A 72,089-nucleotide genomic window follows, 5' to 3' on the forward strand; every position below is an offset into this window, starting at 1 on the left:
CTTTTCAATAACTATAATGCAAAACTTCTCATTTATACACGCTTTGAAATCATTCATGCACAAACTTATGGACCTTCCCACTTTGGTATAAACAATCGTCTTTTCAGAAAATATCGGATTTTCTGGGTTTTATAAACTACACAAAACATTTTTATAACAACCCTGCTTATGAACTCACCAACATTCCATATGTTGACGTTTTCAAAATAACTTGTATTCTCAGGTAACAGGTAAGCTGAAGAGTAATACCAAGTATGTTAGGGTGTTATGATTTGAAAAACTTTCAAACAATTTATGATATGAATATGTAATATTTAAACAGTTACTTGATGTGAACAATGTCAGTTGTAATGTATTAATGAATGGTGAAGTTTATGTTGTGTTTCATGTATATTCATTGTGATGATGTTCAAGTTGAGTCATGCGAGCCCTCGGACGTTTCCGCCGTCTGGTTCGGGGGTGTGACACATCCGGGTCCAGTTTTAGTACAAGCAGTCGCATAATTGATACTTAACGAGCAAACTTGTCCACACCTATAATAAATCCCTGGTTCGCATCCAATATTGGGTAAGGAAATCAAGGAAGCCGATTATTGACAACATCGAAGATATTTTTAAAGATGATGACATCGTTAAAGGTAACAAATAGATTCATTTTATTATCTAATAGCATAACGTTGGTTATATATGTTGGGTTTTGAGCATAACATCATTCCTATGGTGTACATGCAACCCTAATTGCTTTGGATCTAGGTTTTTCTAATTTGAACATACAACTATGAATACCAAAGCAATAACCCTATAACTAGCATACATATTTCGAAAATCACATATAATTAGGGTTAGGAACTTTACCTTACTTGTTATGTAGCAATAACAAGAACAATCCTTCTTGATATTGACTTTTGAAAGCCTAGTGCCCCAAGTGTTGCACCTCTAATGTAATCACAAACATTCAACGCAAGAGGATGACTTAGGAGAGAAGTATTTCGGCTAGGGTTTCTTTCTTGAATGCTTAGGCCGAAAATCCCCTTGTATGGGGTCCTTTATATAGCTGTGGTTGCTAGGGTTTTCAGGTGGAAACCCTAATACCTAACTTAGGCCAAAAGCAACCCATGAACTCCTTCATTAGAGCCCATGAAGGAAATCTATAGGGCTTCCTTATAGGATTTCGTCCACTCCACTCTATGGAGTCCGTCAGCCCATTTATGCAACTATCAATGATTTGCATAACAGTCCCCCAATTATCAATCAGTCTCTTATAATCCTAAAATTAATACTTGATTAATTTCTGATTAATCACTAATTAATAATATGATTTCCAAATAATATAGTAATATTATAATATATTAATAAAACATTTTCAAGTACCAATTTATTATTCATATAATAAATTCTACTATCGCTCCTCTTGTCATCCTATCAAGTTGCATGAGTGAAGGCAACCCAAAAGGATCATGCTCATAATCGGGTCAAGTACATACCAATAATAGTTATTGGCTTAGACACCTAATCCAACAGTCTCCCACTTGGATAAGTCTAATAACTATTATTGCGTACGACTTCAGAATCTGATTAGCAATCGTAGCTTTCAAAAGCCGCTGTCGAACTCTGTTCTTATTAGTAACTCGTCCTTTAGATAAGGTATCATATATTCCTCCATTCTCAAGATATCGTATAGACATGAGACATGGATTATAATCATTCTCTCTGTCTATGTGTTGTTTCCCGATTTCCGATTTAAGACGACACACTAATTGAACAGATCAAATTAGTTCAGGCTTGGCCAAGCGCTTTAGGGTGTCATCACTAAATCATCGAGGGGCCCACAAATATCGCTTTTATCCCACATTGGGTAAAAGGAACGGATAAACTTCGACTCATATGCTTACACTATTTACTCATCAAATCACACACAACAATATGTTTTATAACATCAAGTTACTGATGCGTTTACGTATTATCAACGTGCAACCGACTCGTAAACAACAACTATATGTCTCCGTTTCAAGAATATAAGATATTATCATCTCGCAATCACTCGTGATAAAATCCATGAAGTGATTCACGTGAGCGTGGGTTTAATCCAGTACAATCTTATTTCATGAGCACTCATGAACGTTGTAGCAAACTTTTGCTATGTCTAAACGTTTTAGACAATCTACAAGCCAATTCATGATAGTCTTGCCTCAATACCTATTTCCAACGTATGATCGACTGTGGATAGTTTGAATAATCTTATTATTCGGGAAGTCAAAACATGCAAAGTGAAACACAAGAATAATCGAATCCAATATGGTCTCAACACTTTTGAGTATAAATAAAACACCTTTTATTCAATCACCATATTAATTACACATTATTCATTGTATAATGTTTCGGATAATCAACTTAACACTTGAACTATAACACTAGTTATCCCATGGTCCAAGCATGCACACTATGTTTACCTATAGTCCTTACTTTGTGAAATAGATCAATTAAACACATTTCCAATGATACTCATTTCACAATTCCCAATCCTTAAGTGTAAGAATACTAAATTCTTGCCACTATTAGAATGTGTTAGATTCTAACATATTACGCAATGATCATTTTGTAATGTCATAGCACCAAAGTCACAAAGACTTTTCCAATGATATTACTAAGTGCTCTATTGGAGATTGTTACAAGGCAACTCCATAGATATGAAGTCTCACATTCAAAGTACATTCCTTTGAACATCCTTCTTGCATAAAAGATTCTAACCTACACATATATTCTTAATATCCAACTCCCATTATGGAAACATTTCCATATTTTCCATATAACAACTCATTCTCAATAGAATCCTATCTATTTATAACAATGTCAATATGATCCATTCATTACTATACTTCCAACTACAAGCGACCAACCCTTAGCGAACCTTAGATTGTTTTTAATAGTTGTTTAGCTACTTTAGTCATATCTTGTTCTAATCCTTTTTTCCTCTTAATGCCCTAGGCATTTGTAAAAGACAGAACGGTCGAATATTACAACATACGCAATCGATCCTATACCTGAAGCGTATGGGATACGATTCATAATGTCTTACATAAAGACACGATACTTTACCAGTTTCCTGCTATAATATTTCCTTATATATAATTCTCAATGTTGAAATATTTCAACACGATATTCATATACGTTCATGACTAAGTTCGATTAATACTTCAATCTAAACTTTTAGATTCGAAATAAAGTATAAGTATCCTCTCCCTTAATTATAGCAAAACAACTTTTCAAACCCTGCAACTTTGCGAATAGAAACTTTTGTTTTCTATAATTAACATTGCTAACGTGCAACAGTTAATGTAATAATTGTGATCCCACTAGCATAATAATTACCTTTTACCAGCATAACACTTATGCTCCCACTAGCTTTGACATGTACCCAGAAATCAGTTGGACTTCTAGAAATCAATACTTATTGACTTTCTTTCCAAGGTTCAGATTTCTGATATGAGATGCTTCGATAAGCCTTTATCTATGCTTCTCAATCCCATACACCTTTCATTAGAAAGTTCATATGTGCGTCTAAACAATTTCAGAACTTACAACAGTAAGTCTCGAATGCTCAAATTATTTGGCGTTACTCACAATTCGAACTATGAAGAGGGATGTCGTAATCATAATCGAATTTGAGAATGCAAATATCACAATTTATAACCTTTTAAAATCCACTTAGTGAAAGCGTTTCCTCACAATCATTTTCATGAATTGGAGAGAAACCTTATGCCACTTAGATTTAATGGTGTATATGTTCCTATCCATATAAATCTGTCATTTCCAACCACGATCATAAGACAAGGTCTATGACAAATCCAAACTCATATGGACTGAAATTGCTTAATCCTTATTTCCTGCCATCTGGTAGCGCAAGGGTCCTACCATTGCTTCCAGGTCATTTAGCATCCCATCCTTACAGATCAATGTATTTTCCATTGATCAATGTGTTTTGCCTTATGCATTCAAATGAGAACTCATATGCATATTCAACTTAACTGGAATGGCACAGAAACAAGAATATGTCAACACGATAGGTTACAAACCTCAAGTCGTGTGCTAGTGATAGACAACAGGTTTATTCTTGATTAGTCCTTGAAACTTTTCAAGACCATTAAGACTCCCACTGACCTCTTGACATATAAGACTCTCTTTTTGTCAAGAAACGTTCCTTGACAAACAAATATTCAAGAGTTAGTGCGGATTCTTATCAAGACAAACACTAAACACAATTGGTCTTAGTTGGTCTTTGTCTTATCTAAGACATCACAACTTACCAATTTCAAATGTGCAAGAGTAAGAAACATTTCTACTCCACATTTGATGAGTGTTATGAACCTTCTTAAGATTATGTCACTCAATGCTCAATCTTGGAGTATGACTCTAATACTTGATTTTTTGGAACGAAGTATGACTCATCTTCTTGATTCAACCATCTCAACAATTCTTGACTCTTCTTCTTAGAGAATAAATTGTGATATGGTTTCATAATCACTAAGATGATCAAAAAACATGATACTAAAGTATTTTCCTTTCCTTCCAGATTGGAGAAACTTTTATCTTTCTGCCTAATTTGATTCTTCTTATTCGTTCTGCTATACACTGAAACTTTTCCAATGATTCATAATTACACTTAATCTTGTAAGTTGTAACGCCCGCGTTTCTTAATTGACATAATTATAAAATAGGTATTTACGTCAATCAACGATTGTAACATTTTATGAATAAGTGAAAGATAATTATTCGAGTATATATGTTTATATAAATGTGATTTATTTATAAATTATTTGTTTTTTTTTGTGTAAAAGCACATTTTTAAAATTTAATAAACAGGGCTAAATAAAAGTTTAAAAAAAATCATTTAGAATACTAATCTAAATGAAAGCGGTAGAGACCGTAACTATTAGCCCGTCGATATAAAGAACAAAAATAAATATATATTATATATATTTTCGAGATATAACTCTCGAAAATAACTGTCTACGTATATTTTACGACGTTAATAATAAATTATAAAATTTGATATGTTGTAAAATAATATCTATTATATGTTTGGTAATATGTTTGATTCATATATTATATTGATTTGATATTTGATAATTATTATCACTAATTTTTTTAAGACTTTGACAATATATATTATTAAACGTTTATGTATATACATCAAGTAAGCATGTAAACATGTGATATTTATGTTAACCAAAATATGTAGAAATGTAAATTCATGCATATATATTAATTCATAATTAATATTTATGGGAAATTATGACGTGTTATCTTACAAAGAAAAAGGTATATGTGTTCATTAAAGAAAATATATGTTTTGTTTAAGATAAGAACACAGGAGTCAACATAAATCATATATGTATCGTTTTTTATCTAGTGTCGGTCTTTAAAAATACGTGTCAATATTTTGAGTAACTAAGCTTTTATTATTGTACAGATCATTTAATGTATGAATCCAAAACTCTTACTATAAATAGGAGTATGATCGTGAGTTTTATGCATTACCATTCAAACATATATTTTAGAAAGAAATAATAGAAAATATTTGGAAGAAGGGAATCGAGAAGTTACTCTCAAACTTAATTACGATCTACATCGGTTGAGTAAGGTGGGTGTATAGTCACTTTCATCTTACACATAGATATGAAGTATTTTATATAAAATACGTGCTATGTGAATATATATTGTTTAGTTATTTGAGATGGATGATGAATGAATGATTTATACAGGTTTTTAAATAATTTAAACTGTATATGTATTTTGATCTACAAATATGTTGGGTAAAACATGGGTAGATAGTTGATGTGTGATGAAATAAAATGATGAGAGGTCTCGATGTTATTGTGATCCAGTCATCTAGTGGAGTATGGATGACGACCACGGACTTTTCTAGATAGTCCTGTGGAACGCTGGCATGCTCGCAACCTGGTAGGTGTTAATGAACTTGGGTGTTCATTTGTTGTACTCCATCCCCACATGGTTGCCTTATTTGACATAAATTGCTGGGAAACCCCCAAAGCAGTGTTGTCGCCCCGATGGAAATCCTTAGACTAGGTCTCTTGTGATAGTTGTTTTAGTGACGTAAAGTGAGGATAACGGGAATGGGTAATCGGGTTATTGTTGTTTGATGAAATTAATAAATTTATTTATTGTGGGTTGAAAACCCTGTATGCTCACCAGGCTCCCAAGCCTGACCCACTCAATTTTCTTTGTATTACAGGTAGTGGTGCGAGAGCATAAGTTGAACGACTTATCAAGATATTTTGATTATAGGCCTGTAGTATATATAACTGTTGTAAGGCTTATAATGTGCCGTTTATGCTTTTGGTCTGTATCGGAACATGACATCCCGAGTTTTGTTATATAATGAAAATACATTTCTTTAAGAAATGCTTTGGTAAATCTTATTTTATCATATATCGTTTTGGGAACAAATTCTGCAACTCTTTTAATCAAATGATTACTCTGAAATTATTTTAAAAGCATAAATTAAAACCGGTCTTTTCTGGCCGTGAATTTGGGGATGTCACATAAGCATAACCATATTTACTAAACTTTAGTAAATTATGACGAATAGTTTTATTTTTCATTGTGGTGGATCTGACCAGTGCACAACAATATGTACCAGATCCTTTAATCCTTCACTTAACTCTTTGTCAAGGAATTAATATTAATTTCCCAAAGATGGAGGTTCTCATTCATCATACAATACAAGTCGCATGCTTCCAAGTTTTTGTCCAATTGAAACTTGCGCGATGAGAATCTTTCCTTATTTGGTAAATTTCTGACACTACCACAAATAACATAACTAAGAATCACATCCATTATTGATATTGCTAACAATAGAAACATACAAACATCGATTTTCACAAATGCCATTGCAAGGACATATAAAATAATACAAAAATCAAAATTTTCTTTATTTATAAAATGCGGAAAAACTTGTCCTTACAACACCATTACAAATGAAAACTATGTTAATAAATATTCCTAAGCAATCTATCATAACTCCTAAGCAGCAACTCAAAAATCCGATCATCCAACCATGCGATCGAAATCCATTTCTTCGCGATCAGACTCATCTCACTCTTCCTTTAAGCTTCCTTTCTTTTCTTCGATCCTACAAAACATCAAAATGCAATCTTATCACATCATGTATTAAGAATCTACAAATAGTAACTTAATAGAGTCAGATATTGGACTTTACCTGAAGTAGAACCATACAATTTTACCATCTCTTAGATCTCTCAGGTAGTCAGGGCAGCTTCGCAACCAATGCCCTTTCTCTTGGCAATAGAAACATCGCGACTCTTTGGGAAAGACACAAGGGACAATCTCAGAATTTTCCTTTCTCTTATGATCAGACTTTTTGACCATGGCATATTTCTTTCCCTTAGGAGAAGAAATCCTTTCTGGACTATTGTTGTCATCGCCTATGTCCATGGAAGTTTGGGAAGTAGATCTACCAATCAACTTTGCTTTACCAGTGCGCCAAATCATTGTTGATTCAACAGCAATAAGCAAATAGTAAGATCAATGAGGGTCACGTCGAGGTCTGTCATATAGTAATCTTTTATGAACTCACTATACGACTCAAGAAGCGATTGAAGAACCAAGTCAACAACCAACTTCCTTGAAACATCGACACCCAATATTCTCAACTTGTCAATATGTAAATTCATCTCCAAGATGTGAGCACATATAGACTTTCCATCTTCGTATTTGCTTGCCAATAGGGCTTGAGTGACCTTAAACTTTTCAAGTTGATGAACACGTGGGTCAGGGAGAATAATTGGAGGAGGTAGATGTGACATCCCCTAATTTCTCGGCCAGAAAAGACCGATTTAATTTATGATTTTTAAAATAAAATCAGAGAAATCTTTTTAAAAGATGTTGCAGAATTGGTCCCCAAAACAAAACATGATAAAAGTTTGTCAAAATCTTTCTTTAAGAAATATATAATTTCCTTTTATATCAAAACCTCGGGATGTCATGTTCCGATACAGATCAAAAGCATAAACAAGACATTATAAGCCTTACAACAGTTATTTATAACTACTGGCCTATAATCCAAAATCACTCATCATCATCATCCGACTATGCTCGGGGTCCACTACCTATAGTCATAAAAAGATGAGTGGGTCAGGCTTGGAAGCCTGGTGAGCATATAGGGTTTTCAACCCACAATACATAAATTTATTATGCTTAAACATCAATCAGTCAACCAAATTACCCCAACCCCATTATCTTATTTATTTCTTAAGGGTTTACCCTAAAATTCAACTATCACTCCTTCCTAAGGATTCATCCTAAGGAATAGGCACAAGGTCACACCATCACCAGGGTTTATACAACAGGTGCTAAATTCATAGCTCTTATTTATTGACAATATTATTGACAGTATCCACCCCTGTCATACATGTCAATGGGGTTTTAGAGTACGCCTGATGAACGTATAGTTCATACACCTACAGGTTGCAAGCCTACTAGTGTTCCACAGACCGTCTAGAATAGTCCATGGTTGTCATCCCTACTCTGCTGAATGACGGGGGCCATCGTTTGGGTAAGGGCTTATCTCATATTTCACCACTCACCCTCAAATTATGATCTCCTTTCACCACTCACCCTCAACTTATGATCTCCTTTCACCACTCACCCTCAACTTATGATCTCCTTTCACCACTCACCCTCAACTTATGATCTATATCACTGATCATCTCATTTATCCAACTCACCTTTCATCACACACCCACTATTTCATCTACCCATGTTTTACCCAACATTTTTTTTGTAGATAAAAATACATATACAGTTTAAATTATTTAAAACATGTATAAATCACTCCTTCAACATCCAACTCAAATAAACAAACAATAAATATTCACATAGCACATATTTTATATAAAATACTTCATATCTATGTGTAAAGTGAAAGTAACTACACACTCACCTGATTTAATGAAAATCGGGCAGCAATTCGTTTCCTAAAACGATCGTTTCTAATAAAACCGGGAGTTTTATTGAGAAACCGGGCTCTACAAAGGGTCGGGCTTCGAAACCGAAAAAATAAATTTTTCGGACTTCTCGGGCACTTCGTGGCGTATTCCTGGGGTTTAAATTGATACCGGGGCTTCGAGGGAAGTTGAAATGAAAGAAATATTGAAAAAAGGGCTAAAAATGACAATTTTTCAAAGTATACCCGGGAGGTCTCGCACCCTCCTATTTATAGGGCCGAGCCTCCTGATCCGATGGTTGAGAAGGAGCCACGCGTCGCAGATCCAAAGAGTAGCTCACGTGGGTTGCGCATGCGAGGCCCTCGCTGGCATGTTCTGATTGGACCGAAGTCCGGGTCCGATGAGGGGGTTCGTGGCTCACTGCGAGGCTCGGACGGATGAGTCACTACACACGCGTCGGATGCGAGGCTCGCCACCGAAGCTTATACGTGTAGTCAGCGGATTGGACCGCAGCTCGGACTCGGAAGGACATGACACGCCTCGCCAGGTGGCTTCGTGACTCAGCAGATTTCGGACCCGCGTCGGATGCGAAGCGAGGACACGTGGCCAAAGTCCACGTGTGCGAAATTCCTCGGTTTTAGGGATTTTTCTCGTTTTTCGCGCCAAAACTTCTAAAATCCATAACTTTCGCATACGAGCTCCGTTTTTGACGTTCTTTATATGCACGCGTAGGTAAAATTACGCTCTACAACTTTCGTTTAGACTTCGTCGGCTAATTTTGAATTTAATTTTTATATTATTATTTTTAACAGACCGGGACAGGAAATCCGTTAAAAATTCATAACTTCTTCATCTGACGTCCGTTTTCATCAGACTTTTTACCGTTGTGCTACTATTTACGAGACCTTCGATTCTCGTTTAGGTTGTGTCGGCTAAAAATCACTTGATCTAAAATTCGAGTTTTTAGCTGTCTACTGCTAAGCTGAAACTTCGAAAAATCATAACTTCCTCATACAAAGTCAGATTTGGGTGTTCTTTTTATACCTACTCTCGGTTTAACGAACACTACGAGTTTCGTTTAGATCACTAAGACTAAAAAGTAGTTTATCAAAAACTCACTTTTTACGACATTCAGCACCGAGCCGGTTTTGTCGTGAAACTTCGACAGGTCATAACTTCTTCGTTATAACTCGGATTTCGGCATTCTTTATATATCCGTAATCCTTGTCACGACCAATACAATTTTCTTAATAGATATCGACTTTATCTAAAATTTATTTTCGACGCTCATTTTTATTCTTAATTAATTAACTCCTAGTAATTAAGCATAAAACACATAAAACACATAGAATTCACATAATTCCTTTTTCATTTCTTCAAAATGAGTTACAAAGGTTAACCTAGACTATCACCTTAATATTAATGCCTAGGCTAGAAACACGAGTGTTACAGTAGAGGAAGTGAAACATGATTTCCGTTTCCATGATCCAATCGTGGAACATCATCTTCAAAGGAAAGCTTTTTCCAAAAGATTCGGGAAGATCATAGTTGTTAGAATTCGACATCTACAAATGGGAGAAATTCAAGTTAGTTGATTTAAGTCCTTAATATAACACCTAAATGAAATATTAAGGCTAGGACCCAACACAATATTCTACAATTCGGAGGAGGGATGCCGTAATCCAATTGTAAAATATTTGAAGGTAGGTAAATGAAGATTTACCAATTTCCACCATGAAAAACGAAAATGAACATTAGGTTTTAAATGAATTGAATTTCCTAGATCTTTTGAGATTCATTGAACTTTTCAATGGCATGTTTAATCTCGATTATGCCCTTCAAGTTTGTAATTGGGATACCGAGGATCACAAATAATGTGTGAATAACCATGCAAATTAGCTTGGTACTCTCGAAGATGTTTATCACCTAATCAATGTGTCGGTTAACCACACACGCTCCATTGATCTATGATAATCTACGAGCTGCCCATTGCCATCCTTCATTGGTCCCATATTAGTGTGTCGGTTAACCACACACGCTCCACTAACGACCAATAAGGTGCAATGTGCAATTTCATGGATTAGCACCAAATTCACAGTTTTCCTAAAGTAACTAAGATTTGGGAATTTGTAAAAGTGTTTACTTACTTCGTATTTCATTATACTTATAATGGAAGCTTGTGTCCTATCCTAACCGTTCGGCTAACGACCCTCCACTAGTCAAGGGTGCGGTGGGTAAGAGTGGGTACCCAATGACGGTCATTTTACAAGCCGCTTCCTTAAACACCCCTTATAGACCAACTTCGTGAATGAGGTCTACTAACTGTAAGACTGACTTTTTACTTATTCATATATAATATATTAGACTTTTAATTCTATATAGTATAAGGGTGTATTTTACACTTTTAAAATAGTAGCTGGTTTTATTAATTCTTTTTTTTAATTAAACTTTTAATTAATTTAATAAAACCATAAGAGTGTAATTTGAACTATTCAAAACATAAAGGTTCTAAATTTAGGATTTCAAAAGTAAAACTATTTAATTAAATTTTAAATTACAAAACCTAGATGTGCACTTTTGAAACTTTTCAAATTACTAAGGTTTAAGAGTTTAAATTTTCAAAATTAAAACTTTTAATCAAATTTTAAATTCCAAAACTTGAGGACAAATTTTGAAACCTTTCAAAATATTATGGTTTAACTATTTAAATATTCAAAAACTAAAACTTTTAATTTCAAATTTAAACAATAAAACCAAAAGGGTGTAATTTAAACTTTTTCAATATTACTAGGTTAAATATTTGAATCATAATAATCCTATACTATCCATATTTAACCAAATCCATCAATTTTGATAAGGATATCTCATTCCAATAATAACAATCGATTTTAGGCATTAAAAACGAGTTATGGTAATTATCCTAATCAAAAACTGGTCAAAAATCCTGGTAACATGACCCTGGACTCCTCGAGTCCACTATGAAACTCGTTGAGTTCATGCAACTCGTCGAGTCCATACATGGACTCGTCGAGTAGACCTGTCAGACATCAAAATTCTCGACCTTTTGATCTTTTGGCAGTTCACTTTTCCATCTATTCAATAGAAAAACGAAATAGGCTCTGATACCACTGTTGGGTTTTGAGCATAACATCATTCCTATGGTGTACATGCAACCCTAATTGCTTTGGATCTAGGTTTTTCTAATTTGAACATACAACTATGAATACCAAAGGAATAACCCTATAACTAGCATACATATTTCGAAAATCACATATAATTAGGGTTAGGAACTTTACCTTACTTGTTATGTAGCAATAACAAGAACAATCCTTCTTGATATTGACTTTTGAAAGCCTAGTGCCCCAAGTGTTGCACCTCTAATGTAATCACAAACATCCAATGCAAGAGGATGACTTAGGAGAGAAGTATTTCGGCCAGGGTTTCTTTCTTGAATGCTTAGGCCGAAAATCCCCTTGTATGGGGTCCTTTATATAGCTGTGGCTGCTAGGGTTTTCAAGTGGAAGCCCTAATACCTATCTTAGGCCAAAAGCAACCCATGAACTCCTTCATTAGAGCCCATGAAGGAAATCTATAGGGCTTCCTTATAGGATTTCGTCCACTCCACTCTATGGAGTCCATCAGCCCATTTATGCAACTATCAATGATTTGCATAACAATCCCCCAATTATCAATCAGTCTCTTTTAGTCCTAAAATTAATACTTGATTAATTTCTGATTAATTACTAATTAATAATATGATTTCCAAATAATATATTAATAAAACATTTTCGAGTACCAATTTATTATTCATATAATAAATTCTACTCTCACTCCTCTTGTCATCCTATCAAGTTGCATGAGTGAAGGCAACCCAAACGGATCATGCTCATAATCGGTTCAAGTACATACCGATAATAGTTATGGGCTTAGACACCTAATCCAACAATATACTCACTTTCACATTATTTTTTCCGGTATGTATTAGAGTTGGAAGACGCGATAAGCACACAAAACGGAAATGGAAAAAGGTCGATAGATATTAACGAGTAGTTATATTCTTTTTGTTTTTTTTGTTGATAAATAATTATTGGTTTTTAAATGATTGGTTTGGTTGGTTAATGTTTTTAAACTTGAATCATAATTTTGGAACTCGAATCAATCGGTGGTGATGTTATTGTTTGGAATATTTAGATTTTGGTGAATAAGAATAGGCATTTTTTTGGTTAATGAAGATTTATACAAAATTGATTGTTTTTGTTTTATATGTTAGTATTCTCCATCAACGAGCATTCATTCAAATTAAATTTCTTAAACAACTAAAAACAAAACATGCATGACTTTCTTCCATGAGACTACCAAGTCTAACATTCAAAACAATTCAAATCAAAATTCTTAAATAAATAAGCACAAAACAATACGTGTTCCTTGACCATCTTGTCTAGTTAACACGTATTCAATCTCTATACATAAAACAAAAATGAACATATTTAGTATTACAAAAAATGTTATGTAATATCCCAAAATTCAAGACCAAAAATTTCATTTTTAATATAAGAAAACACTTAATAACTTTGTCCCGAACATTGAAAACGTTTCATTAAAATAAATATCAGAGTCTAATCCCAAAGATCACGTAATGCGAAATAATATGGGTGAATGCGATGCGATCGTCCCAAGCTCCTTATCTGAAAACTGGAGGTACCTGAAACCAAAACTGTAAACTGTAAGCACGAAGCTTAGTGAGTTCCCCAAATACCACATACTATACATATCAACTGGGACATACATGTCATACATATTGTAAGCCATACATATCAATCATATATCAAATAAGTTGCTATGTGCCGCACATAGTCTTGTTGTTATGCCACGGGCCTCCACGTGGTCTTTCTTGCCAAGCCGGGGGCCACCCCCTGGGTCTTATAGACAAGTGCCAAGAGCCGCCTCCTGGTCTTCCATGCAAGTATCACAAAGACAACTAGCATACATACTACTATACTTAGCTAATGAGCATATAATGTGCCATGAGCCACCTCCCAGTCTTTCATACATATTGCCTAGGGCTAACCCCCTGGTCTTCCTACCATACATAATAACATACTGTGTCCCAGGAGCCACCTCCTGTTCTTTCATGCATAATGCCTATGGCTAACCCCCGGGTCTTCCTACCATACATAAACTAAATGGGCCGACATTGTGGTCGTAGACCCATACACACAGTGAGGAGACTCACCTCACAAGTTGACTGCTAAATCCCGCGAATAAACCCCTCGCTGCTAGCTGGCAGATCCCCAAACTGCTGATCTCTCGACTCCCCGAGCTACCGATCATCATACAACTTAGATAAGTTCGTGATTCTTATAACTTAACCCTAAGTCTTCACTGGGGTAGAAGACCATTCCACCCCTCACATACTCTTGTCCAAATGCCTTCATAAGTCAAACTAGGTCAACCTTGGTCAAAGTCAAAGTCAACGCTCCGAGGTGACTCAACTCGTCAAGTCAGCCCCCGACTCGCCGAGTTCCCTTGCTACTCCTAGTCGTGACTGAAAACACGAACCAACTCGTCGAGTCCCTTCACACACTCGTCGAGTTCCTCTTGTACAAAATCGGGACAAACCAACTCAACTCGTCGAGTCCCTCCTTGGACTCGTCAAGTTCCTCAGCCTGATGGGCCTTCTTAATGGATTAAGCCCCTACTCTTCATATCTAAGCTTCATACTTCTCATATACACTGAAAATATCCTTTTAAGGGTAAAGTTTCCAGCTTTACCCGTTAATACTCTCACTTAATGGCTATAGCTCAAACCCTAGTCCTTTAAGACTTAGATCTTGATCCAAATTTCACCAAAACTGCAAGACAACCCATGAGATTGTAGATCTGGACTCTAGGGGCAATAAAATCACATAAAGCTTCAAGATTTATCTACATGCATGGCCTTTTGGAGCTAAAAAGACCAAAATAGAGGCTTAGAGGTTGCATGGGACTTCCATGGCCATAGAGTTGACACCTTTATGCCATAAGAGTCCCTCTAGACACTATATCTGAAGTGTTCCTTTCTTGGGACGTCCAAATCCCAAGAATCAAGCTTCTTGGAACAAAACCCACTAGAAAAGGTACTAAGAAGATCTAAGTACTCAATGAGCAAGGTGGAGACTTTCTTACCTAGAAATGATTAGAAAGGCAAGATGCTTCTGGATCTACCAACTTCTTCCTGATTCCCCAAGCTTCTCTTTCCTTCCCAAGCTTCAACACTCACAAGAACACTCAAAAATGGCTCACTATAGTATTAGGGTTCGAGATCTAGGGTTTGGACAATGGAGGCCGGAAATGGGGCTGAAATGTGGAGAATAGGATGCTTAAATAGGGTACAAAAACTCGATTTAGGGTTTCCCAAACCCAGACCAACTCGTCGAGTTGATCCCTCCAACTCATCGAGTAGGTTTCCCAACCCGCGTCCCAAATCTATCCCTACTCGTCGAGTTCTCCTCCTTGGAGTCGACGAGTTGCCTTTTGATTTGGGATTTTTCTTTCTTTAATTGGCCTTCTGGATTCCGGGTGTTACAACCCTCCCCCACTTAAACCAGACTTCGTCCTCGAAGTCATCTGCGGTTACCTATATCGGATACTTCTCACGCGTCACGCCCTCGGCTTCCGCTATCTATCTCGGACTAACTGATGCTTCTCATGGGACACTGTAGTCACTCCGAACTAGCCTGAATGCTCGCAACAATTCTTATACAACGCATAACCTTGTATGCTCGGTTTGATCCCCGAAAGGACCGCTACACTTGACATCCTGAGGGTCCGACCATTACCCTGCGCAGTCGATGGCCTTCCCAAGGCAACTGTACAATAACGATAAAACCCTCTTCTATTTATATGAAGGATAAATCCTCCGTCACAGCTGAATCCCAGCCACTCCCAGTGCCGGCCAATTCGTCGTTACCCACTGAATGCTTCCACTTACTATGTCTAGATGTTGAACGCTCAACTCAGCGTGTAACCCAGATAATCCTTCGAGTAAAAGATTCATCCCTGCAACGGTTAAACTCAAACGAGAGCTGCGCAACAGAGTTAAACCCTTTACTCTGAGATTATTTAATCATGTTGTGAACAACTTAGCATCTCCCGGTCAACTAGCTGCTCCACACCAGAATTCTCTTATCACTACCTGTCCAAAGATCCTGCTGTCTCTTATCCACTTTCCGGATGAACCGAGACCACCCTGGTCCCCACTGATTTGTTATTATCTGGAATACCGGACTCTTACCGGTTACTAAACTAAAGAACACTTTCTCAGTCGCTCCCAACGACTTCCGAAGAAACTTCGCCTATCGAAAACTACTCTATTCACATTGCCACTTATAGCTCCATTATTCATGTTGATCCTCCCGATCACACCGTCTGACTACCCGTTTCCACCGAATCTACTACAAAAGGTGAATGCTACCAGAACCGTTGTAGTCTTACATCACTTCTGGTCTTCAACGACATACCACTTCCCAAATCCAATCATAATGTGGCCTACTCACATCCGCGCGGGCTGTCCTGACCTGCTCTAACCCATCTGAAGAACTCCACAAGTGAATCACGCATCTGATACATTCTTACTGCGAATAGGGACCGACGAATGTTACGGGCCACCCCGCAGTCTTACGCTCCCATACTAACTGACCACTAATGAATGCTACAGGCCACCCCACAGTCTTACTATACCAATATAGTAACGACTAATTGACGAGTGCTACGGGTCACCCCGCAGTCTTACTATACCAATGTACAAATGTTACAGGCCACCCTACAGTCTTACAACGTTCCTACTATATCTGCCAACTAGTGAATACTACAGGCCACCCCATAGTCTTACAACACTTCTACACTATCTGCTAACTAATTCTACGGGCCACCCCGCAGTTCTTGCCACACTTCTCATGCTATCTGGCTACTGGTGAATGCTACGGCTATCCCGCAGTCTTACAACACTTCCCCCGTTGACTGGCTACTAGTGAATGCTACGGCTATCCCGTAGTCTTACAACACTTTCCATGATGACTGGCTACTAGTGAACGTTACGGCTGTCCCGTAGTCTTATATCACTTTCCATACTAACTCAACCGCTGACCATGGTCTTTTGCTGACTACTAATCTGAACACACCCATAATAGAGCATACATGCACAATCTAATATCCCAAGCTGAACCCATGTCCTGACTGAAATCCCCATCCTGATTTCTTAAGACCTGCTATCAACCATCACGGAAACGCGACCTCAATGTTTGCAAGCTTTCCGAATTTCCAACTTACACTACCCTCACTCCATATAGCCGCTTGGGCCACCTTTCGTACTGACATGGATGTGAAACTTATCCCAGTTTCAAAACCGCTCCCGCTTCTGTATACATGATTGTTTCTCCCCCACTTAGATTTGACTAAGTCTTCACCACACACGAGCGTTGGAGGATTCCCATTCCTTATTTCCTTACGTGATAGACACGCTGACTACCAACGCTTAGCCTGACTAGTGATCCATTACTAGCCCACTCTAAAGATCGCATCATTACTCGAGGCTAGATGAACGCTCTCTGAATTCTCAGTACTGATGACCCCGTATACTCATCCTGATGTCTCATTCAAAACTTAAAGTCCAATTAGCTGATGCTTAGGGTCAGCTTCTTCAGTGATAAACCACTTCCCTTGACGCTTTCAACCATATTTTTCATAAGAATGAAATAGTCATCATCATATGTGTGGCAGTTCTTATTTAGATTAGCTACAATGTCAACTAGAAGTTATATTTTCAAATAAATCAAACTACAAAAAGAACACTGGGATGAACAGACAGTAAAATACCTTGAATTTTAGACTCTATTGCTATCTCTTTTATGTACTGCTCATTGAGACGCTTCAAAAATGGAAAAAGCACATGTAGGATGTAAATAGAATACCGAGCTTTTTGATCATCACCAGGTTTGAAATCAATATTCTCCTCGACCTAAAAACCACAAACAGATTCAGTATTTCATTTTTATTTGGGTAGGACTTAAAAGTAAGAACAACAATAAGTTCATAACAAAAGATGAGTTGCATGAACCAACATTAGGGTGCACATAGCACACAAGCAATTTGTAGAGTTGTAGTTGCCTTGGAAAACAGGGCAACACTCAACAAAACATATCCTCTATCATGTTAGGGTACCTACAGAACAGAGCAAACAAAAACAGAAAGATGAAAACCACCTCCTCCATTTAAAAGAATCAAACTTCATGCTTTTTGTCTGACTAATATTCTTCTACCATCTTCTTAAAAGATAAATTTCTACATTATGTAACAACCCAACAAGACTCAACCTTGCAAAGTAAACATTCAATTCAGTTGATCAACTAAAAAGGAAGAAATTTTTTTCACCACGCATACCATTTTTTCATACAAGGGACACAATATCGCTTGGTAGGTTTGTAATGCATTTCTGGCACCAAACAACTCGTTGCCTATCATTCCTTTTGCACTGATGGCACATGTTTGACACTACCTTAAATAGGTTTCCCTGTAAATGGATGGAAAATGAAGCGATAATGTTTTGATCAAATAGGTTTCAAACAGACTTCTGTACATAAAAAAAAGAGAAACCAGGGGCAGAGAATAATACATTTTCATCCTGAACCATGTCCTTGGCATAGTACTTTGGCTTTGAACCATAATTACTGCTTGTGTTGAAAGCTTCATGACTTCTCTTATCTTGTTTCTTCTTCCCTCCATTCTCTTCAACAGCACTCTCACAACTGCAAATGCCAGCATAACGAACATCATTAATCCTAGTACTTTTCTAGGAATCACGTTCTCTTTTGTGCCCTATTGTTGTTTGTTACTTTGTTGATACCTTCTTCTGTTTCCTCTGGAGTCTTGTTACCATCATCACTTGACTTCAACACACCCGTCGTCATATTCCTTGGTTCTTCTATAGTGACTGACTGCTTATGAAGACCAAGTGGTTTATTGTTCTTCTCTTGAGATTTAGTAGGAGTACCAATGTTCCCGTTGTTCACTTCCCGACCCCTATTCTTACCACTCTTCTTCTGAATACCCTCATTCGCCTCTGCTTCAGATTCAGAAACCCCATTTTGATCGTTGCCATCGTCTCTAGCTTCAACAAGATCCCATTCCTTCTTAGTCGTTGTCACCATTGATAAACAATAATTCTAGCGCAACAGTGGGAAGAATTAGGGTTTTGAAAACGGTAGGGGATCGCTCACGAATCAAAAGAGGATTCCTCAACTTCCAGGGATTTGGGAGGGTTTACTTAACATGATAAATCATTTTCTATATTATTAGTTTATTAAGGGGTGTTGCTATTGCGACCTGATTTATGTGGTCAAAAACCGTTTTAAGGGTCAAAACCGGAGGATCTTATTCACACCCAATAAAATAGATGATTACCTATGACTATTTCACTGATTCATTTGAACAATATGGACGATAGATGATTATCTATGACTATTTCACCAATTCATTTTAATATGGATTGATTATATTTTATGTTTATAATTTCCTCCCTTTAGTGTGTTTTATCTTTACAATTTCCTCATCTTTAGTTTATTAAATTGGAACTATTAGAATAATATTTAAGATTTTTTCATTGGCTTTTTTATTTTATTACACATTACAATGTTTTATAAATTTAAACTTAGAATGATAAAATAAAAATAAAAATTAAAAAAAATAAACTAAAAGTTAAAATATATTAATAATGTTTTAAATAAAAAAAGAATGAAAATCAAAGATACGTTATAAATAAAAAGACTATAAATGTAATTTGAATAGATAATAATATTCAGACACACGGTTCAAGTCGGAATATACAATTCAATCAAACTTCTTATCTGTCGCACATTTCAAATACATAGAAGAATAATTTAATTTGTTTAATCGTTACAAATGTAACGTTTTTCTTATAAATAGACCCTTTCAATTTTATTTTCACTGTACCTAATTTTAGAAAATAATATATTTTAAGTAACGACATGAGTGGAGAGTCAACATGCCAATGTAAAACAATATTTAGGATCATCACAATTAGATTTGGCGACAACGTTGCCAATAATTCATGATGCTATTATGTCACAAGAGTATGCTATTAAATCAAGTCTCCAACAGAACAAAATCTCAAAACAACATCGACTCGACATGCTACATTTCAAAGACATGGTTGAAAGTGTTTCAAGGCATGCACTTGATATAATCTTCAAATAATTTGAACGAATCGGTTTTGTTGGATTCTTCCTTGACAATTGTGGATCTCAAATGCGTAGTAGTCAGGGGTTACCATGTACGCATGAATAAGCGATATATTTTTATAAAGGCAATCCTACACTGGATTCAATTCACGAATTTTGCAATAAACTTGACTGTCAAATCGATGGACCGATGTTTAACACACAATTCAAAAAACAATCAATATTTTCTCAAACTAAAGCACTCGGTCCACGATTGAGCAAAAAATCAACAAAAATAAGACCTTCGATTCAACCAACTCAAGATCCTTTTACACATAGTTTTGATATGTATACGCCATATTACATTCCGTCTATGTATACATTCCGTCAATGTAACTGATGGGTTTGAATCATAAGAACTTTCCTATGTGCACATGCAAACCCTAATGCTTGGATCTAAGTTTCTCTAATTGAACATGCAATTAATCCAAGTCTTGCAAACCCTAGATCTAGTGTATACAATTCAAAATTGAGATAAGAAACTCAGATCTAGATGATTACCTTTTGTAGCTTGCTTGATTCTTCTTGTCTTGGAGCTTAGAGTCACAATTGTCACTCCTCTAATGGCTTACAAACACCAACTAGCAAGAGGATGATTTGGAGAGAGGAGAGAGATATGGAAATCGGCCCTAGGGTTCCAAGAAAACAAGTGTAGCCGATTTCCATAACCTAAGGGGTCTATTTATACTGTGAGCTTGCTAGGGTTTCAACCAAAACCCTAATGGACAACTTAATCACCAAGCAGCCCATGGAACCTTCTGGAGTAAAGCCTTGGACGAAATCTTGATGGGATCCTTCCCATAATTTCGCCCACCCCTTATCCATGAGGGTTTCCTAGCCCAAAGTACAACTATCACACATTTGACAGTTTAAGTCCCTTTATTCAATTAATCTCTTTTAGTCACCAAATTAATTCTCAATTAATCTATGACTAATATTAATTAAATAATATGATTATTCCTTTAATATATCATTCTCATAATATATTAATAAATCATAATATCTTCTCTCTCTCTTCATAAATCACCCTGTCAGGTTGCTATGGTGAAGGCAACCCAAAAGGACCATGCACAACCGGGTGAAGTACTTACCAAATATAGTTACGGGCTTAGACACTAATCCAACAGTAACCATGACAGAAGTGCACAGACTTTTGTATATATAACTAGATTATTTATATTAGAAAAAAGAAAATGATTAGAACTGAAATCAATATATAAAATAAGGGACCCAATGTAAAATTTATTTATATTGCAAATGTACAGCATTGTGTATATAAGCATATACGGGTATGGTCGAAGAACAAATGATTTTCTTCAATTAGGAAGGATATGATAGAAAAATATGAGAAGTATTAGGGTGATTTTGAATAATTGAACAACTACATGTACTTTGTGACTATCTTGAATCCGCGAATGAAGACAAAATTTTTTAGACATGCTTTTGAAACATTGATCAAGTACAAGATGTCGGAAAATAATTTCCTTTCCAAATTAGATATTACTGCAAAAGGCTAAATCTTTAGTAAATGATATTGAAAAGAGGTTTGAGAACTTGGTACAATACCGATTCTAACGTACCATCTAAAACCGTTAGTCAAGATGTCGTGCATATTGATGACAATGACAACTTTTTGGGTGACTATTTTGTTCAATCGGCGAACCCATCGACTTTAAAAGAAACCTAGTTAACACGATACTTGAACGAAGGATAAAACCAAGGTGTTAAAGACTTTGATATACTAGTTTGGTGGAAAAATAATGCATCTCGTTACCTAATTATCTCGCGGATGGCAAAAGATATGATTTTAATTACTTATAGTTTTTATTATAAGGTAGTATAATTTAACATTATATGTTTATGTTATTAGATCTTTTGGGCATTCAAATATAAATATATACCGTGGCATCCGGGTCCACTTTTAGTACAAGCGGCCGCATAATTGATACTTAACGAGCAAACTTGTCCACACCTATAATAAATGCCTGGTTCGCATCCAATATTGGGTAAGGAAATCAAGGAAGCCGATTATTGACAACATCAAAGATATTTTTAAAGATGATGACATCGCTAAAGGTAACAAATAGATTCATTTTATTATCTAATAGCAAAATGTTGGTTATATACTCACTTTCACATTATTTTTTTCCGGTATGTATTAGAGTTGGAAGACGCGATACGCACACAAAACGGAAATGGAAAAAGGTCGATAGATATTAACGAGTAGTTATATTCTTTTTGTTTTTTTTGTTGATAAATAATTATTGGTTTTTAAATGATTGGTTTGGTTGGTTAATGTTTTTAAACTTGAATCATAATTTTGGAACTCGAATCAATCGGTGGTGATGTTATTGTTTGGAATATTTAGATTTTGGTGAATAAGAATAGGCATTTGTTTGTTTAATGAAGATTTATACAAAATTGATTGTTTTTGTTTTATATGTTAGTATTCTCCATCAACGAGCATTCATTCAAATTAAATTTCTTAAACAACTAAAAACAAAACATGCATGACTTTCTTCCATGAGACTACCAAGTCTAACATTCAAAACAATTCAAATCAAAATTCTTAAATAACTAAGCACAAAACAATACATGTTCCTTGACCATCTTGTCTAGTTAACACGTCTTTAATCTCTATACATAAAACAAAAATAAACATATTTAGTATTACAGAAAATGTTACCAAATAAATTAAAAACACAAAACTTATTACCTAGCTATATTATTCGGATTTTTGGCACACATACGTTAATGTCTATTAATACTATTTGTACCGCGTCTCGATGGATCGACTTTAAGTATAGCAAAACAATACTTATACTTTGCTTGCCTTCGTTCAAACTAATCATCTCCTACTACCCACAACATATCAAAAAACATGTGGACCTCTCATTTAATTTCAAGTGCTAAACAAATAAGTAAAAAAATCTAGGTAGATTTAAAGCATGCAAAAAAAAATGAAGTATCAAAGACATAAAACTTATAGATTCAAAACGGAACCTAACTGAAGTATAAAGACGTCAATTACTTTAAATGCATATTTGCATAACATTAAAGATAAATATAATGGATCTAGGGGGTTAGCTTCCATGAATGCTCTTGATAAAAAAAACCAACATCTTCAACCCTTAAACTATAGAGAATAATAAGTTAAGTGAAAATATAGAGATGTAAGAGCTCATTTATAATGAGAAGTTGTGGTGTGTTGACAAAACATCAAAGTGCATCAGGGTGGTTCTCTATGCAAATTGAAAAATCCATTTGATGGTTTAAAGCAAAAAGTGAGTGAATGTAGTCTCATGTCCCGGACGCATAAGAAAAGTTGATTACATGACAAAAAATGGGATGCTTGGCAGGCTGTCCAAATTTATGCATGTGTCCAAACGAAAATTGCTAATGTCAAGATAATTTGTCTTCTTGCTTTTATGTTATTGTTTTCAAAGTTGAAGGTTAAGGATGCATATCAAGTTTGTACATCAAGCTTAAAGATAAATAATTTTTCTTGGATATAGTGTATTAAAATTAGGAAAGTAAAAATGAGTATATTTGGAATCGTACAAGTTTGCAAAAAAACAAGTCAGTGTGGTTGCTTTCATGTGTTTAATTACCAAGGAATATTGACCTGACACATATATCATGTATATTTTTATCCATGTTTTATATAAGAAGTAAATGATGCATATGGAGTTGGGAGTGAAACCTAAAAAAACAAGTCTTGGAAAGGAGTTTGAATCAAACGTAAAATTAAAATAATAGTATTTGGTTTTGAACTTCGGTAATTCCGTTTGATTTTGTTTCAAAATTCTGTTTGATTTTAAGGTTTAAGATATATGAACAAGATGGAGTAGATTTTAGAGTTAATTGCATTGGGTTACAACATATATTTTTTTTCTTTTGTTCCAAAATTCCGGGGTTCCGGTTTCATTTTCGGGTCTAATACAAGAATCCGGTTCCAATTATCTGTTTTTGGTTCCAACCGGCTCCATACCCACTATACACGGTTTGATATCCGCAACTGAACTGAAACCGGTTATAGTGTGTGTATACCGATCCGGTTATCGGTTCTTACATCCGTCAATTCCGGGTTCCTAGTTTTCTGGAAACCGGTAGGTATACTGGTCCAGTTATCAGCTCTTAGGCTAAAGGGAGTGGTAACACTCTTAGCATGTTGGCACATATGATTTTTAAGTTTTTTTCATGACACATAGGCTTAGCATGTCTAGCACAAAAAAGGTAGGGAGTCGAAGTGTGACAATTTAATAGGTTTAATTGTGGGGAAAAAAATTAAAATATATAAAAAAATACAAATCAACCGATACAACACACATTCATGCTTTCTCTCTCCTCTCTCCTCTAGCTACACCCATGACATCTCTTTCTTAACACCCTCCTTGGCATAAGATAGGGAGTGGTGTACACTTTAGAACTTTCCTTTAACACCTCCCTTCCCTTTTGACACCTCCACTCCTTTAGCATTACGATCGGTAAATTTGAGGTTTGATTTTTCCGAAAACCTGTCCTGTTTTAAACTCACTTTCATCTCTACTTGTCGGCACAGACACTGTGAATACCGCGAAGTGGAGTTCAACATGCAGGAATCTCTCATCAGAATCCACAGCAAACCCCAACTGTTTCGAAAACCCTAATTCCACACTCTTCCTCCTGTACAGAATCCTAATTTTTCCATGAGTCTCAAGAATTAGTGTTTATTGATGGCGACAACGATTAAGAAGAACTGGAATCTTGTTGAGGCCAAAGATGATGGTGATGGAGGTGCAGAACAAAAGGGGGGGTTCTGAATCCAAAGCAGAAGCGAAGGAGAATGTTCGGAAGAAGAGAGGCTGGAAACGAGGTCGGAAAGCCAACAACAGGAACACTGGTAATGCTACTAAATCTGAAGAGAAGAAAAATAAACCATGTGTTCGTCAGAGGCAGGCTGTTTATGTAGAAGAAGCAGGGACGATGACAATGGATGCTGACAAGTCAAGTGACGATGATAACAAGTCTCCAGAAGAAACAGAAGAAGGTATGTTTGATGCTGAACCTGCTCTTGCTACTCCTGATCGAGAGGGAAACAGTACCAATAAGAAAGTATTAAACAACAAAGATGATATAAAAGAGTATGTGAGGCCCAGAAGAAGTACTAGGAGTAGGAATGATGGTATTAATTATAAGACTTTCATATATGATGATGATGTAGGGAAGAATAAACAGCAGGGGAAAGAAAATAGTGGTGAAGAAGAACAAGATAAGAAAAGCCAGGCAGCTTCAAGTTCAAGCAAGAAGGATAGTTCAAAGCCAAAGCCAAAGTGGTATGCAAAGCAAATGGTTCCAGATGAATATGTACATTCTGTGTCCCTTGTCTCCCTCTTTCTTTATTCAAATAAATCTACTTGGTTGCTCTTGCAGACATCTGATCATAAATTGAACATCATCTCTCTTTTTTTCCATTCATTGACAGGGAAACCTAGTTCATGTACCATCAGTAATGTGCCATCAGTGTCAAAAGAACGACAAGGGACGAGTTGTTGGGTGCCTGAAATGCACTACAAAACGTTACTGTGTGCCTTGCATGACAAGATGGTATGAGTTGTTAAAACTTAAAACCTTTTCTTCTTTTTCAGCTGAGCAACTGTATTATGAAATTTGCTTGTTTTCTCGGCTTTTTCATCTTATTTTCTTTTGTTTACTCTGTTCTGTAGGTACCCTAACATGACAGAGGAGATGTTTGGTGAGAGTTGCCCTGTTTGCCGTGACATTTGCAACTGTAAATCTTGCCTGCGTGATGTGCACCCAAAAGTTGGTTCCTGCAGCTCATCTTTTGTTATGGAACTTATTGCTCTTCTTTCCCATACCCAACAAATACTGAATCTGTTGGTGGGTTTTTAGGTCAAACAAAAGATCGATTTCAAACTCAATGATGATCAGAAAATCCGGTATTCTGTTTATATCCTACATGTGCTTCTTCCATTTTTGAAGCGTCTCAACGAGGAGCACATAAGGGAGAAAGTAATAGAGTCTAAAATTCAAGGTATTTTTTTATTGTTCATCTCAGTGCTCTTGCTGTATTTTAAAGATACAGTTCCTAGTTCACATTATAATCTGAATCAGTATTGCCACATATGTGATTCTTGACTAATGATGATGACTGTTTTATTCTTATGAAAAAGAGCTTCGATTTAAATGAGTACGTTGTTGAGACTTAAGGAAACTTCAAGGAAAGATGTTTGTTGCAGTTTGATTTAACTTCTAAAACTGAACTTCCATTTTTTTTTTATCTTCTTAAAGGATTATGCATCTGTACCAGCTTGTTCTTGGTTCCTTTCAAAATTGAGCAAAATAGTGCGAAAAATGCTCTCTTGTTGATTATTGTCAGTCGATTGTTTTTTCATGGTTTGGTGTTGAGTTGGAATGTGATAGTGTGACTTTGTTCACTAAAAGGGTGGTTGAAATGGATAATCAGCAATCGGCCACATTTTAGTTAGGTTTTTATAAATTTATCTTCTTGGGCAGGGTGTTCTGTATCAGAGGTACAGTTGAAGAAGGAAAGTTGCAGTTCATTTGAGCGCATGCACATTTACTGGTATGTCATTTCAAGGATTGCACAAACGTTTTAAGGATTTGGATGTATAATGATTTCCTATTTTGATTGTCCCCATGATGTATGCAGTGACTGCTGTAAAACATCAATTTTTGACTTGCATAGAAACTGCCCTTCTTGTCAATATGACCTCTGCCTTCAATGTTGCTGGGAATTGCGAGATGGCAATCTTCAAGGAAACAAGGAAGAAGTTATCATTAAAGTCAAAGATCCAGGTCCTGATTACTTACACGGGGGAAAGCCTTACTTACATGAAGGAAAGCCCCTTGAAGTTAAGAAGGCTGCTGCAGCCCTCAAGAAAAGAAAAAAGGGGAGTTATGCACCAAAGAAAAAGCAAACTCATGAATGGAAGTCTCTGGATGATGGCAGAATTCCTTGTCCTCCAAAAAGCATGGGTGGTTGTGGTCGTGGGATTTTAGAGTTGATGCACACAAAGCCACTTGACAGAGTTACAATCTTGTTGGAGAAAGCACAAAAGCTCTTAAAGATGCACAAACTGGAGGACAATATATGGGATATGTCTGAGAAATGGTGCTCATGTTCAGATAATGTGAATGGTAGTGATTGTGGTGATAAACAGTCACGTAAAGCTGCTTCTCGTGAAAGTTCAAATGACAATTACTTGTATTGTCCACGTGCTATAGACATTAAACCAGGAGATTTGAAGCATTTTCAATGGCATTGGTCAAAAGGGGAGCCAGTAATAGTCAGCAATGTTCTTGAAACTACTCTTGGGTTGAGCTGGGAACCCATGGTCATGTGGCGTGCTTTTCGCCAGATTTCAAATACTAAACGCGACAAGCTATTGGATGTGGCTGCTATTAATTGTTTGGATTGGTGTGAGGTTGGCTAAGTATTCCCTTTTCTATTTTACATTGCTTATTTTATTATCTGTGTTTTGTGGTAATTGGTTGTTGGGGGAATATTAGGGTGATAGGGAAGAACACGATTCCTTATGGATCGTGTACAGTCACTTTCCGAATTTCCGAACTGAGTTTTCCACCCTATGCCGGGTTACAGGAAATCCGGTCTAGGATAATCCAAAAGGACACTTGTGTATCTAGGCATAAAAACACAAGTCAAAATGTCAGACGAATTCTGAGTTTGTAGTAGAAGAGAGAGAGTTCAGAAGAGTACGACTCTAAAGAGGAGTCGTATATATACATGGCAAATTAGGGTTTTTATCTTCTAAATTAGTTAGGAGAATCACAAAATTAATAGCTTAATCAATGGTTTCCAAATCTGGAAAGATTTGTCAATCTTGTCGCCAGGGGCTCTGCCCCTTGGACCTGCTAGGGGCGCTGCCCCTAGGACCTTGTAAGGGGTTGCGCCCCCTTGTTAGACTATGTAATTTACATTTATAATAAGTAGAGGGTATTAAAGTGTAATATATACTCTTTATATAGAGTTCATATGTATTGCTATAAAATATAATACAATTACACGGTTCGACTTGGTATCAAAGCCAAGAAACCTCTTGCCGCCTCTAAACATGGTTGTTATTGTTGCCTTTACTGCTGCAAGAGAAAACAGCCCACAACACTCACAAATTCACCTTCATCCTCTCTCCTACAAACTATGGTTTTTGGAAGGCTTCTTAACTACTTACCATCTGATTGGCTGTGATGGCACCATTCAATGCCCTAAACAGAAAGTTACAACAGGAGATGCAATAACTGATAACCCTAGTTATCTCCCTCGGATTGCCAACGATGCACATGTTCGAATGATAATTCTGTCAACAATTTCTGAAGCGTCTTTCCAACATGTTCAAGGTACAACTTCTAGAGACCTTTGGCTTTCCTTAGAACGTGCATGGGCACCAAATTCTGCTTCTCGTGAATACACGTTAAAAACACAACTACTTCGCATAGAGATGAAAGGAGACGAAACTCCACTTAACTATCTCAGTCGAGCAATGGAATATGCATGAGCTCTCGCCAACATTGGCGAATCTATGAAAGACAAAGACCTGGTTATGTTCACCATCTCAGGTTTACGAGATGAGTACAATGGTTTGAAATCAAACCTTTTGGCACGTCAACCACCAATCACTTTTAATGATCTGCATGCCCTCTAGTCTATTCATGTTCACCATCTCAGGTTTACGAGATGAGTACAATGGTTTGAAATCAAACCTTTTGGCACGTCAACCACCAATCACTTTTAATGATCTGCATGCCCTCTAGTCTATTCATGATTACATGATCAACAAATCAGCCACCTTACCCATTACCACCCCACCATAGGTATATGCTGCCACAATTGGAGGTGCTTCTACTATTTTTTTACCTTATCTCGCTGCTATTCAGTCTCAACTTAACAACGTGCAGTTGTTAGCCTCTCAATTAGGGTGTCAACTAAATCCTATGTGCTCACAAAACACCCAACCCCACACTTACTATGCCTCCAGGGCATCAAACAATCGAGGTAACCAAAACGTCAAGGCAACATTCGTGGCAACTCACGAGGTAACTAGAATAACCAAGGTCGTGACAACAACTCAACACTCGCCAATTCCAGTGGGTTTCCACTCACTGTGTACGGTTACTGCAACCGTTGTGGTATAGGTCACCTACCATATCATTGCCCAAATCAGCCTAACAGGTCTAACTCTCAAGCTAATATCGCCACCTGTTCCGATTCTGCATCTACATCAACAGCAACATGGTTCACAAATACCAGTGCAAATAGTCATGCTACTCATGACGTATGAAACCTTGACAACTTTGAAGCATATCATGGTAATGACTCACTCAGTGTTGGTGACGGTAACCCTCTTACCATTTTTCATATTGGTTCATCAAAATACCTTTCTCATAACAAACCTTTAATCTCACAAATATTCTCCATGTTCCTCAACTTCATAAGAATCTTTTATCTGTCCAACAGTTTTGTCATGACAATGATGTTTATTTTCAGTTTCACACTTCTTTCATTGTTGTGAAGGACGAGGCTACCCACTCTTTCCGCCTTTCTGTCCAAGCAATAACGGGTTCTACTCGCTTCGTCTTCCTCAACTCCAACCCCTTCCTAAGCTCGCCTTCATAGCCACCAAAGCTTCGTCCGTCACTTGGCATCAATGTCCCGGTTATCCACACGAACGTGTTTTTAATTCTATTGTTTCTAGTTGTTCTTTGTCAGTTTCTACAAAACTTAGTTCCTCTTTATGTACTTTTTGTCAGTTAGGCAAATCCTCTGAACTTTCATTACATAACTCTACTTTTCACAATAATAAAATCTTAGATTTGGTATATTGTGATGTTTGGGAACCCTCCCTCACAGTCTCTTCTGATGGTCATAAATATTTTCTCTTATGTGTTGATCATTACTCTAGGTACATGTGGTTTTACCCACTTGCACATAAATCTGATATTTACTCTACATTTACAAATTTCACTACTATGGTTGAACGACAATTCAACACCAAACTCAAAAGTGTACAAACCGATTGGGGAGGGAAATTTTGTCCTCTCACTTCCTCACAAACCTTGGCATCATTCACCGACTCTCGTGTCCTCGTACCAATGAACAAAATGGAATTGTTGAGTGTCGCCATCGCCATGTTGTGGAAACCAGTCTTGCTCTACTTACCCAATCCCATGTCCCACAACGTTTTTGGCACTTTGCCTTTGAAACTGCCGTTTATCTTCTAAATCGTCTTCCATCTAGAATCTCTTCAAATAAATCACCCTTTCAACAAGTCTACAACCAAAAATCGGACTACTTATTTCTTCATGTTTTTGGTTGTCAATGTTTTCCTCATCTTTGTCCTTATAATCATCACAAGATTGATTTCCGTTCCACACCATGTGTCTTCCTTGGTTACAATCCTATCTACCATGGTTATCGTTGTTTTGATCCTACAACCGAATGCATATACATAGCCCGCAATGTCTGTTTCAATGAATATGTTTTCCCGTTCAACTCTTCACCACCACAACCGCCTACTTCCCCTACTCCTTATATCTCTATCTTTCCTACACCACCTCTCATTATGGATCCCGTCTCCCAGTCCACTCCAGATCTACCAACACTCACTCACTCATCTTCCTCTACACCACCCCCTCCGCCATCACCACCTCAACGACCCTAACCTCCCAATCTTTGTCAAAATCCCACACACACCTCTCGATATGATCCATCTGCTTACACTTCCACCTGTTCATCTTCTTCTCATACCGAACCAACTTCATTTACTGTTGCCAACAGAACTCCTGAGTGGCGTCTTGCCATGACTGAGGAGTTTCAAGCGCTTTATACGAATGCTACATGGTCCTTAGTTCCGTATGTTAGTTTCATATGTTAAAAATACTAACCTTCGTGATTGTAAGTGGGTATATAGGTTAAAGAAGGATCCACAGGGTGATGTTACTCGCTACAAAGCATGGCTAGTCACCGAAGGATTTAATCAACAACCGGGTGTTGACTATAATGAAACATTCAGTCATGTGATAAAGTCAACCACCTTTAGGGTCATTCTGTCCCTTGCCGTGACCAACAACTGGGTTCTCCGACAATTGAATGTGAAAAACGCATTTTTACATGGTGACTTACAAGAAGTTGTTTCCATCGAACAGCCTCATAGCTTAGTTGACCCCACTAAACCAGACTCTGTATGTCTTCTCCACAAGTCCCTTTATGGGATAAGCAAGCTCCACGAGTGTGGTTTACCCGGTTGTCCACAACTCTAACTGTACTTGGTTTCTCAGGATCCAAAACTGATCCTTCGCTCTTCATCTTCAACTCTGGTGGTACTATTGTTTATGTTCTGGTTTATGTAGACAATATTATTATGGGTTTTATGCAGAAAAGTCTCATTATTTTGGGAAATTTTTTGATAAAGTCCTACATCTTTTTTTTTTTAACAGAAAAGCGTTGATTATTTAACATTTTGCCCAAATTAACGAAAAAGTCATTTTTTGTAGTTTAACAGGAAATGACAGATTATGTGATTTCCCTAAAAGAATGAGACTTCTCTGTTATAAAAAAAAAGATTTAGGACTTTATTGAAAATCTTCCCAAAATAATGGGATTTTTTTGCATAAAACCCATATTATTATCACTGGTAACAACAGTCAGCTATTGACTGCATCATAAGTCGTCTCAGTTTTACTTTTGCAATTAAAGATTTGGGTCAACTTCATTATTTCTTGGGCATTGAGGTTGTTTATGACAAGAAGACTCTTGTGTTGTCTCAACGAAAGTATATTCTCGAGATTCTTAAACGGTTAGGTCTCTCTGACTGCAAGCCAGCTTGTTCTCTAATGAGTCCCTGTTACCTCTTGACCATTGATGATAACCCATCGCTTTCTGATCCAACCATGTATTGTCAAACTGTTGGCGCTTTGCAATATGCTACTTTATCCCGCCCAGATATTACTTTTGCTGCCCAGTCGACCATAGATCCACCGGGGGATTTGTTATATATTTGGGATTCAATCTTTTCTCCTGGATTGCCCGTAAACAAAAGATGGTTTCAAGGTCTTCAACTGAATTTGAGTACAAAGCTCTTGCTGACACTGTTGCATAATTAATTTGGTTAAAAGCACTCTTGCGTGAACTTGGCACATCGATTTTGTCTCCTACTCTTTGGTGTGACAATATAGGAGCTACATATCTATCCGCCAATCTTGTGTTCCATGCACGCACTAAACATGGCGAGGTAGATTTTCACTTTGTTCGTGAGCAGGTAGCAAGATGTCATCTACAAGTTCAATTTATATCTACGTATGATCAGATCGCTGATGTCTTTACAAAACCGTTATCTGCTCGGAGATTTTAGCTCCTAGGGTCCAAGTTGCAGGTTGTTCTCCACCCTAAACTTGCGGTGGAATGTTAGACTATGTAATTTACATTTATAATAAGTAGAGCCGTAGAGGGTAGTGTAGTGTAATATTATACTCTTTATATAGAGTTTATATGTAATTTTGTAAAATATAATACAATTACACGGTTTGACTCCCCTTAACCCCCGCCATTCTGTTATACCGGCTTATCATATGATCTTATATATGCATGCACTCCGCACTCACCAAACATAATATAGAGTACAAAATAATAAGCGCCTTTAGCTTACATAATAGTTTCAATTACACAAAATGTCCGGTGACACTAAAATCACCAACATTGGTGAGTGCTAGTGACTACTGAGTAAGCTATACACCCAAAGAAGAGTTGCAAGTACTTGGGATGTATTGCATAAAGAGGGTGGTTAATTTGAGGAGGAACCATATGTGTTTTACTTCAGGGTGGCTATAAGGCCAATTTTGTTGTATGGTTCCAAAAGTTAGCCGATTAAAGAGTACCTAAGGAAGATGGAGTTCACACAAATGAGGATGTTGTGGTGGACATGTGGTAGACTTTATTTCTTCATTGTGTCATATGTAGGAGATCATCTTGTGTGGGCTCACAATTTTCTTTTTCTTTTTCTTTTTCTTATGTCCAAGGTCAACTATGGAAACAGTCCCCCTACTTTAGGGTTAGGGTAGAGAGGTTGCCTACATGCTACATCTTACCTCCCCTTTACCCCATTCTCATGGGAATGGAGTAATGTTGTATGGTATTTGCTACAGTTCGTACAAGCTTGGGAGAATGTTATCTATTTCTCTTAATATTGCACCTCTTTTTTTGAACACATTCTAGAACTTTGGTCGATTTGTCACCCTTTATGTTAGATGTTTGCCTTTTAAGTTAATACTACATTTAGATATGTTACATGCTTAATCAACTTCTCATGGCATGCAGGCTGATATAAATGTTCGTAACTTTTTTAATTGGTATACGGAAGGTCAATATGATGAAGTTGGGTGGCCTCACATTCTAAAGTTGAAAGACTGGGTATTATCAAATTTATTTGAAGAACTGTTGCCACGTCATGGTGTTGAATTCATCACTTCCTTACCCTTTAAAGAATATACACATCCACGTGATGGCTACCTTAATCTTGCAGTCAAGTTGCCTGACGAATCTTGTAAGCCAGACATGGGTCCTAAAACATATATAGCTTATGGTGTTCATCAAGAATTGGGACGTGGTGACTCTGTAACTAAACTTCATTGTGACAAGTGTGATGTGGTATGTTTTTTTCTATTTAGTTAAGCCAAATTCTTCTGCTTGAAATTTCCTGTTCTGATTCTAGACAGACACAATATCATCTGTATTGGATTTGATCGAGTATCATTGGAATTGAATTTGGCTTTCTAGGCTTACTTTGGTTTCTCATTTCTTTTGGTTATAGTAGTTGCATTTCAGATTGTCTGAGAAGAATTTGGTTTGCTAATGGCTTCACCATCTTCAAAGAGATATATTCTCTATTTTGCACACCAAGACCCAACCTGCTTTGGATTTTATATATTTTCATTCATGAATATGTATTCTGGTGACATGCAGGTGAATGTGTTGACTCATACTGCAACTGTGACCCCTGCCCTTGAACATCGTAAATTGATAAAGGAGTTGAAGCAGCTGCACAAGGCTCAGGATGCTAAGGAACTATTTGGACTGGTAGTGAAGACACAACCTGATGTTGATAACACGAAAGCTACTACTGATAAATTAAATAAATTGAAAGAAAAAAGAAGGTGCCTAGTTAAAACATTTGTTGAATCTACAGTTGAAAAAAACACGAGTGATGACAATGTGGAAGAAACTTACTGTGTTAACAGTAGAAGCAAGCGAAAACGTGGGCATGAAACAGGTTCTTGTCTTGTGACAACTGCTAGTGATCAATCAGATGAGTCTGATAGTGTGATAGAAAAGTTAGGAGGAGAATGGATTCCATTAAAAAAGTTTTGATAAGCAGGATGATATTTCAGGTAGTTGTGTGGATGGATCTGATTCTGATCTGGAAGAGGGAGGTGCTTTGTGGGATGTGTTTAGGAGGGAAGATACTCCTAAACTGCAGGAATATCTCAAAAAACACTTCAAAGAGTTCAGACATGCCTTTTGTCATCCACTACAGCAGGTAATCTTTATTTATGTGTAATAAGGATATTCGAACAGTCTTTTGGACCTTTTTAGGGGTCATTTGATAGTTGCTAACTGGTTTAGAAGTTCTGACTGAGTTAACTTCTGACTGAAACTTGCTGTTTGATTTTGCATCTGACTGACTGTGCAAACTGACTATATTACCCTCACACAACATTTTTAATAATAGTTCATTGGGTTACTGGCTCAGGTAAAACACTAATGAAAAAGGTCATTCTCTCAAAGACCCTTCCACACTCTCATCTCTAAAACACTCTCATTTCTTGACACACATATGAAAACATAAATTTTGATTCAACATGTGGAACCAAACATACACATAATATTTTTGTACCCAAAATACCCCTGCTCATCAAAATTTTATACATAGCAAAACAAATCAACAACACACCAATTAGCTTCTAGACATTTCATATTGCAGTTGTAATTGTTAACAAAAACCCACTATAACTTCATATACAGGGCTTAGAAGAAAACAATCAGCAACTCAAAACTTTTTAAACTCATCAACAAGCAGTTTACTGATTACAAAATCATTAATGGACTCTTGTATCAAATTAACACCAATTAACTTCTAGACATTTGGATCATCAGAACCTTAAATTCTTGCATCTGCTTCAAGTTATTCCAAGACTGCTACCAAAGTTTAGTTTCATATACTTTTATGTTGCCACCTCCATCTGTCGCCTCCAATGTCAGATGATACATTTTACCAGCCACCACCTGGTCTTTTGCCTTTACTAATCTAGATAACTTTAGAGATGAGTTCTGCTTCTGCATACAATGATACAATAGCAAATCAATGGCTGATCACGACTAAAGATGGAGAAAAGATTTGAAGCCGATATATAACCAAATTTTCAATCTTAAATCTGTGACATATGTTCCTCAAATCTTCAATATATACAATCTCAAACTCGAGATGGATATCAATCACAAAAACCATGAAAACAATGCATATATCGTGTTAATTGAAAACAACAAAATCAGAAATTTCAGCAAAATGGGAAAAGCGGGAACAGAAAAATCAGAAATATGCACCTGAGTCGGAGGAAGACGAAGGTGATGTGGAGTCGGAGCTGATAGCAGGGGAGATTGCTTCTGCTTTCTTTCTGTGGAGGCGTTTAGAGGATTAGGGCAAAATGGGAAATCAAATATCATCGACCGAGTCCATGAGTTTTAAAGCCAATTTGGAATTTTTGGACCTAGTTGGAAGCCTTGTCAAACACACCCTTACCATATTAGTTTTTCCAGATCGGGAAAGATTCAAGCTTTCATGTTTTGTTTTTTTGCCAAGTTAAATATTTTTGTCTTCTTACATAACTAGTGCTGTCATTAAAAAAGGCAATGGTAAAGTAATCTGAAATTTAGAAGGTAAACATGAGGTGGATTGTGGAGATTGAATGTATTGTACTTGGATAATTTTTGAGTGGATAGTAGTCCACTTTACTAAGGGATCACTATCTATTACTACCCTTGTTATTTTCACTTCACTCATCGAAACGATAACAACTTCACATATTAAGTCCTCTCAGGTTTCATATTTAAGGTCAAATTATTTTAATTCTGGGGAAGCTATATGCCTTGTAAACTGAGTGTAGATGCATCAGTCGTGCATATTGTTTCTTTTATAGAAATTCTTATGTGTAGCATTACATTCCTAAACAGTCATTTCTCAAACTGTTCCATTGTATTTTTTTGGTCCAGGTTATCCACCCAATTCATGACCAAACATTTTACTTAACCATGGACCATAAAAGGAAGCTCAAGGAGGAGTTTGGTTAGTATGCATTTGCAAGGCGTGTTATGTATCAACTTTCACTGATATTGGATTTTATGATTGTGCTCATTTTTTTTTGGTTATGATCAGGAATTGAAGCATGGAGTTTTGTCCAAAAGCTTGGAGATGCTGTCTTTATACCTGCTGGGTGTGCCCATCAAGTTAGAAATTTGAAGGTTAGCAACTTAACTACTAGTTCTTAGATTCTTTTTTGCTGCATTAAATTTGAAAATAATAGGACTCAAGATTTGATGTTGTGGGGTTCACTAAGTTGTTGACATAATTTTTGAGATCCATTTCCTGAAAAAAAAAAAAAATGGTCATCCATCGGTCTTCGAGACATGTTTTTCTTGATCTTTGATTTCTCTTTGAGGGTTTCTACTTTCTAGTCATCTGAACATTGTGAGTTATGTATGCTTTCAACATGCTTCATAAGACAAAATGCTCTCACAACAAGCTTTCAACATCTAAAATGCTTCTAATTGATATATGCATATACATATATCAATTTGTGAAAAATATAAAATTTGAAAATTGGTCTTGATTGCGATTGTTATATCTAACTCGTCTCTGAGTTTTATCTCTTGTCATATTAAGTGAATAAATATGTTTTTTTTTGTGCAGTCATGTATAAAAGTTGCATTGGAATTTGTTTCTCCCGAAAATGTTGGTGAATGCATTCGGTTGACAGATGATTTCCGCCTTCTTCCCCAAAATCATAAGGCTAAAGAATATAAGTTGGGGGTAAACAGTCTCTTCTTTGAATGTTGCAAACATTAGATATTTCTTAAACCACCAAAAGATTTGAGTTATATGTTGTTGAAGACAGGTCAAATTTGTATATCTAGAAAATTAGTAAAAAAGGTAACAGGTTTTTAATCAAAAATAGTAGATTGTTATTTTAGCAATTTTAGTTACTTATGCGATTAATAAAACTAACATTAAAGTGTTGCCTTGTGCTACACATCAGGTTTAGCCACGGATTTGATCTAATCTAGGAGTATTTTGAGAAACTCAGCAAATAAAGAGTGTCTTATTAGTACATGGGCATTTTAGGCATTTACTTTAATTTATTGGTTATGCAGAATGCTTACATAGGAGTAGAGAGAATGAGTGTTGGGCATCTTTTGTGTAAATCTGGAATTTATTCCTTTTTCTCGAATTTGCCAAACTATCTTTTTTCTTGTAGACATTTGGGTATTATTGAGTGTTCCTAAATCCATACAGTGAGTTTTGTTCTATCTGCTCTTGTTATTGATTTCAAGTTCTAAGTCAGTTCATATCACCTTGCCAACACAACTCGTCTAACATCAACCCGTCTATTTTGCTACATATCTAATGTTGGATTCTAAATAAATTTCTTGCTTTTGTGACTTTATTGTACACATGGCATCAATTTATGCTCATAATATTATCAGTTTCATTAATTTTGATTGATTTGTTATAGATTAAAATGGTGCAAAATAGTTGATGCTGCTAATTAATTAATTACAGGTGAAGAAAATGGCACTCTATGCAGTGGAGGCAGCTGTGAAGGACTTGGAAAAATTTGATACCAAGTAAGTGAACCATTTTTTAGACTATTTTAATCGGCAATTTGGTCCAATCAGTCACAAATAAAACGAAAAGGAAATCAATTGGAAAAAAAGAGAACAATAACTAGTCAGCTACCCAATCATTGGCTGGCCATTTTTACTTGCTTTACTTTCCATGTGGCATTTTCTAACCGAGTGGTTTCTATTATTTTTGGAAAAATTTATATGGTATAATTCAGATGTTATTTTTATTTAAAGAACATAATACACCCAAATTCAATTTTTTTTCCCTTTATAAATAGAGTCTAGTATGTGTACCAATTTTATTTCTCATCTCTTTATATTCATATTGTCGATCTAACCTATCTGATTTTTAGGAACTCTTCTGAAGACTCACAAGATTATCCAAACCCTCAATGCAATAAAAATCTCATTTTATTCCGGATCTTGATCAAGTTCCAATCATTGAAAATCTACAAATTTCACAAAGCACAGAAAATAGTGCTAATTGTGAAGTGGGTTTACACATAGATTGTGAAAATCTCCAAACATCGCAAAATACTGAAACCGATGTTAGAGGTGAAGTGGGATTACACATAGATCATGAAGATCTTCAAACCTCACAAAATACTGAAAATGGTGGTGCAGGTGAAGTGGGATTACAAATAGATTGTGAAAATCTTCAAAACTCACAAAATACTGAAAATGATGCTAAAGGTGAAGTGGGATTAAATGTAGATTGTGGAAGTCTACAAACCTCACAAAATACTGAAAATGGTGATGCAGGTGAAGTGGGATTACAGATAGATTGTGAAAATCTCCAAACCTCACAAAATACTGAAAACTATGCTAGACACAAAGTGGGATTGCCAATAGATTGTGAGACAACACCTTCACATTCTGATCATGAAGTGGGCAATGAAGAAAGTGGTGGCAACACAGAAAGATCAAGGAGTGGTGAAGAAGGAGATCATTGTGTCCAATCCAACCCAGAAACGCCAAATAATAGTGGTTCAACAAGTCGCCCTTGTACAAGTAGAGATGCATCTAAAATGGAAGGAAAATGTAAGGTATCACAACCGTCTTTGTCTCCTAATGAAATTGTTGCAGAACTTCGTGCAATTAGAGTTACTAGAGACAATGAAGTTGAAGTCATGAGAAAAAGACTCGACTTGGAGCAAAAAAAGGAAGAAAGGAAGACCAAGAAGATGCATCACATGCACCTTAATACACTTTTGGCGAAAGAGCATTTGTCGCCAAAAGATGAAGACATGAAATGCCATCTCTTGGCGATGCTGTATGGAAAGTGATTGGAAACCATTTTACGTACATGAGGATCTTATCTAACTGTAATGTTGTATCTTGTGCAAATGTTTGTAACTTGGTTTGTTTCTTTTCAATTTTGTATTGTGGCTATAATCTTTATTGTACTGTTATTTATTCTAATGTATGGCAATTTTATCTAATCATTAATATGGTTCTAGAATGTGAACTGATTTTTTTATATATTTCTTATCTCTCAAGTTGTATTGCCCTCCTATTACAAGGCATCAACAATTCTTTCTTGGGCACAATTTATCAATAACCACACCATCACCATGTAGTGATACTTGTGATCACAACCCAAAGAGTGTTAGACATCTAATTTAGATTTACAACTCTTGCATCTTTTCCATGAATAGGTAGCCACGAAGACGAAGTTGGTGTGAATTTATGAGGGCTCAAGTGGGTTCTATGAACCAACTACATTGCTAATAGAAGTGTAAAAAACAAAGCTTGATTGTAGCTGAGAGGTATTTTAACATCCTCCTCTAAAATAAGATGAAGTGATTTTACTCGATTGGTGAAATAAGGAAGCTTGTACGAGTGTGCCCATATATAACAAGTGTGGGGATGTTATTGCACCGAAGATATAATTGTGCTTAAGATATGATATTAAGTATGAGGCTTGTACGATTGTGCCCATATATAACAAGTGTGGGGCTTGTACGATTGTGTCCATATATATGATCCTAAAGGATCACACTAACAACTTGATGCAAATATATTATTTATAAGAATTTGATCCTTGATAAATAAATATAACTCTTGTAATTAATTAGAAATTATTTATTTCATGGAAATATTATTTTTCAATTTAAGTATTAAAATATATCATAATATATCATAAGGTGTAATTTATTATGTCATGTATATCTTTTTGGACTAAAAAGACTTTCGTCTTTTAGCTAAAAGGATAAGGTTTTTGTTGGATTAAGTGTAAGGTCTTAATTAAATTGGTATAATATTGAAAAATAAAAGTAAAGTTTTTTTTTGGTTGCCCTTATAACCAGGAAATAATTTGGATTGATTATGAGAGAGAGAGAGAGAGAGAGAGAGAGAGAGAGAGATGATTTATTAATATATTATATGATTAATATATTAATTAGTAATAATAATAATTAATTAGGATTTAAACATAATTAATTTAGAATTAATTATGAGTTAATTAGAGTTAACTAGAGGTATAAGGATTGGACTGCAATTGTTCAATAGTTAAACAAATGAGAGGATCCAGAACCTTCCTAGGGGTGGACAGTTCTGGGAGCCCTTGATATGGTTTTTGGAAGTCTTCTACTCAACTAAGGAAACAGAATTTGAATAAGAATAAAATAACATTATTTTATTATTCAAACTTAGAGTTTCTAGGTTATTTGACAAGTATAAATATGGGTGTTCCCTAGCCAAATTCGGCTTACACAAATCATACCTCAATAAATAAGATTTTCTACTCACCTCTCTCTCCTATATTCAATCCTAGGGTTTCCTAGGGTTTTAGGTGTGACGCATTAGAGGCTACCATATAATTGGAACTAATTTTCCAAGGAGATCTTCAAGTGCTTGATAGGTTAATTCGTTTTAAACAAATATATGTTTCTTATCTATGATTTTCGATTATCAATAGGGTTTTAGTTTTGTTTCATAAAGTATTTTGTTATTAACAGTGAAAAGCCATATAATTTTTAGGCTGCATGTAACCTTAAATGTTAAGTGAAATTCTGCAAGTATAATGTTATTGTTACATAAGAACCCTAATAGTGGTATAAGAACCTAGCTTTGTCAATTAGTAGTACATAAAGATGAAACCAGAAAACCTGAAAAAATCGATAATCTGTATTGGCCACGACATGGGAACTGCCTGAAAACAAAATTCGGGATTTTCTTGCCTTATTCAAAAGATAGGATAATTATTAGTTATTTAATATTATTTTAAATACTTAAAATCTGAATATTATAGCTAGATAATTAGAAATGCTAAATTTGAATATAAGGAAGTATTACAAATATAATTATCCAATTGTAAGATAATTAGATAATGGAATTATCATAAGATTTAATATTAATTAAAAGTTTAATTAAAGATAATCATTAAATCTTAATAGTTCAAATATTATATAATTAAAGGTTAATTGAATTGCTAAAATTTAAACCTTGTAATTTAAAAAAAGTTTTAAAATACATCTTACACATATAAAAGCTCTAATAATTTATGTATAACTAAATGGCCAGTCACATAGTTATAGACCTCATTCACGAAGCCACACTATAAGAGATGTGTAAGTAAACGACCTATAAAATGATCGTTAAATGAGTGTCTTTTCATCCACCGACCTATAATACTATATGTATAACTCAAAGGTCAGTCAAATCGTTAGTAGGCCTCATTCAAGAAGCCACATTATAAGAGAGGTATAAGAAAACAACTTATAAAATGACTGTTAAATGAGTGTCTTTTTCACCATCCGCTTCTTTGTGTAGTGGAGGGTCATTAGCCAAAAGGGTTTGATATGATATAATCAAATTAAAAGTATAATGTATAAAGTACTAGAACCTTTCATAAAATCTCCTCTAGTTACTTTCAGAAAAATGTGAAATTGTATGCTAATCTATGAAAACACACATCATTTCTTTGTGAATCGTTAGTGAAGTGTGCATGGTTAACAAACACACTAATGTGGGACTACAAAGAAGAGAAAGATGGCACATACTCAATATTTATGGTTATTAACAGAGCGTGTTTGGTTAACCAGCACGTCAATGTGAGATCATAAATGACCTTAAGGATGTGACATGGGTTTGCATGGTTATTTACATCTTGTTTGTGATTCTCGGCATCCCAATCACAAATCAAAGAGAATAACCTGAGATTAAACATGCCATTGAATAGTACAACGAATATCGAAAGATCTAGGAATTTCATAAGAGATTGAAATGGGTAAAGAGCTTTACCTACTTAAAATAAATTCATAATTACATTACGACATCCATTTTCTTAATTTTGAATTGTATTTGTAGATCCTAGCTTTGAATATTAATTTGGGTTAAAATATTAAGGATAAATCAACTAACTAAAATCTTGTATCTCATTTTAGATATCTAGAAATGGTGATCTTCCTCCTCCTCTTCCCACCTTTCACAACTTCACTTTATTGTCAGTCCTCTCAAAGGATAAGCTTATTGGTCCAAACTACATGGACTGGATATGAAGTTTTAAGATGACATTGATACGAGGATAAAGAATATGTTCTTGATAATCCCGTTCTAGAAATTGATAAATCGATTGCTACTCCTGAGGAATTGGTAAGATACAATATGCACGTTGACGACATGACTAAGGTTTCTTGCATTATGATTGCAACCATGTCACCTGATCTTCAAAAGTCCTATGAGGACTACTGGCCTTATGCAATGAACTTGTCTCTTGCTCAAATGTTCCATAAGAAAGCAAGGCAAGAGCATTATGAAGTCGTCAAGGACCCTTATGGCGTGCAAGTTTAAAGAAGGGGAATTTGTGTGTGCTCATGTGCAGAAAATGCAGAGACATGCAGAAAGATTAGAGAAGATCGGTGTGAACTTTGACAAGGATCTTTCCATTGACATGGTGCTCAACTCCTTGACCGGGAGTTATGACCAATTCATCTTGACCTATCATTTGAACAATACTGAGATCACATTGATTGAGCATCACAATCTATTACATATAGCTGAAACAAGAATGAAGAAGTCTCATTCTAGTGTTGTTGCAAGTGCCCCAATCATGGCTATTCAACAAGGAACATGGAAGAAGAGAAAGGCCTACTCCCAACCAAAGTGGAAAGGAAAAGCCCACATTGGAGAGTCCAGTGGGTCAAAGTGAAAGGTCAACTTTGATACTCCTCTTATCGGTGATCCACCAAAAGAAGTTGTGTGCTTTCATTATGGCCATAAGGGGCATAGGAAGAGAAGCTGCTCGAAGTACTTACAAGAAATGAGAGATGCTAAAGGCAAGGTGTTTGGGTCTTCTTCCAGTATATATTCTATTGAAATCAATAAAACTTATGTTTTAAACTCTTGGACCCTTGATACAGGATGTGGTTTTCATATTTGTTCTGATATACATGGACTAAGGGAAAGTGAAGAGGTAGGGCATGGGAAGTTAAACCTGATCATGGGGAACAGGCGAAAGTTGATTGTCACTAGGATTGGAGTTTATGAGCTTATGTTTATTTGAACAACTGTTGTTATTCGTCAGAAATGATAAGAACCATAATTTTATTTCATGCTTAGTTTAAACAAGGATATTGTTATAATTTTAACAATAGTGATGGTGCAATTTTAGTTTATAAAAATGGTGCGTTTATTTTCAAAGTTTATCCTTGTAATGGTGTGTATGAAACTAGTGTGTGTATGAATGAACTTGGCAATAATGTTGTTAGTATTAATTATTCTAATGGTTTTGACAAGGCTTGCTTACAGAATTGTTGTCTTGGACACATTAACAAGAAACACATCGCCCAACTCCAAAAGGATGGAGTGTTGTAATCATTTAAACTTTAATTAGACGATGAATGAGAGTCTTGCTTATTGGGTAAGATGATTAAATCACCTTTTCACTGGTACTTATGAAAGAGGTGAAAGATTATTAGACCTCGTGCATACAAATGTGTGTGGTTCTTTTAGATCAGCCACAAGGGATGCCAATCACTATCACGTGACATTTACTGATGATTATAGTAGATATGGGTATATCTACTTAATCAAACATAAATCAGAAACCTTTGAAACGTTCAAAGAGTTTAAGCACAAGGTAGAGAATCAATTGGGCGAGAAGATAAAGATGCTCCGATCTGATAGAGGTGGAGAATATATTAGCATCGAGTTCAACGACTATCTAAAGGAATGTGGTATCGTTTCACAACTGACACCTCTTAAGACACCACAACTTAATGGTGTAGCTGAGAGGCGAAATCGAACCTTGCTTAACATGGTTTGTTCCATGATGAGTCGAGATTCAATCCCTATATCATTTTGGGGGTATGCCTTAAAGAAAGTCGCCCATATCCTTAATCTTGTTCCCACTAAGAAGGTTGTCAAAACACCTCATGAGATGTGTACAGGTAAACGTCCCTTGCTCGCACATATCAATGTATGGGGTTGTAAGGTTCTCATTAGGCACGAGACCCAAGATAAACTAGAACCCAGAGTCGAAAGATGTATTTTCATTGGTTATCCACAAAAGTCCTTCGGATAATTGCTCTATAGACCTAGTGAGAACATGGTCTTTGTAGCTCGAATAGGATTCTTCCGCAAGAGAAAGCTCATATCTAAAGAGGACAGTGTGAGTACGATTAATCTTGAAGAAATTCAAGAGTCATCTAATGAAGGAACCTTTGATGACACTAGTTCTCAACCTGAGGCTGAATCTGTTGAGCATATTGACAATTCATTACCTCTTCATCGATCCAATAGAGTTAGTATGTCACCTTTTTTTTATGGTTTCCATATACGACAAATGGGGATACGTTTATCAGTGATAGTACACTCGTAAATTTTGATGAACCGACTAACTACAAGGAAATGATGACATGCCCTGAGGCTGCGAAATAGAAAGAGACAATGGATAGCGAGATCAAATCCATGTATGATAACTAAGTATGGACCCTGATAAAGTTATATTAGATGACTAATGATGTACTATCAATTAATTATGAAGTTTTCATTTAATAAATGTGTTTGAATGTTTGAAAATTTTAAATTATGACATTAGATCATGTATTTAAACAAAACATAAAAAAAGATTTTTAATTTTCTTTTTCTTGAATCATAAAAACAAAGATAAAAAATAAATAATTATAATTTTATTTATAATAAGATAAAGTTAAGTAATTTAAATAATAGATTTAGTAAAAATAAAAAAAAATTATAAACTAGTTTGTAAAAAATATAAAAAAAAACACGGTGATTGAAAAATTGATTGAGAACGAAGTGAAAAAAATGTTTTTTTTTTTAGAAAAATAAGGTTTTTTAAAATGACATTTTAATAATACCCTCAGAAAACATTTCACTAGTTGAAATGTCTAAACCTACATTGTTTTCAAGTTTATTATGGAAGAGTATCGAAAGAAACAATGTGTATGATGATTTGGATGCTCTTAAGATCTAGTGTAAATGCTAAAGGGTGTTTGAATATTGAGTTTAGAAAGTGTTTATTGATTTATTATTCTTTTGAAAAAGCCAATAACCTTAAAGAAATGTTTAGAATTAGGAAAACGTTTTGAAAATAACATTTACAACCCTCGAAATGTCTAGTGAGGTGTCGAAGTCCTTTTTGGTCTGTTTAGTGTCGAAGTCTAGCACTTCGCTATGTATGTATTTTGTAAGGCACTATAAGATGTTGAAGCTTAATGTCTAGTCCTTACATATTTTTTGTGAGTCTGTGTCACCCTATAAATAGGGTTAGTATAGAAGTAGAGAGTAGTGTTTTCGGGCACTTCGTTCATATTCTCTCTCTTGTACTTGTGTACTATTTCAAACTAATCAACGAGCCAAACAGAACTTATTGACGATTGTGTTCTTAATGCTTTATGTTCTTGATTTTATTCTTTAAACTCGATTCAAACACACTACATTTGGTATCAGAGCAGGATAAATTCAGTCAATACTTGTTTTCTCGTCTTTTTCAATAGTTTTTGAATCACTCTTTCTGATCCAAAGATTTCCGCACTATTGATTAAGAAAACTTGTACTAATTGATTGATTTGTTTCGATTCTGCAATCAGTTTGATAGACCGATTGTTTCCTGATCATTTTCCAGTTGATTCATCCGTTGGATCTCTTTTTCTGAATCTTATCGTCACTTTTGTCCGTACAAAAATGGAGAATTTCAACATGAACACTATGTAAAGCTTTTATCATTTGCTTGGATCTTCCACGAAGATTTTAATGCTCATTCCAGAGTATTATGAGCAGTGGGCGGATCGTATAGAGGTATATCTCAACGGGATCGACAAAGATCTTTGGCGATGTGTTACTCGTAGAAATTATCGTCCAGAAATGTTTGCTCAAATTGGAAATCCAGGTTCAAGTACTGGTATAGCAGCACAAAAGGAAAATTATGAAGCTAATGATAATAAGTGTCTTCGTGAATTTCGCGATGCTCTTCCACCGGTTGTTTACAAATTTATTCGAGGATGCAAGACTGCAAAAGAGATTCGGGATACTTTGAAAGAAAAGTATCAAGGAAGTGAAAAGACGAAGAAGAGCTCTGTGAAGCAATGTTTACTGGAACTAGGTGAATTGAAGGATAAAGAAAGTGAAACCATCGAACTCTACTATGATCGCTTGAATGAGTTGATATTCAAGTGCAACCGCTATGTTTTTACACGCTCAACTCTTGAATATAACCTTACATTTCTGATGGGATTGTGAAAGGAGTGGAGGAACATTAGCCTAATGATAAAAACTCAACAAAGTTTCGATGGCTATTCTTTGGGAGATTTATACAATGTGCTCAAAGCTCATAAGAGTGAAATCAATGAAATTGCAGAAGAAGGAAATATGAGTCTAGGAGGTCCTTTAGCCTTAATGTCAAAAGTGTCAGCAAAGGACTCTGAGATCAAAACTGTTGAACAAGATGGTTCTGAAGATGAAGGATTTGTGGTGAATTCAGAGGATGAGGCAGTGGCATATTATTCAAACAATAAAGTGAAAAAGTTCTTCAAGAAGCCTTTCAATCCAAAATACAAAAGCAACAATGAATTCAAGGGCAACACTTCATCTGGCAAAGGCACAAGAGTGGATTCGAAGGAAAAAGAAAGAAAGAAAGAGTGTTGTTGAGAAGAGTGAGAAAAAGCTGAAAGGAGATTCAGGATTTGATTGTAACTACTGTAATGGTGCAAATCATCTTGCAAAAGACTGCATGCTGAGAAAGAAGGAAGAGAAGAATGAGAGAGTAAAATACGAAGCATACTATGTTGAAAGGTTGGAGGAGGTAAGAACGAAGACCAAAGTTTGTCGTTGGTCGTGATGGGTGGAAACGAAGAGGATGGAACTTACCAGATATGGTCATCTGGTTCAGATGATGAAGAGATGAGAAACCCTACTCATGGTGCGATGTTGCATAATTTGAAGAGGACAGTTCGAAGGAAGAAAAAGTCAATGGGAGGTGTTTCGTGTCAACAGGAGCTAATAAGTCACCTATGACTTCGAAGGTATGTTCTCTTCTTGAATCTTTTAACATTCCTTCAAGTTCTTATCTTACAGTTTTATCTGATTTTGAAGATACTCTCTCATATGTTAATCTTGATGAACATAGAACACAAAAGATGGAAAAGTAATTCTTTGATTATGAAAATTGTTAAGTTACAGTACATAATAAGAGTTTATATACAAAGGGTGAGAAGGGTAAAAGGGGAAAATTAACTAAACTAACTCTATCATCCCCCCTCAAGTTGGAGGATGAACAATTCCCAACTTGTTTAACAAAAAATTATGTTGTTTACTCGGAAGAGACTTTGTAAAGAAATCTGCAAGCTGAGTTTGTGTTGGAATATGATTCAATGAAATCAACCCTTCATGGAGTTTGTTACAAACAAAGTGGCAGTCAATTTCCACATGTTTTCTCCTTTCTTGAAAAACAGGATTCTTAGCAATGTGAATAGCAGCTTGGCTATCACAATGAACTGGAACAGGTGTAAGATTAGGGACAGTAATCTCATGCAATAAGCGAGTTAACCAGGCCAACTCAGCAGTGACACGACACATGCTTCTATATTTTGCCTCTGCGGATGAAAGAGATATCGTGATTTGCTTCTTTGATTTCCAAGTAATTGGACTGTCACCAAGCAAAATGACAAACCCACTTACACTTCTTCGAGATTGTGGACATGAAGCCCAATCCGAATCGCAATAGGCATGTAAAGTGAAATCATCACCATTATTCATGAACAAACCTTGATTAGGATCATTATTGAGGTATTTGAGAACATGTTTAGCAACATCAAAATGAGGTATTCGAGGGTCAGACATAAACTGACTTAACAGTTGAACAGAAAAGGCTAAATCGGGTCTTGTGTGAACCAGGAAGTTCAATTTACTAACCAATCTTCGATAAGTTTCTGGTGATTGCATAAGATCTCCTTGTCCTTGTAATAGTTTGATATTGGTGGGAAGAGGACAAGAAGCATAATGAGTGCATTCGAACTCTTTCAACAAGTATTGAGTGAATTTTCTTTGAGTTAAAATAACACCCGATAAAGTGTATAATACCTCAATACCCAAAAAGAAATTGAGGGATCCCAAATCTTTTATTTTAAAAGTCTTATCTAGATATGATTTTAACTTTGTAATTTCCTCTTGATTATTTCCTGTTACCATGATGTCATCCACATACACAACAACAAAAGTAACACTTGAACCCATGTTTTTGTGAAAAAGAGAGTAATCATTTTTGGAATTTTGATAACCCATATCTTTAAGAGCAGAAGAAATTTTGGCGTACCACTGTCGAGACGCCTATTTTAAACCGTACAATGACTTATGAAATTTGCAAACTTGATTAGGATTAGAAAGTTTCAATCCCGGTGGAGGTTTCATGTAAATGTCTTCATGTAATTCCCCATGAAGAAAGGCGTTATTTACATCAAGTTGATGTAATTTCCAACCTTTCTTGACTGTTGTTGCAATTAATGCTCTAATGGTTGTCATTTTTACAACCGGAGAGAATGTTTCTGTATAATCAATCCTAGGTTTCTGAGTAAAACCTTTGACAACAAGCCTTCCTTTGTACCTTTCAATGTCCCCATTTGCTTTGTATTTCACTTTGTAGACCCAGTGACAGCTGATAGGTTTCTTTCCCTTAGGAAGATCAACTAAAACCCAAGTGTTATTAGCCTCTAATACCTCAAACTCTTTTGACATAGCATCCTGCCATTCAGGAATCAAATTTGCTTCTTCAAAGCTGGTAGGTTCAGAAATTTTATTCATATTCGTGACAAGGTTTTTTCTTTGATCAGAAATAGTAGTAAAACAAACATGTTTTGGTGTAGAGGCTTGAGTCACATTGTGTAGACATGAAAAGAAAGAATAACATGATTTTGAAGAATCATGACATGATGCATTGGTGCAAACAAAATATTTTAGGAGAGCTGGTGGTTTAATAATTCTGGTTGATTGTCTAAGAAGAGGTTGATGTGGTATTGGTTGTTGTGGTATTGGTTGAGGTATAGGTATATCATCTCTTGAATGAATGTTTGATTGAGAGGTACTTGATGATGAAGGATTTTGGTCTTCATCATAGTGAAAATCCATGCTTTGAGGAAAGAAAGACTCGTCAACAGAATCTTTAGATGGATATGGGAAAATATGTTCTTGAAAAATAACATCTCTAGAGACCAAGATCTGTTTGGTTTCAAGATTATACAACTTGTAACCCTTTTCCCAAAAGGATAGCCAACAAAAATACATGGTGTTGCACGTGGATTAAATTTATCTTTGTTATGTTGCAAGGTACTTGAAAAACATAAGCAGCCAAAAGTTCGAAGAGATGAGTAAGAAGGTTGAGTTCCATGTAAAAGAAAATAAGGTGATTTTCCTTTTAATAACTTGGAAGGAAAACGATTTATAAGATGAGTGGCTGTAAGTACACAGTCACCCCATAATTTCAATGGAAGTTTGGATTGAAACAACAAAGCTCTAGATGTTTCAAGAAGATGCTTATGCTTACGCTCGGCAACCCCATTTTGTTGAGGGGTATGTCTACAACTCGTTTGATGAATGGTTCCACTTTCTTGAAAGTAAGCAATGGCTTCATTACTAGAACCTAGTTCAAAAGCATTATCGAATCGAATAATCTTGACACTTTTACGAAATTGGGTTTTGACCATTTCAATAAAACCTTTAAGAAAATTGAAAGCATTGCTTTTGGTGCTTAACAAGTGGGTCCATGTTGAGCGAGTATAATCATCTACAATGGTTAAGAAATAAGATTTACCATTTTAGGTTTTAGTATTGTAAGGACCCCATGTGTCAATATGGATGAGATCAAATGATGAAGAAGTATGAATAGAGCTATGACTAAATGGAAGTTTATGTTGTCTAGCTTTTGGACAGATTTCACAAACATTATCAAATTCAACATGCATATTCTTTAGAAATGGTAGAGTTTTCAACTTGTACAAAGGGAGATACCCAAGTCTCTTATGCCATAGAGAAAACAAACTATCTTTTGACAAGTTTCTACAAACAGAATTGGAAAAAATAACAGAAGGATCTATAGGGACATTTGAAGTGACTGATAGAGCAATGCCTTTGTTTGAATGTGTATTGGAATGAAGAAAGTATAAGCCAGCTTGATGTCTACCAAGCACCAGAGGCCTCTTCGGAGAAGGGCCCTGCAACAAGAAGCAAAATTGGTCTGAAAACACAACCAATGATCTCAAATCTCGACATAATTTGCTTATGGACAACAAGTTGAATTTGAAATGGGGACATAAAGAACATTATGCAGGACAACATTTTCAGCTAGAATGATGCTACCAACCTCATGTGCACTTATCTTTTGTCCATTTGGAAGAGTGATATGAAAAGGAAAAACAAGAGTTTTGATCTGAAATAATAACGATCGATTGTGGCACATGTGATCACTAGCTCCGGAATCAATAATCCAAGTAGTAGATGTTGTGACCAAACAATGACAACTAATAGAATGATTTTGGGATAGAAAAACATTACCAGCGAAATTGACACTTGGACGATTTGTAGAAGATGGACATTGAGAAGTATTGTCTTGTGAATCATTTTTGTTTGCTTCTGATCCTTTGCTTGCAAGATTCATGTTGCTAAACATTGAAAATAACTATTGATATTGTTGGAGCTGTTCATTTGTGAGATTAGGAATTGCATGAGTAACAGAGGAAGAGTTTGGTTGATTTTCAGCAACATAAGGTTGGAACTGTTGGAGCTGTTCACTTGATGGAAAGCCAACAACATTAGCATTAGCATTTCTTCCTTTGTTGAACTTGAAATCCTTAGGAAAACCGATTAATCGATAGCATTTATTGGCATTATGTCCAGGCTTCTTGCAAAAATTGCACATAATAATTTTCTTTCCCTCAAAATTGTTCTTGTAATGATTAACTCCAGACTTGACATTCAGTTATGCGGATTCTGATAAGTAGTGAGATGAAGAGTGTACCTCTCGCTGTTTTTCATCCTGAATCCGAAGAGCATAATCTTCAGCAACAGAAGGGAGAGGTTTCATTAGAAGAATACTTCCTCTGGTTGATCCATAATCGGCATTCAATCCCACGAGAAACTTAATCAGCCTTTGATTTTGCTGACTTTCTTGAATTGTGTGTGCAACACCACAAGTACAACTTGGAATCAAGGATAGGGCGTTTAATTTGTCCCATTGTTTCTTCAATTTGGTGAAATAGGTGGCCAGATCATCATGTCCTTGAGTTAGGTCGGGAATTTCCTCAATTTTGCTCCGTTTGATTGTCCGAATCTATCATCGAGATCATCCCAAATATCCTTCGCGGAGGATGATTACAGCACAGATTCAGTAATATCATTGGTTAGAACATTGAGAATCCAAGAGGTGACCATGTCGTTACACCTCTGCCATAAGTCGAATGTTTCATGATCAGAAGAAGGCTTAGAAACTTTGCCGTTCACAAGACCTAGTTTATTTTTAGCGGATAAAGAGACCATCATAGCCTTTTTCCATGAGTTGAAATTCGAACCATCAAGATGTTTGGAGACTAATTGCATCCTTGTATGATCCGAAGGATGAAGATACAAGGGATCTGATGAATTCGAGGTTGAATTTGAAGTTTGAGGAGTCGATGTTGATACAGGATACATTCTTGTCGATGATTCTCAAATTGAGATAATTTGAGGGTAAAAGAATTTGAATCGGAGAAAAGAAAAGGATGAACAGATCGAGAATCAATGGATGATCAGGTGAAAATCAACAAAAAAAATGGAGCATTCATAGCTCTGATACCATCTTGATGAACATAGAACACAAAAGAGGGAAAAGTAATTCTTTGATTATGAAAATTGTTAAGTTACAGTACAGAAGAAGAGTTTATATACAAAGGGTAAGAAGGGTAAAAGGGAAAGTTAACTAAACTAACTCTATCCGTTAATGATATGCTAATTTCTGTTAATAGCGAAATTGAACGTTCGAAAACATTTTTGTTAGATGTTCAAAATCGTTTGGAGTCTAAGAAGAGTAGAATTGATAGTCTAGAGCTGCAATTGTGAAATATCACTCTAGATAGGGATTCAATTAGAGTTGACAATATTTTGTTAATGAAACAACGAAACATTTATTGTAACAACGCTAAGAGATTGTATGCCAAATTAACTGAACTCCATCACTCTTCAAAAAGAAGTTTTCTTTTCGAACCAAAGCACGATCGAAAATAGTTTAAAAAAAGACTCAACTATTTTTCAAAGACAAAAAACGTGTTTGGGAAGTAAAATCTGAAAAATCAAAAGTTGATAATCAAACAAAAGAAACTGTTTTGAAAAATCAAAAGACAAAGTCACAAATCTTCATTGAAAGTGTTCAAAGAGTTGCAAAAAAAAGAAGGTGTTTGATTTCAAAAGCTCAAAACAAAGTCTATTGGAAAAATGTCAAGGCTTCTCAAAAACAAAAAGTTTTTAAGCAAAAATCAACTGAACAAGTTAAGACTTTTTCTCAAAATAAGACATTTGTTCAAAACAAGTCAACTCAAAAGCAAAATGATTTTCCAAAAGGTCAATTTAATGTTCAACAACAAGTTCGAACTCCAATTGTTCAAAAACAAAGAAATGAAACTTTTGCTCAAAACCATCGTCCAAGGAATTTGGCCCATATCGTGAAAATGAAAGGTTTTCTCAAAACAAAATTCAAAGAAATGTTGTTCGAAATAATGAAAATAGAAATTTCAATCAAGCTCAAGGTCAAAGAAGTTTTCAATAAGGACAAAAAGGTTTTCAATCGAACATATGTTGGTAATAATAATCAATATCAAAATCGGTTTCAAAATTCTCCAAAACCATCTTTTCCAAAACGAAATTTTGAAAAATTGGAAGTAAAAGGAAAGAAACATGAACCGTTTAAGCCCACAAACCCTCACTTTCCAAATCCTGAGTCAAAGCAGAAAGTCAAAGCTTCGTTTGTGAAAGGGAGAAATGATGTGAAAAATATCAATCATTGGCTCGAAGGAAAAGGGAAGCAATACCAATCGGGAAAGTATTCTGAAGAGCAAATTAAGTATGCTTACGAAAGTTACTTAAACGATTTGCTAAATGGTAGTGCATCATCACTGGAGTCGAATCCATCAGTGAAAAGGTGGAAAGAAATTCCCAAGACAAAGGTTGAAGGACAACGAACTATAGATGGAAAAGGGAAACCATTGAATGATTACATTTCCATGCCCAAAACTATCAAAATTGACTTAATTGATAGTTTAAAGTCAAAGGTTCAAAATTGGGTACTAGGTTCATCTTTTCACAATGCATTCCAAACTAATATCCAAGGACCCAAAAAGCTTTGGGGACCTAAATTCTTCTGAATGATCGCAGGTACTGTGTGACGAGCAATACGATGAGCATTGGTATATCGATAGTGGTTGCTCTCGTCACATGATTGGGCGAAAGGAAAATCTGTGAGACTATTGAATTTTGGATAATGCTGGAGTAGTGAAGTTTGGCAACAATCAAAAATGCAAAGTGAAAGGTTATGGCAAGGTAATGAACGGGAAGTTTACTGTGAACAGAGTGACATATGTCAAAGGCTTACAACACAACTTGATAAGTGTTTCGCAACTTGTTGTGGGCACTGGCAATCAAGTAGTCTTCGATGAAGAAGGAAGTGTCATCTCTAACAAAGAAACGGAGTAAGTTCTTCTCAAGTTGAAAAGGAAAGGTGACATGTTCACACTCGACATGAAGCTTATTGTTAGTGTTCCCTCTATATGCTTACTTTCAAAAGCTTCATCAGATCTAAGCTGGTTATGGCATCGTCGACTCTCTCAACTGAATTTCAAGAATCTTAACAAGTCTGTTATACATGATCTTGTTCGTGGCTTACTTGTCTTAAAATTTGTTAATGATTCGTTGTGTGCAGCTTGTGAACAGGGAAAGCAACATCATCAAGGTTATCCCATTGTCATCGACTCAAAGATCATCGAACCTCTGGAACCTCTTCACATTGACCTTTGTGGACCTTCGACTGTTGAAAATCTTAATAAGAATAAGTACATATTGGTCATTGTTGATGGCTTTTCAAGGTTTATTTGGGGTTTCTTTCTTCGTTAGAAGTTTGAAACTACTCAAATGATGATAAATTTCATCAAGAACGTCAAATTAAGTCTGAGGAAGAAAGTTAGAAGAATAAAAAATGATAATGGTTCAGAATTCAAGAATCAAACTCTTGATTCATTCTTGCCTGGATTAGGGATTTCTCATAACTTTTCATCTCCTTACACACCGCAACAAAATGATGTTGTCGAACAGAAGAATAGATCTCTATATGAATCTGCAAGAACAATGCTAACATATGCGAATATGCCTCAATATCTCTGGGCAGAAGCAGTTTCTAAAGCTTGTTTCACACAAAATCGTTCATTCATTCATCGTTGTTTTAACATCACTCCTTATGAGATCATTAACCATCGAAAGCCTAATGTTAAATTCTTCCATGTTTTTGGATGCAGGTGCTTTATCATGAATCTCAAAGATAATCTTTCTAAATTCCAGTCAAAAACTGATGAAGGAATCTTCTTGGCATACTCGCACAACTCTGTTGCATATCGGGTGTTGAATAAACGAACAAGAAAGATTAAGGAAATGTTTAATCTTACTTTCGATGACTATCACGTCAAACGTGTCGAACAGACTTTTGCACAATATCCAATTCTTTTGGAAATGAATGATGAGTCAGAAATTGTGAATTCTTTTGATATTGACTATGATTTGATTTTTGGTATTCCAGACAGAGCTCTAGATGTTGAAGTTCATGTTGATGATAATCGTATTCCTGAAGCATCAAACTATTCTTATGATTCGACAGTTACTAGGGAAAAAGATGATTCTCAATCTACATCAACTTCACAAGTGCATGTCGAACGTCTACTTGTTTCGCAGGGTGATCAAGTGGAGGGGGAGCACTTGATTTTGCAGTCACGATCATATTTATGATTCAACTATTGAGGGGGAGCATGATCGAAATGCACATCAGTTCGAGGAGGAACATGGATAGAGCAATGATGATTTCGAGGGGGAGCATCTCAATTCGAATCTATTAGTCGAGGGGGAGCTAAATGGATCAATACCTAATGTTAACACTGATCAAACTAACAATTTTCATGATGTTTCTGATAATGTGTCGAATGGAGGTGAAGGTTCTAAAACGGATGAGATATTCGAAGATGCTGTGACATCCCCAATTTCACAACCACAAAAGACCGATTTCTTATGCTTTATTTTGAAAATCAGAGTATCCTTTTAAATAAATATGTTGCGGAATTTGTTCCCAAAATATGATAAAGAATTTATCAAAGCATTTCTGAAGAAGTGTATTTTCATTATATTAAAAAAAACCTCGGGATGTCATTGTCAATACAGATCAAAAGCATAAACAGAAACAACATAGGCCTTACAACATCTATTTATTCTAGTGTCCTATAATTAAGTTTATTAATTTCATCAATCAATCAACCCGGTTACCCGTTCCCGTTATCCTCACTTTCTATTCCTAAAGAATATAAATTAAGGAACCTAGCCTAAGGATTTTTCATCGGGGTGACAACACTGCGTAGGGGATTCATCGACAATATATGTCAAAAAGGCAACCATGAGGGGGATGGAGTACACCTGGTGAACACATAGTTCAAAAACACCTACATGCTGCGAGCATGTCAGCGTTCCACTAGACTGTCTAGAATAGTCTGTGGTCATCATCTATACTCCGCTAGATGACTGAATCAGCTTAAACATCGATGTCTCTCATCATTTATTTCATCATCTACCCATCTTTACCCATCATAATTATAGGTATAAAATACATATACAATTTAAATCAAATAAGACATGTATATTTTGTTCATCCAACATAAATATCAAGAACACAGATAATATGCACACATAGCACGTAATTTATATTAAATACTTCATATCTATGTGTATATGAAAGTAACTATACACTCACCTGATATAACGGTTCACTTTGCAGTAGTTCTCAATGTGATTTCTCAATCTTTAAACTTCTCATTTTTTGACAATCTTTGACTCTATTTATATTAAATGGAGAATACTTATTTTTGGACAATAATACGATCGAGAATCACCTATTTATAGTTCCATGAAAATACCATCCTACAAAGTTTCTTTGGCTAAGAAAAAAAAATATTAAAATACGTGTTCATCTAAATCCTCATATATATGTGTTACAAGCTCAATTCTTAGATTTAAGTCAATGACTCATCACCACGTTTTGTAACTATATATATATATATATATATATATATATATATATATATATATATATATATATATATATATATATATATATATATATATATATATATATATATATATATGCCACGCATGACTAAATTCTATCTCTTTATTTGTTTATATTTTTTCCTTCCATGTTAATTTATTTCATTAATGTAAACATATATTTGCACAATTTCTTTTTATGTTTTATTTTTTATATGAAAAAAATTATTTGATTAGCTAATGCGAAAATATATATCGCTTAATTTATAACTTACGATTATACATAGTATATGTCTATGTCTAAATTAGGATAATAAAATTATCCAAATTTCGAATAATATAATATGAACACGGATTATTTCCAAATAGATATCATTTTATGATCTATTTGAATTTAATTATCAATAACTAACATCGTAAAACTAGATGTAACACAAAAAATATCGTTTCACTACTTGGGTTCACCTTTTAATGTATTTAGACCAAATACGTCTTTTATTCTTTGAGATTTTATGGTCGTTACAATTTTCGTTAAGATTATTTATCGTAAATAATCTTTTTATTTTTAACATTTATTTTTGCCATATTTATTAAGTTTTTTTTTTAATATTTTTTTTACACAAATATTATATACACATAATATTTGTCATATATTATATAAACATATATACTCGAATAATCCCTTTCACTTATATATAAAAGGTTACAATTGTCAATCGACATAAATACATATTTTATAATTACGCCAAGCAGGAAACGCATGCGTTACAATTATCCCCCCCCCCCCCCTTAGGAAGATTCCATCCCGGAATGATGCATCAGCAAACATATGTGGATAGCGTTTTCTCATGTCACTTTCTGTCTCCCAAGTGAGGTTATGTAACACCCAGTTTTGAAAGTACTCGGTTATGGTCTCGGAGGCAAAAGGGTAGGGGCAATTCGGTCTTTTATGGGTCTTGGGTTTATTCGTAAGGTTTTAGGCTTGGGGGTGTGGCTAGGAGCGTAGGGTTTCCCGCCACCTTTTTGTAGATATAAAGTTCGTCGAAAATGGACTTAGAATGGAGGAGTTATAGCACTTTGAAGTTATTGTCAATTTTAGTCCCTAATGGAGTTTTGTGACAAAGCAGCCCCATGCATGCATGGAATGCATGCGTGTGTTTAGCTGGGTACGCCCAGCGTAAGCTGGGTTACGCCCACCGTACAATGTTATATGGAAGTGGGTGCGAAGAGGCGTACGCCCAGCGTACGTTCAGAGTTCCCAAACCCTAATTTTAGGGTTAAGCCCTATATAAAGAACCTTATGTCTCGAAGGCCAGCCTCCATTTCCACCCTAAAAGAGTTGCTACGAAACCCTAATCCATATTTGAGTGTTCTTGGAGCTTAGAAGGCCACTAGAGAGCATTTTGGTGTTGTGGATCCATTTTCCAAGCAAGAAAGGAGCAAAGCAAGGTGGTGGTTCAAAGGAGAGGTTGTAGATCTGGGATTGTTGCTTCATTTCTGACCATTTCAAGGTATAAAGATCTGAACTTGGTGATTACTTCCTTAGATCTCTTAGGTTGAGTTTTTGGACCATTTTGGTCCAAAGGTTGAAGCTTTGTGGTTCAATCCGATTTCTAGGACTTGGAGTTGCTACTCTCAGTTCTAAATGAGTCCCTAAGGAAGAAACTTGCCATCTTGGATGTCCTAATGGGTTCATGCATGAGTTAATACCATTTTCATGGAAGTTAGTTGCCACATTTCATGTTTGGGCTCTATTGGTGGGTTGCAAGCCACCAAGTGAGGGACTTTATGGTTTAAGACGTTGAAAAGGACTTGGATCGGTGTTTGTAGCTTCTGGATTAGAGAATTAAGTACTTAATGGCAAAAGAGCTTAACTGGAGAGTACGTTGGGCGTACAAGCCCGTACGCGCAGCGTACAAGCCAAACAGCAGGTACGCGTTGCGTACATTTGAGTATGCCCCGCGTACTCATCAGTTATGGGCTTGGCAAGTTTTGGGCCTCGAGTTGGGCCATGCTTTCGACTTTGGGTCTTTGGGCCGTAGTGGGCCATCAGAAGTCAGATAATTTGGGCCAAGAACATGTTTGGGCTTAGGGTAAGGCCCATTAGAGGGATTGGGCCCAATTTAGCAAATTAGGCCATTAGTGGGCTTGGGAAGCCTACCTAGTGTTGAGCCTTTTTATATTACGGTTTTTGGCCCTAGATATGGACCAAGTTGGACTAGGGGTAAAATGGTCATTTTACCCTAAGGAGGATTATTGGTTTTTGGGCTAAGTGTTATTTTGGTACTGATAGCTCGAGGAGCCGAAGGAGCAGCAATTCAGGGAATTGCCAGTTAGCAGCCAGAGGTTTATCTGCGGGATCTCAGCAGTGCTAGGTGAGTCTCCTCACTGTGTGCATGGGTCTACGGCCACAATGCCGACCCATTATGTTTGTGTATAGTAGGAAGACCCGGGGGTTAGCCCTAGGCATTTTTATGATATATGTTCTGGATTACGATCCGATGTCGGGCGAGGCCCGAGGTATGTTAGTATGCTAGAGGTCTTTCTGATTCTTGCATGTGTCAGTAGTATGTTTCTGGACTAGGGTCCGATGTCGGGGTAAGCCCGAGGAATGTTATATGTTGCATAGTAGATTATACTTGTTGTCTTTGTGATACATGTATGTGTCTGGTAGGGAGGTGAGTGTGGGCGAAGTCCCGTATCTCATCACTAGTTGAGGGTGGACGGGGTTCCATATCTCATCGTTTAGCAGAGTAGGTGCAAGGCCCCTGATAGGAGGGAAGTGAGTGTGGGCGGGGGCCTGTATCTCACTATCAGCAGGAGTGTGGACGGGATTTCATGACTCATCAGTAGCAGAACAGGGGCGAGGCCCAAGTTAGGCGAGGCCTTAGAACAGGAATACAGTAGAGTATGTTTGCTTTATGTGCTAGTATGTTTATGTGATTGTATATGTATAGCGGGTGGGGCCCGGAGACAGGCGAGGCCTAAGAGAAACATATATGTATACCGAGTGAGACGCGATGCCAGGCGGGGCCTGATGTCGGGCGGGGCCCAATGCCGGAGCGAGTCCGATGTCGGGCAAGTCCCGATGTAGCAGGCGGGGGCCCAGTATGTGGTTATGTGTATGGTATATGGTAGGTTGGGGAACTCACTAAGCTTCGTGCTTACGGTTTTCAGTTTTGGTTTCAGGTACTTCCGGTAGCGGAGGGAAGAGCTCGGGATGACTGCATCGCACACACACCATGATATTTTGCATGGGATGTTTTACTCTGATTTTTGATGTGGAACTATGATAACAATGTTTTGATGAAATATTTTGATAACATATGGTTTTATTAATGAATTAAAATGAAATTTTTGGTCTTGATTTTTGGCATGTTACAGGTTCGACCCATTCGTATGTTTCCATCGCACCAACACTAATTCAACCATCTTACGTCGCAACTTTTTCGTCTTACGGTCAACAGTTGCGTCGGGCTCCTCAATCAGCCTCTTGTTTTCATCGATCCTTAACTCCGAAAGTGGGATTATATCGGGTTCTTCACCCAAGAACTTTCTCAAATAACAAACATGAAATGTGTTATGGATACCTTCCAGTTCAGCTGGCAACTCCAACTTATAAGCTTGATTTCCAACTCTCTGAAGCATTTTAAATGGTCCAATGAATATTGGACTTAACTTCCCTCGTTTTCCAAATCTGATAAGTCCCTTCCACGGTGAGACTTTGAGCAAAACCGAATCTCCAACTTCGAATGTCATCGGCCGTTGCTTTTTGTCAGCATAGCTCTTTTGACGATCTTGATCTGCTAACATCCTTTCTCTAATCACTTTCAACTTTCCAGCAGTTTGATGGACTATCTCGGGGCCCATAAACTGCTTTTCTCCAGCCTCAAGCCAACAAGAGGACGTACGACACTTTTTCCGTACAAGGCTTGATAAGGCGCCATCTTAATGCTCGAATGGTAACTATTGTTATAGGAAAAATCTACCAGGGGTAAGTGTTCATCCCAGTTACCTTGGAATTCTAGGGTACATGCTCTTAACATATCTTCCAGTGTTTGAATCGTTCTTTCACTCTGACCATCAGTCTACGGATGGTAAGTTGTACTTCAACACAACTTCGTACCCATTTCCTCTTGTAGACTCCTCCAAAACCTTAATGTGAAACGACTATCACGATCTGATATAATCATTAAAGGAACACCGTGAAGTCTTACTAACTCCTTCACGTAAGCATTTGCAAGCTTATCCATAGACCATCTCTCATTGGCCGCTATGAAGTGTGCACTCTTTGTGAACCGATCCACGACCACCCAAATCATGTCGTGACTGTTCTTCGTCCTGGGCAGTTTAGTCACAAAATCCATGGTGATGTCTTCCCATTTACCCATGTGTACATGTAAAGGTTCTAAACTCCCATACGGTTTCTGATGTTGTGCCTTAACTCTCGCACATGTTACACAATTTGCCACATAATTTACAACATCGAGCTTCATCGCCGGCCACCAATAGTAGGGTTTCAGATCCCTATACATCTTAGTGCTGCCGGGATGAATCGAGTACATGTGTAACATCCCATTTTTCGAGTCCAAAAATTTTGATTTTTATATAACGACTTAGAAAGCATTCATAAGAAAATATCATGAAGTCATATCATTTCGTAAAAACCATAATCTCATGTCTGAAAATCATATCGTAAAGTAGTAACAATGTCAGAGTACAATCCCAAGAAATCTCATAATGCGGAATCCAGTGTGTGTATGATGTGCAGCTACCGCACCGGCTCTTTCCCCTTCGCTGAAGAGGTACCTGAAACAAAACTGAAAACTGTAAGCACGAAGCTTAGTGAGTTCCCCCAATCGTACCACATACTATACAATCATATAGCATACATACTGTTGGGCAATTCTGGGGTGCCCGACCTACCCGGTACGGCCATTCTGGGGTGCCGACCTACCCGTGTCAAGCCATTCTGGGGTGCTGACCTACCCGTCGGTCCTAACAACCGACCCTCGGGGACTATTCCACCCCCTACTGCTACTATCACATATATCATAACATAAACATACTAGCAGACATATATGGGGTGTCCGAACTACCCTTCGGTCCTAACAACCAAACTTGGGGACTATTCCCCTCCTACTACCACTATCACATATAACATATCATGCCAGCATATAAACATATCATCACATACTGTCAGACATATCTGGGGTGCCTGACCTACCCTTCGGTCCTAACAACCGAACTCTACTACTATCACATATAACATGTCATGCCAGCATACAATATATCAGGTAGTAGCAAACCTAGATGATATCACAAAGACGATCACCTAACATACAACTCCTACTGGTGGGCCGACATTGTGGCCGTAGACCCACCGCTACTGGAAGGTAACTCACCTTGAACGAAGCTACTGATAATCTGCGCGGGGAAAATCTTTGTCTGCTGCTGCTCCGGAAATCCTCCAGCTATAATCCCCACAAAACACTTAGTCAGAGTCTGATATCTATTCTCAGGGTAAAATGACCATTTTACCCCTGACCAAGTCCAAGACAAAGTCAAAGTCAACTTCCTGGTTGACTCTACTCGCCGAGTCCTACTATGAACTCGCCGAGTTCCCGGACTCACACTTCTCTAACTCGCGACTCGACTCGCCGAGTCGGGACGTGGACTCGCCGAGTCCCTCTACTTCCAAATCCTTGTTCTAACTCACTGATTCCTCTTCCACTCGCTGATTCAACTCACAACTCTAAAATCAGAGAAATCAGGAGTTTGCGCTCCGACTCGCCGAGTCCAAGAACAACTCGTCGAGTCCTATGCATGTCCTCACTAAACAGTTGATTCTAATCGATTCCAGTGCATCCAATTCATAGATCTGATCTTCTAGGGCCGATATAACACGTAAAGTTGCCAACTTTACGTACATGCATAGAGGTATGAAGCTAAAACACCAAAATAAGCTAGAAATGGGAACCTAGGGTTTGGAACAAGGCCACATAAAGGTAGCTACTTTGAGCTCCTGGGGCTCAATGATGTCCATATCTATAGCTCACTACCCTAAGGGAGCTCCAATCTCGAGTTTGGACCTTGAAATGTCCCAAAAGTGGCAAAACAAGCATATATGAAGATCTACTAGGAAAATGAACAAGGTAGAGGCTTTATTACCAGATGAAGTAGCAAATGGAAACTAGCTGCTGGATCTCCTTCTTCTCCTTTGCACCTTCTCTCTTTCCTTTTCTTCTACACTTCCAAGAATACACCAAAACACTCAAAATCAAGAAGGAATCACTCAAACTCACCAATGGAGGCTAGGGTTTTGAGTTCTGGACTATAGGGGCCGCAAATGAACCCTAGGGAAGAGAATGAGATGCTTAAATAGGGTACCAAGTCCCGGAATTAGGGTTTCCCGACCCAGACCAGACTCGCCGAGTCCACTAGCCGACTCGTCGAGTCGGTCACTTAATCTTCCACACGGAGCCCGCTCCGACTCGCCGAGTTCTTCCTTGGACTCGACGAGTTGACTCTTTCGACTTACGGCTTTTCTTTCCTTTCTTGGTCTTTCTGATTCTGGGTGTTACAACTCTCCCCCACTTAAACTAGACTTTGTCCTCGAAGTCCGCCACGGCCAACCGTCCTCCAATCTGCTCACAACCTTCCTGTACGATGCACACTTTATCTACTCGGTTCAACCCTCGGAGAACCGCCTTTAATGGCCTTCCGCCCGGTCATTCCGGCTAAAACTAGTTCTTGCAGCTTATCACCTTGAGTGCACTCTAATCGCCAACAATCCTGAGAACACATCTTACCCAACTGACCATCCCTCTGGTACTTCCCGAGTACTTATGCTGAACATCCTAGGGGCTCACCCCGCCCCCCCTTTTCCTTGCGCGTTTTCTGGCTTTCTCAAGGCAACTCCCCATAACTAACCACCTCCCCTGCCACTGCGAAGGACATACCTTTCACGCTATCCATTACTACAGCCATTTAAATTAGATTTCATACTCGAGTTCATTCCTTACCATTCCTTACATGCTAACTACTCCAGGTTCCCACTAGAGCAACAGAATTCACAGATCCACTTATCCCTGCGATTCACTTATACTTGACCATAACTCAGATAATCGTGTTGTAAGTGACTTAGCATAACCCAAGCTATCTGTGACTCTAACCGCACATAAAATCCCAAAATACCATTACTGCTGGAGACCCAAAACTGTCTGAAACACTGAACTGCCTGAAACACTGAACTGCCTGAAACATTGAGCTGCTGAAACACTGAGCTGCCTGATACACTGAGCTGCCTGATACACTGAGCTGCCTGAAACACTAAACTGCCTGAAACACTGAACTGCCTGGAACAGCATGCTGCTACATGGCTGCTTTCCAAAATCTATCGAGACCCTCCTGGTCTTAATTCATTTGTCGGTCATCCGAAATACCGGGTTCCGGCCCGGCTGCGGAGCCAAAGGACTCCCACTTAGTCGCCTCACACGTCTTCTGAACGAATTCCTTCTCTAGAACTAGTTACCACTAGTTACCACACCCCTGAGGCTCTAATAACTTTCTGATCTAACTGATCGAGTCCATACGTTGAATCCTGACGTCACCAAACCCAAGGCTAAAAGTGATTGCTACATGGCCATTGGTAGCCTCATGTCATGAAATACCTTAAGCAGATCCCTGCTTCCTTGCTCTCATAGTTGTAGTGGCGCTTCTATAATCTTATCACTGGCTTAACCAGGTCTAATCCGTCTAGGTAATTCCGAAATCCAATCCGTGGATTTCCATATCCTCACTGCTACACCCGAACTGGTGGGTACTACTGTTCCTTCCGCGTCTTAACAACGCACTCACGCTATCTACCAACCTAGTGAATGTCACGGCTACACCCGCAGACTTACAGAACTCTAACACTATCTGGCTGCTAGTGAATGCTACGGCTACACCCGCAGACTTACAACACTCTAATACTGTTTGGCTGCTAGTGAATGCTACGGCTACACCCGCAGACTTACAACACTCTAATACTGTCTGGCTGCTAGTGAATGCTACGGCTACACCCGCAGACTTACAACACTCTAATACTGGATCGACACGCGCTTGACCCGCACTCAACTGAACTCATGTCCTGACTGGAATCCCCAACTTGATTCCCTAAGGCTTGCTAGCAAACATTCCAAGAATTCGATCTCATCCTTGGCAAGTTTTTCCGAACTTCCATCTCACATTCTCCTCGAACCCTACAACCACATAGGTTGTCTTCCTTTCAGACAAGGATGCAAAACTTATCCTAGTCTCAAAACTGCTCCTACTTCTGAATCCTTGGATGATTCTCCCCCACTTTGATTCAGCTAATGCCTTACAGCACACAAAACTGGAAGAATTCCCAATCCTTCTCACCACCCATGACTAATCTGCTAGAAACCACGCTTACAATTGCTAGTGTTTTCAACACCAGTCAGTCCAAAAGATCACACCACTTTCAAGAACCCGAATAAATCTCCGGTAATAACCCGCTAGACCCAGGAAACTCCGAATCTCAATTGGAGACCTCGGAATCTCCCACTGCATCACGACCTTCATCTTGGCCGGAACGACTAGAATACCCTTCTGATTGACAAGGTGCCCAAGAAATTGCACCTCGCGCCACCAGAACTCACATTTGGAGTACCCTGCAAAAAGTCTCTCCTTCCTCAAAGTCTCTAGCACCTCCCTCAGGTGCTTCTCGTGCTGCTCCTCAGTCTTGGAATAAACCAAGATGACGTTGTACTCTCCCAATCCCGCGATTTGGAATATGATCTTTCGCTATCCGCTAATAATTCTCGGTATGCAATTGGCATATAACTCAATCACAAGCAGGCCACAAATTCTGAAATATCATTATCCTTACTGATGCAGAACCATAACAATAAAATCATAACATAAGCTGATAGAGAGAGGAATATTCATACCCGCAACCTGCTCTAAAGAACCCCCGAATCCTCCTTCCTTCCGAGGCCTGCGATGATACTGAGGCTGCCCCATCCGCTGAGCGGGACAATTTGCCCTGACATGACCAGGCTGATGGCAACGATGGCATAACTCTACTTCTATTGTGCATTCTTGGCGTTTATGACCCTTCCATCCGCATCTGCCGCACTTAGACTTGCTACGCACGTCATCCCGTGCTCCCTCCTTCCTCGTGCAACCATCTCGACCTTGCGGGTCCCTAACACCAACTACGGCAGTGTCCACCTGCCCATCTTGCCGAACTAGACCGGAAGACCGCTACCTCTTCCTTAGCTGACTATCTGAACCAATCTCCTGTTCCCGGGTCACAGCGACCATTTCACCCATCGACTGTATAGCTGAGGTCCGCCTTTCAATCCCGGCGACCACTCTATCGGTGACTCGTCCCATGGTGTCTGATAACTCTTCGCGGAGGGCCCGCAAAACCTCTGCAGCAATCCAATCACGTATATGACTCCCCTGGAAACATGGTGCACCATTCACTTTTGACCCCAAGCTACAAATGATGGGTTTTGAGCATTCTAACACTCCTATGGTGTACATGCAACCCTAGAAACCTTGGATCTATGTTTGACTAAGATACATGCAAATAATTATTTTTCCAAGGTTCTTATCCTAACTAGCATGGCATGGGATACTTGAATCAAATAAAACTAGTTGAATTACTTACCTTGTAGTAGTAGTTGATTGCTTGGAGTTTGAGAGCCTAGCACCAATAATGTGGATGCCTTAAATGGAAGTCACAAATCACCACAAACTTGGAAACTTGAGAGAATAGTCACAAACTTCTTGAAATCAGCCCTCTTGGTTTACACACATCAACTAGTGTTATTTCAAGAACCAAAGCCTCCTTTATATAGTGTGGTGGATTAGGGTTACATCCATGTAAACCCTAATACCCATGTCTTTTCATTTCCATGAGATCCATGGGTTAAAGCTCCATGGAGTATCCATGGACTTTCCATGCCCATTCCAAATAAGCATTAGCCCACACTATATAAATACAAGAGCCCATATTTAATTAGTCATACTTTTGATCTCTAAATTAATTATAGATCAACACTAATTAAATAATATGATTTTATATTAATATATTAGAACTTATAATATATTAATAAATCATAACTTATACTATTCTCAAAAGATTATCCGTAAATTGTTCGGGTGAAGTGCAACCCAAATGGACCATGTCGGGTCGGGTCAAGTACATACCACATATAGTTATGGACTTAGACACTATCTCCAACAGTCTCCCACTTGGATAAGTCTAATAACTATAGTTGCAAGTATGACTTCAGGAACCGATCAACAATCGTAGCTCTTAAAACTCTGTTGAACTATGAAGCGCCATTTTAGATAAGTGATCATATAATCCTCTGTTCTAGATATCAGCCGGACAAATACATGGAACATGGTCTTGCTTATTGTCCAGCATTTGTTTCCCGATTTCCGATTTGTTTGACATAGAACTTAACTGAACACATCAATTTAGTTCGGATCGGGCCCGTTACATAGGTCAAAACAAAATCATCGAGGGGCCCAGATATCGCTTCTAATCCTAGAAGGAACAGATAAACTTCGACTCATATGTTTGCTCTACTACTTGTTGAACTACACACAAAGGCACGGTTTATAACATCGAGTTACCAATGCGTTTTCGTGCAATCAATGCATAACCAACTCATAGGCAACAAATCATATCTCTAGGTTTGAAGACTTATATGATATTGCCGTCTCATGATCACTCGAGATAAATTCCATGAAGTGATACAAGTGAGCGTGGGTTGAATCCAATACTCAGAACTTATGAGCACTCATGAGTGCTGTAGCCCCGCTTTGTCTAACATCTTAGACCTCTACAAGCCAACCCATGACAGTCTTGATTCATATCTACTTCCAACATATGACCGACTGTGGAGAGTTTGAATAATATGATATAAACCATAACATAATTATTCTGGAAGTCAAAACATGCAAAAAGAAATAATAGTAAACGATTGACAAGAGATAGCAATACTTTACTCATAAATAACAGCTTTTATTTATCATCAAATGTCAATTACATTTTAAAATTTTCAAGATTATCTAACTACTAAAACTAATATCATCCTTCAGCCCTATGCTCCGAGCATGCAGGAGATGCTTAGCCCGAGTCAGTCCCTTCGTGAGGGGATCTGCTGGGTTCTCATCCGATGATACCCTCTTTGCCACGAGGATTCCTTCTTCTATTCGATGTCTGATGAAGTGATATTTTCTGTCAATGTGTCTGGATCTCCCATGATCTCTTGGTTCCTTGGCTAAGGCAGTCGCACTATTGCTGTCACAGAAAATCTCCATTGGCTCCTTTATAGCTGGTACAACTCCAAGGTCTCCGATGAAGTTCTTTAGCCATATAGCCTCCTTTGATGCCTCGCTTGCTGCTATATACTCTGATTCACAAGTGGAATCAGCCACTGTTTCCTGCTTGGAACTTTTCCAAGTAATTGCCCCTCCGTTTAGAGTAAAGACCCAGCCCGACTGAGAGCGGAAATTATCCATGTCAGTCTGAAAGCTAGCATCACTGTACCCTACAACTCTCAAGTCCTCACTGCCACCGAGGGTAAGGACCCAGTCCTTAGTCCTCCGTAGGTACTTGAGGATATTCTTTACCGCAGTCCAGTGTGCCTTGCCAGGGTTCCCCTGATACCTGCTAACCATGCTGAAAGCAAAGGCTACATCAGGTCGAGTACACGTCATAGCATACATGATCGATCCTACAGCTGAAGCATAAGGTATTCGACTCATTTCTGCTATCTCAGCCTCAGTACTAGGGCTTTGTGTCTTACTCAATCTGGCGTTACTCTGGATGGGTAACTCTCCTTTCTTGGAGTTATGCATGTTGAACCTTTTCAACACTTTGTCCACATAGGTGCTTTGACTAAGTCCAATTAGTCTTTTACTCCTGTTTCTCAAAATCCTTATCCCTAGGATATAGGCAGCTTCTCCAAGGTCCTTCATAGCGAAACACTTCCCAAGCCAGGACTTTACTTCCTGCAGGGTTGGGATGTCATTTCCTATGAGTAGTATGTCATCCACATACAGTACCAAAAAGCTGACTATACTCCCACTAGCCTTGATATAAACACAAGATTCATCTTCACTCCTTGAAAAGCCAAATTCTTTGACTTTCTCATCAAAGCAAAGATTCCATCTGCGAGGTGCCTGTTTTAATCCATAAATGGATTTCTCGAGCTTACACACTCTACTGGGGTACTCTGTACTGACAAAACCCTCTGGCTGAACCATGTAAACATCTTCAGCCAAGTTTCCATTAAGGAAAGCGGTTTTGACATCCATTTGCCATATTTCATAATCATGAAATGCAGCAATGGCTAACAGAACCCTAATAGACTTAATCTTGGCCACTGGTGAAAAGGTCTCATCATAATCAACTCCCGGAGTTTGAGAATAACCATTTGCAACCAGTCGTGCCTTATAAGTGTGTACATTACCATCCATGTCGGTCTTCTTCTTGAAGATCCATTTGCACCCAACTATGTTACGATCAGGTACATTGTCAACCAAGTTCCAAACTTGATTGTCATACATGGACTGTATCTCGCTATCCATAGCCTCTTTCCATTTAGCAGCCTCAGGGCCTGACATGGCTTCCGTGTAGCTGTTAGGCTCATCCAGATTTACCTGTGTGTTATCACTGATAAGTGTCTCACCTTCTGCGGTAATATGAAAACCATAATAATGCTCAGGTGCATTCCTAACTCTGGTGGAACGCCTCAGAGGTATAGATTTTTCAGTCGGCTCAACATGAGTTTCCTCCTCAGGTTGAGGGCTAGGGTTTGAGGTTCCTTCACCACTTGACTCTTGAATTTCCTCAAGGTCAATTTTCCTCCCACTGTCTCCTTGGCTCATGAATTCTCTCTCTCGAAAGAATCCTCTTCTTGCTACAAAGACCACATTATCACTGGGTCTGTAGAAGATGTAACCAAAGGATTTCTGTGGGTAGCCGATGAAAATACACCTTTCGCTTCGGGGTTCGAGCGTATCGTGAGTCTCGCGTCTCACGAAAGCCTCGCAACCCCAAATCTTGATGTGGTCTAGATTGGGAACTTTTCCAGTCCACACCTCGAGAGGTGTTTTGGCAACCTTCTTTGTAGGGACTAGATTAAGGATATGGGCGGCAGTCTCTAAGGCATACCCCCAAAATGAGATTGGTAGCGAAGCTCGACTCATCATGGAACGAACCATGTCCAACAAGGTCCGATTGCGCCTCTCAGCTACACCATTCAACTGTGGTGTCCTAGGAGGTGTCAATTGTGAGACAATCCCACATTCCTTAAGATAGTCAAGGAACTCAGTACTAAGATACTCACCACCACGATCGGATCGAAGCATCTTAATGTTCCTGCCCAACTGATTCTCCACTTCTTGCTTAAACTCTTTGAATTTCTCAAAGGTTTCTGACTTATGCTTGATTAGGTAGACATATCCATATCTACTAAAATCATCAGTAAAAGTCACATAGAACCGATTAGCATCTCTTGTGGCGGTTCTGAAGGGTCCACACACATCCGTGTGTATGAGGTCCAACAAACCTTCACCCCTAGCACAAGTGCCAGTAAAAGGTGACTTTGTCATTTTACCAAGCAAACAAGATTCACAACTATCATCTGACTTTAGGTCAAATGACTCCAAGACTCCATCCTTTTGGAGTTGGCCTATGCGTTTCTTGCTTACATGTCCAAGACGACAATGCCATAAGGATGCTTTATCTAAGCTAATGGAAGAGTTAATACACAATACATTATTTCCTAGATTATCTACAACAGATACAGTTTCATACACGCCATCACAAGGTAATTCTTTAAAATAAAGAACATTATTAAAGAAAGCATCAATACTACCATTATTATTATCAAAATAAAAGGTAAAACCTTGTTTATACAATGCATGAAAGGAAATAACATTTCTTGCCATTTCTGGCGAATAATAACATTTATTCAAATCAAATGTAAACCCACTATTTAGCACTAAGGAATAAACTCCTATCTTGGTGACAGGTGAACCTTTCATGTTTCCCATGATCAAGTTTATCTTTCCCTGCTCCACATTCTCACTTCTTTTTAGTCCCTGCAAATCACAACATATGTGAATACCACAACCTGTATCAAGGACCCAAGACTTAGAATGAGGTGAGTTATTAGACAATATAGTGTATATACCTGCATGGTTGGGTTTTACTTTCCCATCCTTCAAATCTTGCTGGTACTTTGGGCAGTTTCGCTTCCAGTGCGACTTTTCATGGCAATAGAAGCATTCACCCTCATTTGGGTTAGCAGAAGGAGTGACAAAACCTTTCTTGGTTTTGCTTGAAGAGGAGCCTTCAAGGGTCTTACCCTTGGTACCCTTAGAAGGGTTCTTTCTCTTCTTCCCTTTGCCATGCCCGATTGCCATGACATTGGCCGCAGTTGGAGTAGAAGTAGGAGTAGTAACAACCGACTTACCCTTTAGACCACTTTCGGCGGTCTTCAAGAGTCCTTGAAGTTTGTTGAGGGTGACTTCTTCCTTGTTCATGTGATATGTCATACGGAATTGATCATAACACGATGGCAAGGAGTGCAAAATGATGTCTATTGCTAATTCCTCAGGGAAGTTCACATTCAGCTTCAGTAAATGGTCCACATACCTTTGCATTTTCTGCATGTGGCCCGTGATGGGTTCACCATCCTTCATTCGGGTTGTTATCATGGAGGAGATTATTTCATATCGCTCTTGACGAGCACTTTGATGGTAGCGGTCCATCAAGTCCTGGTGCATCTCAAAAGGATAATAGTCCTCATAGGACTTTTGGAGCTCGGCTGTCATGGTGGCCATCATGATGCATGCCACTTTTGTAGCATCTCTTTCATGTACCTCATATTTAGCAAGCTCTTCAGGAGTAGCAGTTGGCTCGGGTACCTTCAGCTCCTTGTCGAGAACATATTCTTTGTTCTCATACCGAGTGACCATCCTGATGTTTCTGATCCAATCTGTAAAGTTGGACCCATCAAAGATGACTCTCCCACAAAGATTCATGAGAGAGAAGGAGCTAGTAGGGTTTGAGCCAGAAGCATTG

The 72,089-nt window shown here is 37.3% G+C and overlaps 3 protein-coding genes across 5 annotated transcripts; 2 read left to right on the plus strand and 1 right to left on the minus strand.

The window, feature by feature from the left end:
- Positions 1 to 24,686: 24,686 nt before the first annotated feature.
- On the plus strand, positions 24,687 to 39,633 carry LOC145115092 (lysine-specific demethylase JMJ26-like). Of its 3 annotated transcripts, XM_079051258.1 has the most exons (15): positions 24,687 to 25,288; positions 25,463 to 25,605; positions 25,724 to 25,845; positions 25,965 to 26,061; positions 26,152 to 26,293; positions 26,776 to 26,845; positions 26,933 to 27,707; positions 33,611 to 33,940; positions 34,256 to 34,562; positions 34,681 to 34,829; positions 36,560 to 36,632; positions 36,723 to 36,808; positions 37,257 to 37,376; positions 38,127 to 38,191; positions 38,545 to 39,633. In XM_079051258.1, the coding sequence occupies exons 1-15, from the start codon at positions 25,021 to 25,023 to the stop codon at positions 38,696 to 38,698; spliced, it is 2,901 nt and encodes a 966-aa protein (XP_078907384.1). In that variant the 5' UTR covers positions 24,687 to 25,020; the 3' UTR covers positions 38,699 to 39,633. The 3 variants fall into 3 exon arrangements, with proteins under 3 accessions (XP_078907384.1, XP_078907383.1, XP_078907385.1); XM_079051257.1 differs by having other exon boundaries at positions 24,687 to 25,605; XM_079051259.1 differs by lacking the exon at positions 24,687 to 25,288 and having other exon boundaries at positions 25,452 to 25,574.
- A 3,335-nt stretch (positions 39,634 to 42,968) lies between these two features.
- On the plus strand, positions 42,969 to 43,343 carry LOC145112393 (uncharacterized). Its single transcript, XM_079048559.1, has one exon. It carries the CDS (start codon positions 42,969 to 42,971, stop codon positions 43,341 to 43,343), a length of 375 nt encoding a protein of 124 aa, XP_078904685.1.
- A 7,977-nt stretch (positions 43,344 to 51,320) lies between these two features.
- Positions 51,321 to 52,330, minus strand: LOC145112394 (uncharacterized). The gene is made up of 3 exons (XM_079048560.1): positions 52,017 to 52,330; positions 51,660 to 51,840; positions 51,321 to 51,542 (listed from the first exon to the last, which is right to left on the minus strand). Exons 1-3 carry the CDS (start codon positions 52,328 to 52,330, stop codon positions 51,321 to 51,323), a joined length of 717 nt encoding a protein of 238 aa, XP_078904686.1.
- Positions 52,331 to 72,089: the final 19,759 nt, after the last annotated feature.

The sequence above is a fragment of the Lactuca virosa genome, chromosome 5, assembly GCF_052849685.1.
Source record: "Lactuca virosa cultivar CGN04683 chromosome 5, Lactuca_virosa_CGN04683_v6, whole genome shotgun sequence".
Taxonomy (NCBI): Eukaryota; Viridiplantae; Streptophyta; class Magnoliopsida; order Asterales; family Asteraceae; genus Lactuca; species Lactuca virosa.

Excerpts from the sequence above, each read along its gene's own strand:
- LOC145112394 (XM_079048560.1), bottom strand. The coding sequence starts at position 52,330 with ATGTATCCTGTATCAACATCGACTCCTCAAACTTCAAATTCAACCTCG. Across the intron at positions 51,841-52,016 it reads GATATTACTGAATCTGTGCT|TTGTACTTGTGGTGTTGCAC; the intron begins GTAATCATCCTC and ends CTTGATTCCAAG. Across the intron at positions 51,543-51,659 it reads AGGATGAAAAACAGCGAGAG|AAGCCTGGACATAATGCCAA; the intron begins GTACACTCTTCA and ends AATTTTTGCAAG.
- LOC145115092 (XM_079051257.1), top strand. The coding sequence starts at position 25,021 with ATGATGGTGATGGAGGTGCAGAACAAAAGGGGGGGTTCTGAATCCAAA. Across the intron at positions 26,846-26,932 it reads GAGCGCATGCACATTTACTG|TGACTGCTGTAAAACATCAA; the intron begins GTATGTCATTTC and ends TGATGTATGCAG. Across the intron at positions 37,377-38,126 it reads CTAAAGAATATAAGTTGGGG|GTGAAGAAAATGGCACTCTA; the intron begins GTAAACAGTCTC and ends AATTAATTACAG.
- LOC145112393 (XM_079048559.1), top strand. The coding sequence starts at position 42,969 with ATGGCGTGCAAGTTTAAAGAAGGGGAATTTGTGTGTGCTCATGTGCAG.